Source organism: Lygodium microphyllum, chromosome 1, assembly GCF_053477565.2.
Source record: "Lygodium microphyllum isolate KBCC chromosome 1, Lygodium_microphyllum_v1.1.10, whole genome shotgun sequence".
NCBI lineage: Eukaryota > Viridiplantae > Streptophyta > Polypodiopsida > Schizaeales > Lygodiaceae > Lygodium > Lygodium microphyllum.
Genome location: NC_141135.1, coordinates 123,374,864 through 123,446,952, shown reverse-complemented (window position 1 = coordinate 123,446,952; position 72,089 = coordinate 123,374,864).

The window sequence follows — 72,089 nt, the reverse complement described above, 5'->3', positions numbered from 1 at the left end:
TCTCATTGTTTGCACATTTGTTTGGTTCATGTGATGTTTTGAGGAAAACAAAGATTACTTATCAATGCAAGTGTCCATCCGAGGAATGGATGAGTCAGCTATTGGGTGAGTCTTGGCAAGTAAAAATAACACATTTTGATGAGACGATTGAGTGCAGGGTCAACCAATCTGATATTACATTCAGGTAAAACTTTTTTACTACTTTGCATACCTTGATTTAATTGACATAGGTCTCGCTTAGATGAATTGTTATGTTAGTCGCATTCACTTACCATTATTTTTGTTTTTATTATAGGTATTTCATTGCTAGACAAACTCTGTGCGTTCGCTTTCGATATAGAAGATGGCGAATTTTGCGAGGGGAGTGGATCAGCTTGGATCAAGATATCCGAGATGACACACATACAGCGCTCGTAGATGTGGTAATCTTGTGGAGTGGTCATAATCCTTTCATAGTCAGTGTAGAGAGTCATTGGCCCATTTATTTTCTGAGACAAGAAATCCAATTAATGTCCAGTGAGCCCCTCTACAACTTCTATTTCAAGTTAGATAATAGAAAAGTCAGGACTCATAGTGAGCAATCCATGACATGTAAACAATGTGCTTCTCCACATATCCTTGAGATAGTGGAATCCTTGCAAAAAAACTTTATAAAGAGCGAATACATACCTTATTTGAACTTCTGAGTACTTTAAATTTTAGTTTACTATGATCCAAGCGTGTGATAATACATACTGTAATTACTCAATTGTGCAGTTAAAAATCATAATTAAATTGCAGGTTAGAGGTCTATAATCTATAGAATATTGTCTTTGCACAATGATATATTGTAGCACATCTCTACTGCTCGTTTCTTAAATTTTAATATTAAATTGGATCCAAAGGGAATTTCAAGGATTTTTAGATTTATTTTCTTTAAAAAATTATATATTTTCTCTCGTTAGACTTGAATATACTCATCGACCCAAACATATTCGAGGATATAATAATGTAGAACGAAGTGTTTGTCTGCATGAGTAATTTTAACAATGACTTTAAAGTAGTGAAATAAAGAAACTAAGGTAAGAGTTTTAATTTGAAACTTTAGAGTTAATAACTTTATAAAGAACCTTTATTTAAAACCCTAGACACATAAAAGCTATAACTCCAAAATAATTTTCACTTTCATTCTCCACTTCCCTACACGTGCTCTCCTTTCTTCTCTCTTTGTGTGCCATGGCTACCACTCCCGCCTTCGCCGCATGGATCAGCTCCACATGCTACGCGCACATAGGGGACTAGATATACCCTAGGTTTTGCATGACCTTGAGTCTAGAGAGCTCACTTTCCACTGCAGACCTTGACTCTAGTATACTAGCATCGTTTTGTGATGCAATGAACCCTCTCACTTGCTCTATTCCCGACTTCACTCTCATGTGGGTTCCCATGGATTTTTTTGTATAGTTTGCGTGCCGGATCCAGCCATGCAAAGGTGATAACTCGAGCCCTGGTGCATGTGGGGCAACATCTCTATGCTAGAGCAGTGCCCACCTCGTCACAGGACCACATGACGATGGATCTCATTGAGAGGGATGCCGCCTTTTCCATATATGTTATGTGCACTCAGGTGCAAGAGGACAGTGACGAGGACATTGACGCACCCTCTCGGCCACTACTAGAGTACTTTGAGGGGGAGCCTGAGGAGATCACTCTCGATCTGAGTGTTGAGGCGGCACAGAGCTTGGCCATTGTGCACCCACCTCCATGCCCTGATGAGATGCCCAGGAGCAAAGAGCCACCCCTCTCTTCTCTCCATGCTATCACCATTGAGGGGGTGGAATATCTACTCATGCAGGATGTGCTAGAGTTGTTGGAGCTTAGGGAAGAAGAACTATACTGTATCATGGTGTGTCATGCACCTAGTGATTTCATAGATTGCGATTTACAGGATGCCCCACCACATGTTGATGAGGTGGCTCGTTATGATGGCACAAGCATCGATGACATCTCTACCATTGTGAGCATCCAGGAGCAGATTGAGGATGCGGCACCACAGTATCAGATCTCTGATGAGGAGTTCAAGCGGTTGTAGGAAAGCCTTTTTGGTCCTCGACCCGACTATGCAGTGCCTACCCAGGAGAGAGACGAGGGCGGCCCAGTGGCAGGAGCAGACTTGGATACTCCATCACAGCGGCAGATAGATGATGCAGAGAAGGTAATGTTCTCGATTTTCTATGAAACTTAACCAGTAGGGCCTCTAGGGCATCGGGAGCGCACACATGTGTTTTTATCGGGATCCGGGCCCCAGATGTGCCCTAGCCGGAGGCTCGCATCTAGGGGCCGGAATCTGCACCTGGCCGGAGGCTCGGGTCTGCGGGCTTGAATCTGCAGATTCAAGCCCCCAGACGCGAGCCTCCGTTAGGGGTCCCCGGCCAGGGCACATCTGGGGGCCTGATCCGGACAAAAACACATGTGTGCGCTCCTGATGCCGTAGAGGCCCTACTGGTTAAGTTTTATATAAATATGATTTATATATCTTCAGCACACTCCATGTATAGTGAGTCTGATACTGAACTTGTGTGTTGCAGGAGATTGTCTATATAGATGAGTTTTCATCTAGGCAGGGTGGCCGATCTGGTAGCCAAGGAAGGGTGCAAGACTCAGCATTGAAGGAGTACGTTGGGCATGTTGTCAACAACATTATTGTATTTCATAAGACATTCTCCCCTACTTTTGCCGAGAACTTCTTGAAGTTGAGGGCATTAACAAAGGCTGGGCCCTTCAAGACCATCCCGACCAACTCTAGCCTAGAGAAAGTAGTGTTGCTTCGACGTTCGAAGCTACTCTAGTTATTCACGAGTACTAGGTCTGGCCCACTTTTCTCCATGGTGGCCCGTGGCATGGTTGCCGGTGTTGAAGACCCCACTGTCATTAGACAGGAACTATTGGGGCAAAATGTATTGTTGCCTATGATCAAGAATAGCTCTGACCATGGGGAGCCTAGCTTGAAGAAGCCTAGGAGAGAATAGATGTACTTATTGCCTACTGATATCGCATCACTGATGTACTGCACTTTGTAATCTTCTCTTCAAGTAATGAAAACCGATGTTTGTTGGATTTGCGTGCAATGTAGTTTGTGATACATATCATTTACTGTTGTTTTTTACTTGAATGTTACGTTTATTTGTCGAATTTATACGTAACACGATTCGTACCCTAAATTTAATACGCAGTGCTTTATCGAATTCATGCGCAACATGTATTTGTTGGAACGCATGTAACCATAACTCAACGGCGTAAATAAAATAAATATCAAGTGACTAAACAAAAATAAGACGCACCAAAAACTTTGTATTTGTATTAATAACAATTTTACATGGGGTCCATTACAACCAAGGCTTTACAAAATGTCCTCAGAAGCTACATTCCATGTGCTTTTGAGTTCTACACCTCTATCCTTGCTGACCTCCGCGAGGACTATCTTTCCATTGCCGAAAGAACCTGACTATCCGCAGATCCTTGTCGGTGACAGTGACCCTCCTTGGATGCACCACTACATAGACTGAGTCTCCAAATAAGTCGATGAGGTAGGCTTCAGCATCTTCTTGTAGTGCAAGGAGGGATTGGGCAGTCCAGTGATCCGGTTGTTTCACACGTGATGTATCTGGAAACTGGGTCCTGTTGTTCCTGATCAGTATGCCCTCCATGATCTCCCGCACCAACTTCTGGAATGGAGCCTTTGGTATGAGGAGGTGAGTGGTCTTCTGGTAGTGGCGGATCTCGCAAAGAGCCATTGTGCTTGGCTTCCATCGACGCTTGCAATGCTGGCATCGTGGTGGTGATGGTGGAGCTGGAGGATGTGGCTGCTGTATGGAATATGCAAGGGGGTTATCTCCGGGCTGCTTGCTTGGTGCGTACCATGCCTTCTAGGAGAGAGAACTGAGAACTCAAAAGTGAAATGTGTAAAATGAGGTGAAACTTTAAACTTATAGCCAAACTTTTCAAAAACCCTAAAATTTTAATTAATGAATCCACGCTTTGGAAAAATATCACCAGTTCTTCGATTCACATGAAATTTTACCTGTAGACTCCTCAAGGACACATCAACAAGCCAAAAAAAATTTGGCCCCAATAGAAGCCTCTGGATCACCTGTCCGGAGGCTCACGTCTGGGGCCCTGAATCTTCTGATGGGGCCAAATTTTTAATATAAATGAGTTTTTCTAATGCCTAGCATGAGAGTGAAGTTTCACCGGATTCCGATTTATAAATTTGACGGTTCAATCTTTTTTTGAAAATGCGTAACTGCATTATACTGCACTGATAATGTATTGTCAACCTCGCAACTATAGATTAAATGTACTGATAATGAGTGTGCGTAACTGCAGATTAAATGTATTGTCAACCTCGCAACGCGAAACATTGGAAACTTAAAAATTGACAAAAACTAAATCATGGGTAAAATGGAATATTGCATATCGGATATACTATTGCCAAACCACTAAATTTGCTAAGATTTTTGGCCATGTGGTCAAATCCTATTTAATCAAAGAATGAGATTTAGTCCAATATGAGATCCACCTATATATCAATGTGGTTATGTAGTAATCTCACAATTCCATTTGGCCCAAAGTTAACATTTTAATTACTGCACATGTAAGTTTCCCTTGAAATGAGCTATATTGTAGAAACATTGTCATTGGTTTTAGCCATGTGGTCAAATCCTATTTAGTCATAAGACTTATCTATCAAATTAGAAACTTTGCCATGGTTTTTTACCATAGGGTTCTTAAAGGCTAGTTAAGGGGAGGATGTAGTTTATTGTGATATGAGATTCACATATAAACAAATATAGCTATGTAGAAAATCCCATAGATATCAATATAAGATAAAGCGAAAAACACTTGAAAGGTGGAGATTTGACCTCATGGCAAAACCTACAAGACAAGACGATTTCTATAAACTAGTTTTAACCATATGGCCAAATCTTGTTTCATAACCATATGAAGAAAGTGATTCATTTGTTGTAACATGCTGTGAAATTGGATTTGACTATATAGCCAAATATTGTTTTATAATGGAATGAAAAAGTAGTCTCATGGTTTGTAAGATTTATGAGATTAGATTTGATCATATGGCTGAACAAAACAAGAATGGGGGATTCTTGGATGCTAGCATTGATAACAAAATGAAAGATTTGACCATATGGGCAATTTTTATTTTGTAGTGGAATGGAAAAAGTGGCTAATTTGTGGAAAAATGATATGATATTTATAGGAAGTAATGAAAAATTGAAATGAAAGAAATGGTTAATAGAAACAAAGTGGTTTTTTTGTTGCATAACAAGTTTTGACCACATGACGAGACTTCCTATAAATATAGTAGGTAATCAAGGAGTTCCAAGTAGAACATGGTCTTCCTTTTTTGGAGATAATATAGAAGATGTTTTTCTTAGAACATTTTTCCATACAACCAAATCTAGCATACCCAAAATTTGTGTGATTGAACCCACCATAGATTTAGTCTTAATTTTTTAGGATCAAATTCCAAAAAAGTGGTTCGTTTGTTGCAAGACAAGATTTTACCACATGGCCAAATTATAGAAAGTAAGAAATTCTAAGTAGAAACTAGCCTTTCCCTTTGGAAGTAAGCAAGGGTTGATAATATAAGAAAGCATTTGACCAAATGGCAAAATGTCATTCTTGTAGTAAAATGAACAAAGTGCTTGATTGGTTGCAAGATATTGTGATACTACAGCAGTCCTTATTTTGGCCAAGAGATAGCTTAAGGAGAAGATTTGGCCACATGGCAAAATCTCATACTATATTGGAAAAAATAACATAGATTACTTATTATATTATAAGAAAATATTTGACCTCATGGCCAAATCTCAGATTGTATTGAATAAAATAACAAAAAGTACTTCTTATATTGCAAGAAAAATTTTGACCATATGGTCTAATCTATAAATTGATGAAAGATCATGATATGTGTTGTTAGAAAATCAAATTACATCCTATGGAAAAATCATATTGAGTATTTGTAAGTATTGTATAGCCATATTCTTATTGCAAAATTATAAATAGTGTAACAATAAAATTTGATGGTAATGCTTTTACTATGAAAATACAGTATAATGGAAAGTTCTATATAGTAAAGTATAATACAATGTATAAGAACTTGATAAAATGCTCTAATATTACAGAATGATACAATAAATATAAGGCTAGGTTTAGCCTTGAGGCAAAATCTTGAGGTATATAGCATCACAGAATAGAAAGAAATGCTAGTATTTTGAAAGCACTCATCATTGATAAAAGCATTGCACAAACCATTTATTCCATATTCACATCTAAGAGACTTTTTTCAACATTACACAAATCATATACTTCATATTCACCACAAAAAGAGTATTTTCAACAGTGCAAGAAGTCATGTTTTCAATATTGACATATAGTGAAGCTATCACTTGCAAGGTAGTGGTTGGACAACAAAAAACACAAGCACTCCAGGAGATCAATCAAGCAATCGAGAAGAAGAAGAAGACATATTATTCTCAAGAGTGAGTGCCTAATCTCATTGCTACAGAAATACATATACAAAAATACATATTGCATTTAGTTTTCATACATGATTCTTATTTAGAAAATGATTTTGGTGTTTGATCTTAATATTATTCAATACTAATCATACAAAAGAGTAGTAGTGTGATCTGTAGTAATTGTATGGATTGAAATGGTCATAATAAATGTAGTTTAACTCAAAATCAGAAATGAAGTAGGGAAAATTTGAAAAACTGTTGTAATTAGTAGGTCAGTAATGTGTGCCAACATAACAGAAATCACCCGTGAAGTAGGAGCAGGCACGATGTGGACTAGTGATCATTCACTAGCTTGTTGAATTGCTGAAGCCTTGGAGCAAGATTTTTGATTTGAAGATGCATGTACTTTTGGTCATAGTACCTGATTCAAACCAGAAATTGCATTCCACAATCTATTTCAGTTTGAGAAAATGAAACAGTGAAGAGTAGTCAAAGAAATATCTTGATTCAAACAAGAAATTGAACTCCACAATCTGTTTCAGTTTGAGAAAATAAAACAGTGGAGAGTAGTCAAAGAAATACCCTAATTCAAACCAGAAATCGCACCGCACAATCTGTTTCAGTTTGAGAAAATGAAACAGTGGAGAGTAGTCCAAGAAGAGGAGGGGGATAGAACCGCCAAAGATTAGGGCTGCAACACCTGTAGTAAGAGAGGGGCGACAGGAGCAAAGATAAAAACGCAGAGGATCAGAGATGCCAAACCTACAACTGTAAAAATGCAAGAGAGAAAACGCCCAGGTTAGAGAGTTACGTGCAAGAGAGAGGGAGGGGAAGAGAAACTCATTTTGAAAAACGTCATGATTAGTTGTAAATATTGACTCATGAAATGAATCATTTAATGTATCACGCTATTCGAATAACCATAACTTGTTACGGAATACGAGTAGATTTAGATCTTGTTTTTGTGTTTATTTTTTAAATTTATTAAAGATTTCAAGTCGCAATTTTTTCAAAAATCACGTAATGGCTATACCGTAGGCCGCCGGGGTATACCGTAATGACTATACCGGACCTCGCCGTTGGGGGCGTTGCCCCCAAACCCCCACCGGGGGCGCTGCCCCCAAACCCCCGCTGGGGGCGTTGCCCCCAGACCCCCACAGGGGGGCGTTGCCCCCCAAACCCCCCATTGGGGGCATTGCCCCCAAACCCCCACCAGGGGCGCTGCCCCCAAACCCCCGCTGGGGGCGTTGCCCCCAGACCCCCACAGGGGGGCGCTGCCCCTCGGACCCCCTGTTGGGGGCGTTGCCCCCAAACCCCCACGGCGGGTGCTACCCCCGAACCCCCGCTGGGGGCGTTGCCCCCAAACCCCCACAAGGGGGCTCCTCGACCCTTGTTGGGGACATTGCCCCCAAACCCCCACACCACGAGCACTACCCTCGGACCCCTGCTAGGGGCGTTTCCCCCAAACCCCCATCAGGGACATTGCCCCCACACCAAGGGCACTACCCTCGGACCCCTGCTAAACACAATATTAGTAAGTTTGGGAATCTCCCAATTTCCATTTTTTGAATACTAAAAAGGTGGCACCTAGATAACATGCCCATAAGTTTCACAAAACCATATGATGTGACCTATCATTGGAAAGTGCTTGAAAAAAGAAATATTTGTTCAAAAGAGATCATATTGTATGGTCAATAGAAAGCCTCGAATTATTGCCCCTAAAGGTGCAAACTTGAGGACTTCTATGGACTCCATTTCACAGGTTTCCATGATTGATTGTTGCCAAGAAAAGTGTTGTCAGTTTGCTGATAGAGAAGCAATGCAACAATTACGTAAATACTTTTGGGGATTGCAATTTGAAGACCGCACAAACTATGTTTATGACAAGTTTGAATCATCATGCAGGATTGATTACTTGGGAACAAGGAAGTACAACTTTATCTTCAATGGACAAGTGGTATGTGGAAGGGCATGGTATGAGATTCATGGAATCCCAAAGACATATTTTTACAGGTACAAAACACAATTTGAGCATGGCGTGAGGAGGACAATGCATGGAAACAAGGGGGTAATAAGAGCAGTTTGGGATCACACAGAGATGGGAAGAGCCATCCTTAGAGACTTTGTTAAGAAGAATGCAGAGCAAATGCCACACAAGAGCAGAACAATGCAAGATGGATCAAGGGAGACACAATTGGTCATCCAAGATGTTTATAAGCAGGTAGATATATGGGCAGAAGTAAATACAACATTGAGTGGTATTGGATGTAAGCAAATGTCCTTGTCCACCTTCAATCGTATTTGAAACACAGAGTTCAAGCATGTAACCTTAGCAAAGAGAAGTGAGTTCTCCAAATGTAGTATTTGCTCAGAGATCAAAGAGCAACTTGCAGCAACAAAGTGTCTACAAGAGCGAAATGTGCTTCTAAAGAAGCGTCAATGTCACATGCTACAACAACAAAGTTTTCGGAACATATACTACAGTTGGCGCTTGGCCTCAGCATTAGATCCAGATAAAAACTTGTGCATCATACATGATAAAATGGACCAGCAAAAGACAGTTATCCCTAGGTTAAGGCTTCGATCAAAAGAGACTGAAAGATCTACTTAACTACCCGTTTCTTTAACATGCATGATTACACATGGACATGGAGAAGGTAGATATGGACCTTTCTCACTTGATCTATGGCCTCATGATCCTAACTTCACGATTTCCTCATTGTCATTGTGCTTTAGGAACTTAGAGCGACTACATAGGCATGGAAATGGTGATCTACAAGTAGATGGAATACCAAGATCAACCTCTGTGCTACTAAATGCCCTCAACTCGAAAAAAGCACTAGATCACCATCAAGGTGTTGCACAAAATAAATCATGCATGGAAGATAATACACCAGAGGATGACCATCATCATTTCAAACGATTGCCAGAGAACTTACTTCTACAACTTGATAATTGTGGGTCAAAAAACAAAAATCGCTATCTCTTTGCATATCTATCATTGCTTGTTGCACGAGGAACATTCAAGATGATCCAGCTTGGGTTTCTCATGGTGGGTCATACACATGAAGACATCGATGCAATGTTCAGCAAATTTTCAGAGAAGCTAAGGATGAGCATGACCTTCACTTTTCCTCATCTTATGCAACATTTTCAATCATGCCAGATGACTAGTCCTACACCTTTCTTATTGACACATGTGCCTGAATTTAAGAGATACATTGAGGGATACTTGTGTGATTCGAAAGATACACTTCTTGGTCACTCAAAACCTCTTCAATTTTGGTTTTATATGCAAGGAGATACACCTGTCATGCAATACAAGATGCATCCAAAGTCCCCAGACTGGTTACCAAGAGAAGGTGGTATTGAATTATGGAAGAGAGACCTTGCAGGAAAGCCTACTCTTCCAAAGGGTGTTCCAATGTTGCTACCCATGTTTGAGTACGTTAAGGATCATCAAGAAGTAGTAAGTGGAGTTAAAGATTATCTGAAGTATTGGGAAAGATGGTCAAATGTACAAGGACCTGAAGCAGAGTTCACAAAGTTTATAACACCAGTGATTGAGTATTGGAAACATATGATCTACGCTCTTCAAACTCCAAATGTCCAAGAAGATTTATTTTTCATAGATTTTTGGCCAAGAACACAAAGTGATGTAACCAATATAGATGTAGATAATGCAGATGACTTCATTGGATTGGAAGAGTTGAATGATCACTATTGTGGTCCTTTGAGCAAACGACCCAAACATGCATTTGAACCAATGCTTGATGTTAAGAAAGATGACTTTGTGCTTGTTAGACCTTTTGATCCAATATATCCAATATGTCTTGGTGTTGCACAAACTGAGGTCGATACAAATAGACATTCCAAAAACTTCAACAAGGTACATATACAATATTGGGCACCAGTTTGTAGTCGTCAAAATGCTACAGATGCAGAGGTGTATTTTAATTGTTGGGATAAATATTGGATGTGCAACAAAAAAGATCCTAAACGATGGGAAACAATAGATAGCATTGTCTTCTCTTAGATGAAGAAAGGTACAAAATCTCCCAAAAAAATCAAAATTCCCCCAAAGGTTGTATTGAAGGCTAAAGAAAGTCTACATGAATCCATTGACTGAAGATTTTCCTTGAATATTTCAAGAAGATTAAAACTAAGGTGTTTATTAACACCACCTTTTTGAGTTTTTTTCAATCTCTTGGAAACAACCATAAGCACTAATATATTTAAGTGCACCAACTTCCAAATTAATGAAATTCCCAAAATTCATAAAATCCATTTTGATTTGGTTTTCCCATATTGATGGGAAATTCCCAAAATCCCGAATATGGAGTATCTCTTTCTCTTGGTACATCCTGCACCTGCATTCTACAAAAAAGAAAGTATGCAAATGTTAACTTGGATTAACATTCAAATCCTAGAACTACACCCCTTTGATTTACTATATCTGTGTTTTTTTTAAAACCCAGTTGGTTCTTGTCTCTTTCTCTTGCTTTCAGTCTTGATAGACCCTAATCAACCCCTAATCAGCCTGTAATCTTGGCTTTTAATCTATCTCTAATTAGCATCAAATCTTATCTTCTGTTCTATCCAAAATATTATCTCTCTATCTCTCTCTCTCTCTCTCCAAAAATTCATCAAGGAAACCCTAAACACATTCATACTGAAGCTTGGCTAGTGGAAAACAATAACATCATCTTATCTTCTGCCCTAATTTACTATCTGTCACTCTATCACTTATTTTCTTTGTTCATCTCACATAGTCCTCTCTGTCCCCCCTTTCTCCCCTCCTCTCTCTCTCTCTCTCCCCCCTCTCTCTCTCTCTATGAATTGATGCTTAAGGACTGAACAACAACTGTGAAGAATAATAACATCACAAAGATTAAAAAAATAAAGATACCTCCATTATCACTAGATTGCTTGTAGTATAGAGTGTTGAAGACAGAGATTTCTTATTGCATATTTCTGAAGAGGAAGATGGCTTGTAGTAGGGTAGAGTGTGTTGTAGATAGAGATTATTTGATTTCAACAAATGGTATCAAAACTACTCCTCAATGCTGCTTCAGAAGAACTGTATGCAAGAAACCATATTCTGGAGGGAAAGAGAAGAATGCACAAAATTTGGGACAAAACTAGAGCTTTCTGAGGGAATGAAAAAATGCCCAGAAATAGGTATATACTTGTCCAAAAAAGATGAAAATTTACAAGCAAACTCTCAAGTCAAAAAGGTGTCTCTGGGTAAAACATAATCTTAAAATATGATGTGTATGTCATTTTATATTGTTTTTTAACTTCCGCCCTTGTAAGAAGCAAGAATGAGAATGATTCTAATATATTTTAATGTTGAAAAGTCATGAGGGCATTAAAGAGTCATGTATCAATGATTGGCTGCGTTTTTAGAAAAAATATAATTGTATTTTTTTAGTTATGAGGATTTTGAGAAAAAGTAACCTTATCCTACAGTTTGGGAATAAAATAATAGGTGAAATCTATTGAAAACACAAAAATGAGATTTGCTTGATTGTAGAAGATCTCTTTTTATAATATTATTTTGGAATCTCTTTTTAGAGAGAGAGAGGTGAGAGAAACCCCTTAAGGGGCAAAAAAGAGAGTCCATATTTCTTCTAATGACTATTTTTTCATCATTCTTTGACAACATCCAAGGTGCATGGGGTAGCTCAATCTTTCCTCTCGGTCCAATGCATGGCCAGGCTCGTCTCATGCGACCAATGTTACGTAAATCCTCCCTTACATTAACTCAATCACGAGCGCCTATCAAGTGATCATACAACAGAGTACGTACAACCTTCATACAACGGAGTAGATGATGTTACATATAGTAGATCATCTGGTTTCGTAGAGTGACCTTCTCCCTGAATCGGTTGCAAACAAAGATGGTGTACCATATTGTCCAAAATCTCATCCTCTACGACTTGATGGGGAATTTCATGAGGGCTACTATCATGATCGTTAGTCTCTACTCTTCTTGAAGACTCTGCCTCCTCACGTCAACGTTTTGCAGCCTCTCCATGCCCGAGAGGGAGAATCTGAGGATGTGGCACCGCATCCTACTCAACCACAAAAGGGAGTTTCATGTACGTTGATATATAATTCCCATAACATAGACATGTAATCTTAGTGGTAAAAAAAAACAATGAATACCGGTGATTTTTCTCGGTCCCATTCTCCATACAAGCTGAGGTGAGACATTGCTAAGTTTAAGAAATGCTCTGCAGTGTACACATGATGATACATGTGCTGCACAGAAGGATGACCTGCAGTCTACACGCGATTATACAAGTGCATTGACCTGGAATGCACGTCTGACAGCGCGTCTGTGCTGCATCTTAGATGCGCAGATAGACGCGCTGGACAGAAGGTTCACTCTGGATCGCGTCTCAGGGCGCGTCTAACCTGCAATTTAGACGCGGGGATACACACGCCAGGTATCCCAGTTCTGATAGTAAACAATATATTTTTGCAATGATGAATGTGACCAATCCCATGTTTGCGTTTATCGGTTTTCTTGTTTAAGAGAAGCATTAGCACTTAAGTGTTATGCTGAATGTCTAAAGAAAGCTCTTTAAAAATGTAGATAATATATAATTTTTTGTATGCAAATAAATTTATCTTTTTCCTATGTTTTTTTTGCAGATGTCATATCTTGGTTCATCTAGCAATGACCCGGATGTGGATCGCATGAATGATACATTAGCCTCCTTTAGCAGGGGGTCAATGCATTTTTTGGAGGCTTTCCTAGTAGGGAAGACTTCATGGGAGAGATGACCAGACACCTTGGCCGCTCTCCCACAGCGGACGAGGTGTTAAGTGTCATGTCTGGGACGCCTCTGACATCTTTGCCTGGCACTACTTCCCAGACTCCACATACATGTACTCCATATGCAGGTACTCCACGTGCTCCACGTGCATCGGCTAAAGCACAAACATCTGCAGAAGCTAGTGCATCTAGTGAGGCAGAGGGTAGTCGACAGAGAGGGAGGAGGGAGAGTCGAGGGGGAGGACGAGGCTTGTGTGGGGGTTGCCTAGGAGGTGGCGAGCGATCACCCTCACCAGTAGATCACGTAGAGGAGGTTGTACACCAGTACTATAGAGTTACAGATGCTAGTGGCATCTTTCATGATGATGAGGGAAGGGATGTAATGGCATACATGAGGAGTATCGTGCATGTGACGTAGAAAGATTGTTTCATTGCCTTCAAAAATCAGAAAAGCGGCTTGTGGCAGGAGGTGTTGAGGGCAATCCATAGGAGGTATCCAAATCCTGAGGGTCAACAATTATCAGATGATTGGGGACGTACAAAAGTGAGGGATATACTTCACAACAAAAGATCCCACCTCATGACACGAGCCAAGGACTCACTACGGAGGCTCGAGGAGGGGCGTGGAGCCTATAGCCAACCACCTATGTGCCACCGCATAGAGTGGAAGAAAGCCAAGAAGAAAGAAGATGAGAAAGTGAAGAGTCGCCAACACGCAAAGGTGCGACGGATCCAAATGGAAACCATGGGATCGTCGCATTACAAATCGAGTGGCAGAGAGTCGTGGGAGGCAGAGTTTGTAAGTATATTTTGATTTCTAGTTTTTTTAAATGTATATTTCTTTCAATTCTTTATATATTTTAGTTTAATATATTGTGACTCATAATTGTTTATATATCTCTAAATGTTTTCCAGACTACCATCATTGGTAGGACACCTACTCCTAGAGAGGTAGGTTACCATTGAGGCCATAACCGCACAGTGACATGGCTTCACTTTTATGAGGAGGGTCTCATCACTGAGGACCAATACAACCGGGCCATGAGGATTCGACAGCTAGAGGAGGTATGTTTTTCTTACTTTCCTATTAAAAGTATAGCTAATTATAACTTTTTCACCACCTTGTCTATGTTAGCAACCCTGATCTTTTGTGTGTGTAGGCAAACCTGGATGTGGAGTATAGTGAGGAGAGGGATAGCAACACTAGTAGCCATGGTGGTACTAGCGAAGATGTTTCCTCTTCCGATTCATAGAGGAGCATCATACCTCCTCATGAGGCCTTCTTTTCTTGTATATGTATGATATCTCTTTGAGCCTACTGCTTGCGGCCATGCTTTAGGTCGCAAGTACTTAAACTTCCATTGTAAATGCTTTTGATATATAATGAATACATGGACTTTTATTTTCAATTCTCGTGCCCGTAAGATACATTGTCTTTTTCCCAAATACACAATCTGATGTATGGAAGGGGGAAAAAAAAAACCAAAGAGCATGTGGTTTCTTTGCAACCATATGCTCTCTGGTTTTTTTTCCAGTTCTGTCTTGCGCGTCTATCCGCACGTCTGAATTGCAGAAAAATCGCGTTTATACGCGTGTCTATAATGCAGACTACACGCGCTTATACACTCACTTCATAATTCAAATTTTAAAAAGAAATTAAATATCTTTTTTTTAAATGATATTTTTTGTTTTCCGTTCGCATCTACCAGTGCTATTTAAAAGCGCGTCTACCAGCGTGTCTATATGCGCGTGTATATGTGCGTCTATTGCGCGTCTATTTGTGCGTGTAAATTTGTTGATACATGCGATTATAGACGTGAAATGGTAGACGCACAAATAGACGGGCGGATAGATGCGGCCATAAGAATTTCTCTATATTCAAAAATCGCGTCTAAATGTATGTCTATGAGGCCTTTTTGTTGTAGTGATCCCTTATTTGGAGCACCCATATCTAGAGCAAAGATATCACCAGGGGAGGCTTATCTAGTGGAGCAAGGGATACAAAGTGGTTGAGCAAGAAGACGGTACCTTTATGTGGGAGATTAAAGTTTACTGCCATCATTGTTTACAAATCTTGACGAGCATCCCTATTGAGTTTAATGAAGAAGGTGGGATGGAGCTGTCAGTTCATCCTCTAAATATGTTGAGTTTTGATTATCATACTTATGAATAGAGGAGTTCTTGATGGCTGGCTATGTAAATCCCTTGTGGATGTACATGTTATACTTTGATGGAGCGTCCAAGGGGCCTAATAGAAAAGGGAGTGTTGGAGTAGTTATTCAAGATCCCCGACGTAGAGTTACAATGAAATTAGCTGCTTATCTCGGGGTGGGATTCATTAACAACATGGCCAAGTATAAAGCCCTCATTATGGGATTGAATATTGCCAAGAAAGGTGGCATTAGGCGGTTGTTAGTAAAAGGGAATTCCCACCTGATCTTAAATCAACTTAATGGGACATATACATTTCGGAAACCTCTCCTTCGTATGTATCATCAAGCTGCTATAACCCTACTTGATGAATTTGAGAGCATATCTCTTCACCTCATTCCACGTTTTTGGAATCAGTTTGTGGATTCATTAGCCAATTTTTACTATGAGGAGGACCTCTTTTTCAATTGTGATCCTAGTCTAGATGTTGTTATTGATGATGAGATGGGACATGGTCACTTGTGGGAAATGCTACTAGACCATGCGTTATATGGCAGGCGATGGTTGATATGGATAATGAGAAGAGTAGCCGAGATCCATCTACCATTATTATCTTGGACCCATAGGTTGATTCAACAACATGTTATGCATACGCCTATTGCAATATATATAGGAGGTATGGGTCATAACTTGATACATTTAGTTTAGGGTTGACCACCCTATCTTTTTCCTTGGAGTGGAGCATGTGCTTGTATATCTGCCTTCTTCCAAGGAGGGATCTATATGAGCAAGTTTGCTTGATTTCTTTAGGCCAAGAGGGCCAGCTAGTTTGTAGTGCAATGTGCTATTTCTTTAGGTCAAGAGGGCCATTTGTCTATTTGGTGCACTGTCATGATGTTATGAGGACACAGTGTGAAAAGTATGGAATGCATCATCATCCGACTTCTTATTAATCAAGAGAATCAATGTGATTTGAGTCATTCGTATTAGTGTGAGTTACATGGATTATCCAAAAATACTAGATTTTTTTATAATTTTAGCATATATTTGATATTATGTATTGTGAAAATCCAAAGAAGTTAAAAAAGCTTCTAGATTAGGATGGCATGCGAAAAGAAAGTGACTTATTCAGTCAGTTAGGAGATTTTTCATGTGAAAAAGACAGATTGACAAAATCACACGCGTCGGAGTCGCTATAAACAAGCTGAAAACTACAAATTGAACAGAAAGAAGAAGAAGGAGTGATCTGGAAGATCCATGATCAGGTGTCCTGTGGTTTTGCCCCCCTTTCGGAGGCAATGGAGCCATCAGATTTGGGTTCCGAACAACAGAGAAGAAGTTGTAATTTTGATACACGTTTTGTCCTACGAAGGAGCTCCAGGAGAACTAAGGCCTAGAGATTGCTTTTGAGTAGTGCAAAGATTCCAGGTGCTTTCAATACATATTGATTCAATTCATTGTGCTTTGTCTTTGTCGTGTTTACCACTTGGTTATTCTCTATCTTCTCTTCCATCTCCTATCTCTACATCCTTCTACTTCTGATCCGTGGTGGACTTGACCTTTCGACCAAAACCCCTCCAACATTGGTGAACCCGACATGAAAGGTCGTCAGACGAAGGAAAGACAAGATGGGAGAATCTTTGAATACATTCTCTAGTGATGTTTTGCAACAGTTGGTGCAAAATATGAATATGCTTATACATGTACAACAACACCAACATGTGATGCAAGCTTCAGCTCAAACAGAAAGTGTTATGATGAATGCTTTGCAAGTAGTTGAGCATGAGGTGATGTTATTCAATGGTAGGAATGTATCTGCTTATGCACATACCTATGCTCAGAAGATGGAATTGTTTGGAGTGGCTCAATCTACATGGATCCGTTATTTTGTATGTGTTACTGTTCATAAACTGAAAGCAGAGATTATTGAATTATACTTGCAGGATGCAGACTTGGTAGCCTTCAAGAAGACACTCAGGGAAGATTTTTACATAGATACCAGTTTTATTACACACAAGAACATTTCAAGAGTGGGTTTTACAACCCAATAAGGGTCTTATGGCTATAGAACTGTTAAGAGAATTTGAAAGTTGATTTGAGCAGTTGGATCTTGCAGAACAACAAGCTCTTGCAAGCCAAAAAGTTGAATTATTTCTACAGGCAGCTCATTTTGAGCTTCAAGAGAAACTTGATGATTTGTTGGAGGATCAAAGTGTAGAGACAGGTTTGAAAACAAAGTGGAGACATGCCAAGGAAGTTGTTACTACACTTGTGAAGAAGCATAGAAGAAGAGATAGATTGCATGTCTCTAGCTTGCCCACTATTACGAGCAAAATAGTTGAAGTATCCAGTAAGCCACCCACTTCTGTGGCTAACCCTATGGCTATATACCTACTATTGTTCCCTCTGTTAGGGAAGATGTCTTGGATGAATTGGTCAAAGGGATGCGGGATCTTCAATTGAAGGTTGCAAAATTGGACGAAAAAGGACAAGAGGAAAGGGGACGGGCAGCAGCAGCCCCTAAGCCTGGAAAAAGATGTATGTGGTGTGACAATTTGCAGCACGAGAGAAAGGATTGTGCTACCTATTAGGAGGCCTTGGCACAACAACTTATCTTTTGGAAAGATGGCAATATCCATGCACAAGAAACGGGATTGCCTCTTACTTTGAATTTTGGAAAGGGAGGTATGCAGAAGTTGTTGCAAGACTTGGCTGTCTAAAATGCTTATGCAGGGGTACATGCTTCCTGCTTTTGGTCTACAGTTGGATAGAATGCATGGCCAAGTGATGGTTGGTCCAAAGGAGGCTGAAATATGGACACATGCTTTACATGTAGCCGAAAAGAGAAAGGTCACTAATAGTGAAATGTCTCATGCAGGGCAAGACATTCATTGCATAACTAGTTGGGAATCACCAGTAGATGCATATTCAGTGTATGCATATTTAGCAAAGGTACAAAACACAGATGTACTTGTGGAAGAAAAACAAAAAAGAGATGAAGATATTGTAGGGACATCTAAAAGAATGACAAGAAGAAGTATGGATCAACCTAAAGCTGGAAATCAGTCACCTCCCGACCATGTTATGGAAGAGGTTAGTCAAGAGAAAAGACAGGATAACAAACAAGAGGGCAAAAAGAAGGGCAAGATATAAGTTGCAATCTGACATTGAGACAACTACAGATCGTAAGAAGGTTCTTGAAGAACGGATCTTAAACAGTCGGGTGGAATTTACCTTGGGAGAGGTGCTTGACATTGCCAAGCAAGAAATTGATGATGAGATAATTGACATAATTAAAAGGAAGCATCAGTTTCTTCGTGATACCACTAGTGCATTGCTGCAATTTGAAGAGGAAACTAGTTTGCTGGGTATTCGGGCTGAGTATGAGCATGAAGTAAGTACAGGATTGTCTATGCAGGATGCTACTAATCAATCTTGGGGGGTTCACTATATATATATTCTCTATATAACATGCGTTCATGGTCTATTTATAAATATCCTAATCTCTGAATTTTTCTTGAATCAAACACAACCCTTTTCTATTCAATCTGTAAGTAACCCCTTTATATGACACCCTTTTGTATGTAAAAATGTATAAAAGGGGTGTTTTAAAAACCCCTTATTTTGAACTTAGGTTATATATACATATATTCATGAGTGACCCCCCGACGAGTAATCAATGGACAACATGTGGAAAAGAGAAGAAAGTGGCTGAAAATGCATTGTCTTGTAGCAATATGCATGGTGGAGTAAGGCAAATGCAATAATATGGAGAAGAGACTCTAGGATTTATTCCTCAAAGTCACTACACAAGAAATCATTGTGCTAGAGCTACCACTGAAACGGTAGTGAAAATAGGGGAGCGTGAATTTCCTTGTGTTGCTTTACTTGACCATGGGTTTGAGATAAATGTCATTGAGCGGGGATTGTATGAAAATGGTGCATGGCTTGTGGACATTGATCATGGTTGGCGTATGAGGGCTAAAAATAATTCTTCAGGGGAGCTCTATGCTGCATGTCCTAATGTAAAAGTGACAATTGGTGATGTATAGAAGAGCAACACTTCTTTGTGCAAGATAATTCCTCATATGCAGTGATTTTGGGACAGCCCTATATTACAGGTATGCATATGGAAACAAAGGTGCTTGATGATGGTTCTACTTATGCAAGAGTCAGAAGCAAGCATGGGAGAAAAGCAGTCCAATTTCTTATTTTTTGTGTTAATCATCCTCGAAATTGTGATACGCTTCGAGAGTCTTCTTTGGTTCCAAATGCAAGGGAGTTCAAAGACTAGATTTTCATTAAGCACTGTTGTAATGCCAGGCTACAATAGTGCTGTTTAGAGGGTGTACTCACCTCTTGATGAAATGAAGAATATATTTGCTATTGGTAATTCTTAGTTTACAGCAAATAATTCATGTTGGTTAGCCTATAAAAGCTATGTGTAGTGTAGGGCTGAATGCATATCTATGAAACAGGCTACCAAGAAAGTGAGAGCATTGGGATTGTTAGCTAAAAATGATGGCATTTCAAGGATCTTTTCTAGGTTAAATATTACTGACACTATGACTGAAATTTCAGCAACTATACATGTAGAAAATGAGGTTGAAAATAGAGTGTTGTCCGTATGTTCTTTGGATATGTATGATGTTATAGCATTGTTTGCTCAGTAGGGAGGATTACAATGGGCTGAAGCACTTGTAGAGACAAAGTATAAGACAATTGACAAAAAGGTGAAACCAATTGCTTTGCCACTTCCGCCAAAGAGTAAGGGTGTGTATGAAAAAGTGTCAAGGTAGCCAAGCTTACGAGATCCTAAAGATATAGGTCATCAATTTACATCGGAAACATTATAGGAATTGAATGTTGGAGTAGAAGGGTTTCTTTTGCCTGCTGAGAGAGACTATTTTATATGGATGTTGGCTAGACATGGGAAGGCATTTGCATTTCAGCCAAGTGAAATAGGTTGTGTGGATCCAAATGTTGTCTCTCCTATGGTCATATTTATTGTGCCACATGTACCATGGAACTTGAGGCCTATTCCAGTGCCTAAAGCTTACTTGCCAAAGCTGATGAATTTGCTAAATGAAAAGATTCACATGAAGATCTTGGAGCCTTCTTCAGCCCCATACTCAAATCGTTGGTTTACTATGCCCAAAAAGAATGGGGCTTTGAGATTTATTCAAACCATACAACTGTTCAATAAAGTGACCATAATAAATGTGGGTGCAAGTCCTGTGGTTGATGAATTTGCAGAGGCTTTTGCAGGCAGAGAGATCTATTCTTTGGGTGATCTTTACTCGGGTTATGATCAGTTTCAACTTGCAATTGAAAGCAGGGATATCAAAACCACGAAGACTCCTTTGGGGTTAGTATGGATGTGTACTCTCCCACAAGGTGCAACAAACTCAGTGGCACACATGACAAATGCTATGAATAGGGTACTCAGGGATTTTATGCCACAACTAACTATGCCCTTCTTGGATGATGTTCCAATCAAAGGGTGTATAGTGGATGAAAAGAATAAAGAGATGGATGCTCATGGATGCAGACAGTTTGTTGCAGATCATATTGTGAATTGTGAGAGGATTTTGACACGTCTAGAAGATGTGCATTTAACTCTTTCTGGACAAGAGTCTGTCTTTGGAGTTGAAGAGGTTTTGATTGTTGGGCATATGTGTGGGCCTTATGGGCGAAGGCCATTACTAGAAAAAATAGATGGGATTGATAGAATGCAAGATGTATGCAAAAATGTATTAGAGGTGCGTAGATTCATGGGTGCATGTGTGTTCTATTTGATATGGACTCCTCACTTTGCACATGTAGCCGATGCTCTTTATCAGCTTCTAAGGAAAGGTCAAAAATTTTATGAGGAAAGGAAGCATCAGAAAGTAATGAAAATTGAGGCAACTCTTAAAATCATCTCCTACATTGAGAAAGGTTGATTATTCACATGGAAAGCCTATCATTATTACTGTTGATACAAGCCCAATGGGAATTAGATGGGCAATTGGGAAAGATGATGAGGAAGGGCAAAGATATGTAATACACTTTGGTGCAAATGTATTGATTGAACAACATAGAAGATATCCATAGGTAAAAAGAGAATTATGGGGAATTGTGACAGCCCTTAAATGTGATAAGGAGTATTTTATGGGTGCTCATGTAGTCATTGAGACTGATTGTTTGTCGGTATTGGGTATGATTACTTGTTGTGCTACCCTGGACATTGCTGTGCTCCGATGGATTGCATACATCAAATCTTTGGACCCTGAATTTCAGCATATTGCAGGAAGAGATAGCCCAGTGGCAGATATGTTATCTTGAGCACGTTATGAGAATGAATATGAGATGATGGATGTGCGAGAAGAAGATGACTTTCTTATGACTGAAAATGATGTTGCAAGAGTGAATTTAGCAATGCAAAGTGTTGCTACAACATTAACAGAAGCTTGGACAACAAAGAGAAGACAATTTAGATGTTTTGCATCTTGTGTAGAAGTGTTTCTAGAAGACAAATATGCAGGAGAGTGGCTGAGAAATGGTCAATATCTCAATACATTAACAAAGAGAGATAAATGGTCAGAACATCAAGAGGAAAGCCTATGGATTTTTCTTAAAAGATGGATACTTATGAAAACATGCTAAAAAGAAATAGGGTATGCCATTGCGAGTTTTGGGTGATAGAGCTTCACAAGTAACTGTTATGCAGGAATTTCATGAATGCTTATGGGCTGGTCATCGAGGTGTTTGGGATACTTTTACAAAGATCAAAGAAAGATATTGGTGGTAGGGTATGTATAAGGATGTTGCTCACTTTGTGGAAACATGTATGACATGTCAAATGTATTCAATTGTGAGACATTGGGATGGATTGCAAGCAACATATCCATTGTCTCTTCATTTTAAGTGGGTGGTGGATTTGGTTACAGTGCCTACAAGTCTTTGGCAAATGAGGTATCTTGTGCTTGCTCATGAAGACCTAACTAATCAAGTGGAAGGGAGAGCTCTACGTTCTAAGACGACAAATGCCATATGTACTTTTCTCTAAGAAGAGATCTTTTGTCAATATGGCCGTGTGGCAAAAATTATAGCAGATAGGGGTGAGCTAGATGCAGATGAGGCTCATGATTTCTTTACATGGTTGGGGATAAAGCTTGCTTTAACATCAGCCTATAACCCTGAAGGAAATGGCAAAAGTGAAAGAGGTCATCCACCTATTGTGAAGGCATTGGCAAAAGCATGTGGAGAGAAGGTAAAAGAGTGGCCACGATTGCTCCCTTATGCTTTGTGGGCTGACATAACAATTCATAGTGTTGTTTTAGGATATATGCCTACAGAATTGATGTATGGTCAAAAACCTATCATGCCGATAGAAGAGATGACAGTCACATGGAGTGTGTTACCTTGGGAGGAGGAGTTGAATCGAGAGGAATTGTTGGCCTTACGCATTAGACAGTTGGAAAGAAAGTCAGAAGACATAAAGGTAGCAACTGCAAAGTTAAGGGCAGCAAGGATACAGAACAAGAAACGGTTTGACAAAAGACATAGACTGAGACAAAGAACCATACAAGATGAAGATTGGGTATTGGTTTATGATAGCACTTTAGATAATCAGCATAGTGCCATGCGTAAAGTTCCCAAAGGATATTTTGGACCCTATGTGGTAAGATGGTTGTTTGATAATGCTACTTATGCATTAAATGAGCTAGATGGGACAGCCATCAAACTTTCAGAAAATTCGGAAATCTACTACGTATGAGTTGCCAGGATTGGAAGAAAATAGTGGTCCTCATACAGGGGCTAGCCAGGAAGATATGGAAGATGAAGAAGTAGAGAATATGGTTGCAGAGGATGAGGAGGACTCAAAATCTGGTGACAACTAGGATTTTCGCACATACCGAAAGATGTGCAGGTTTAGAGGGGATGGATGTCGTGATGTTATGAGGACACAGTGTGAAAAAGTATGGAATGCATCATCATCCGACTTCTTATTAATCAACAGAGTCAATGTGATATGAGTCATTAGTATTAGTGTGAGTTGCATGGATTATCCAAAAATACTAGATTTTTGGATAATTTTAGCATATATTTGATATTATTTATTGTAAAATTTTAAAAAAGTTAGAAAAGCTTCTAGATTAGGATGGCATGCAAAAAGCAAGTGGCTTTTTCGGCCAGTTAGGAGATTTTTCATGAAAAGGAGAGATTGACGAAATCGTGCACGTCACGATCATTGTAAACAGGCTAAAAATTACAGATTAAACTGAAAGAAGGAGGAGTGATTTGGAAGATTCGTGACCAGGTGTCCTAATGTTTTACCCCCCTTTTGGAGCCAACAGAGGCATCAGATTTGGATTCCAAGCAGCAAAGAAAAAGCCATAATTTTGATGCACGTTTTGTCCTACAAAGGAGCTCTAGGAGAACTAATGCTTGGAGATTGCTTCTGAGTAGTGCAAAGATTCTAGGTTCTTTCAATACATTTTGATTCAATTCATTGTGCTTTGTCTTTGTCATGTTTACCACTTGGGTATTCTCTATCTTCTCTTCCATCTCCCATCTCTACATCCTTCTACTTTTGATCCCCAGTGGATTCGACCTTTTGAAAAAAACCCCTCCAACAATGGGTACAGTTAATGGTTTTATGTTGTAGTGATTGCATCATACAGGTTAATGAAGTCGCTGGAGGGAGCCTTTGCTGCGAAGGAACTTCTTGTGGCCATTCTAGGCGGTTTCATCCCTTTTTTGAGTCATTTTCCTTAAGCAATTAATTATATATGTATGTGTAAGGGTTACTTTCTTTTGTTTGTTGGGGATGGGCACTTTAGGCATGAAGTCCTAGGTTTAGGCTCTATATGTCTGGGGGAGGTCTGAGTGGTCATTGCCTCTTACAAGGCATTGTCAAGCATTGTAAGACGTGTTTTAAATGGGAGTTCTAGTGACCCTATTTTGCTAAAGTGCTAGGTGACCGTTCTAGGAGTTCTTGCTAGTTGTGCAGAAATTAGAGAAGCCTACTAAAATAATGATGGAAATAGACAAAACCCTAAATATTTGAAAGTCAATAAATGAATATATGGAGGTGTGTAAAAAGGGGTTCTAATCCCTATAAAAATAGAAATTGAAACAAAGAAAAATCCTTGAGCTATTATTTATTGCCTTGCGAAGGCCTCGTAGATTCCTGGGGACGAGTCAGACCCAAGGCCAATGCCTTGTCTTCCTAGGGGTGGCTTCTAGCTGAAAAAATAAGAATATAAGAAGGTTGGAGCGAAAATAAAAGTGAGCATTAGAAAAGGATTAAGTGTCACCTTGCGCGGGCTTGGTAGGTTATTGGGTACCGAGACAACCCTAAGGCCAATGCCTTGCTCTCCTTGGGTCACTACGCTCAATTCCCTCCTTTTTACATGCGCGAGTATGGAAAATAAGAGGCTAAATACCCAATGTGCTGAAATATAATATTTGTTGATCAGTCTATAGGAGTCCTCACCTAGTAGGTGGTGCGCAGATCGGTCGCAGTATGCTCATGTAGTGAATCCCGGAAGGTCCCCAAGAACAATGAACTCTACCTTTTTGCACAAAAAACAATGTAAAAGCATGAACGACAAGAAGCAAGAGACTAATTGGGTTCAATCTCCCCCCATGCCTTGTGTGAGCGCTTCACAAAGCATGTATTTTATGTATATTTCCATCTTCATGCTCAATAATAGCCCAATTTACAAAAATATGACAAGCTTTTAGCTTTTGAGTTTGCTTTCTACAAAAATAGGAAATAAATCTAATGGACAGTGCCCATAGAGTCTGGCACGCCCAACACAATGTCCAAATAGAAATAACATATCCGTGCACATAGGCGCATAAAAAATAATAATCAATAATCAATGCCTCAATAGACATAACAAAATATAGGCGTGGCGCCTATCAAAATATAATCCAAAGGTCGAATACTCGCTAGACTCCAATGCTTTCCTCCGCCACTACTGCTATCTCTACACATCAACTGAAGCATTCACAATCGTTAGTAAAATAATACAATTAAACCGACAAAAGTGAATACCTAGCAGTCTTCAGCTACATAAATAAATCAACTGGTTAGAAATAAATCCTAACCTTAATTTATTATGAGTGCGCACTCTAAACTCATAAACGTTTATTAATTTAATATGCATTTTGCGGAATCACCCGCTATGGAATCACCCATGTACACACTAAATTAATGAAACGCCCGAAAAGGATAAGCATCCCCATCAACTTCTCGCACAAAGAATCCACTTTGTGTATGAGGCCCGATCATCTAAGTTTACGGAATCCACCGTAAAACCTCACGGAATCCACTGTGGCACGGAATCCACCGTGGAATATGCCTCCTGGCATCATACCCCCGAGGTGGGATAGCAATTGACCTCAATTGCTATTAGCTCAATGTGGAGCTAACAGAGTGGGAAAAGCATTTAAGTCTCTAGCATGCATCCATTGTGCTTCCTCTACAGGATGGTTCTTAAATTTAACTAGATATCTAGAATACCTTCGGCCAGTTCTAGTGGTCATGTAGTCAGTGTCTATGATGGCTTCTGGTTCAAGTATTTCAGTCTCTTCCTCTAATAAAGGTGGGTTTTCATAAACAGGGTGGATAGGTAATTGGCCTCTAAATGGTCTCAATAAACTAATATGAAATGTATTGTGAATTTTCCAATGAGATGGTAATTCTAATTTGAATGCATTGTCATTAATCTTATGAATGATTCTAAATGGTCCATAGAATCTAGGAGCTAATTTGACAACTGGATGTCTATCTACACTTTGCAGTCTACGTTTTTCTATTCTTAGCCAAACATAATCATCAACTTTGAAATTCATGGCTTGTCTTTTCTTGTTGGCTTGTTTGGTATATGATTGCTAGGCTTTAGCAATCATATCCTTAACCTCATCAAAAAGACTGTTATGCATACTAGCAATATCATCAGCACTCTGAATTTTATTAGACAAAGATGCAACAGTTGTAGACAATCTATATCCATAAATGACTTCAAAAGGTACTTTCTTTGTAGATGTGTGCGGTGTATTGTTATATGCAAATTGTAATAAATGCAAATGAGTATCCCATGTCTGAGGTTTAGAGATAGTATATGCACGTAAAAGATCTAGAATGGTGCTGTTTGTGGCTTCTGTTTGTCCATTTGTTTCTGGATGAAATGCAGATGAGAAATCAATCTTTGTGCCTAGATTAGCAAACTATGTAATCCAAAAATTGTTACAAAATCTAGAATCACGATCTGAAATGATAACTTTTGGCAATCCATGGTTAGTAAAAACAGTTTTCAAAAATAATTGTGCTACTTGTGATGCTGTTAAAGTTTTCTTACATGGAATGAAATATGCTTGCTTACTAAATCTATCTACAACTGTCCAAATCATATCATGGTTAGATTTAGTATTTGGTAAACCAGTAATGAAATCCATAGAAATATGTTCCCAAGGTTTAGATGGAATAGACAAAGGCATTAGTAATCCATACTGTTTACCATGATGTCTCTTTATTCTTTGACAAATCAAACATTCAAAAACGAAATTAGATACATCTGCATCCATATGCAGCTAATAAAAATCTTCAGTTAACATGCGTAATGTAGATATGATACCTATATGACCTTGATATGGGGGACAATGAATTTCATTCAAAACAAAAGATCGGAATGGAATAGTAACACACAGTCTCTTTTCATAAAACATAAATCCATCATTATATGACAATGAATCAACAGGAATGTAATTATTTTGAACTAGTTTTTGCCAATCAGAATGAAAAGTAATATCCTAGTGATATGTATCTTTCATAGCAATTAAAGAATCAAAAGATATGACAGAAATATTATGAATTGCAGGTCTTCTACTCAATGCATCAGCAACTACATTTTCTTTTCCAGGTTGGTATTGAATGATAGGATGAAAACTTTGAATGAAGAAAACCCATTTGATATGACGGTCAGAAATTTGGGATTGGCTAAGTAAATGTCTAATGCTTTGCTGGTCGGTCTTTATCATGAATTCTGAACCCATTAAGTAGTGTTTCCACTGTTTTAATGCTTGTACAACTGCTAATAGTTCTTTGTCATATGTTGAATATTTCAGCTCAGAGGGTTTCAGCTTAGAACTAGAATATGCTATTGGATGATTGTCTTGCATTAGTACGGCTCCTATTCCTGATCCGCTAGCATCGGTCACAGTTAGAAAGAATGGTTTATTAAAGTCAGGCAACTGTAGAACAGGGGCATTGGTTAATGCACGTTTCAGTAAGTCAAAGGATTTCTGCTGAGTTTCAGTCCATTGATAAACAATTCCTTTCTTGAGAAGTTTTGTTAATGGTAAAGCAATTAATGAAAAATTACGTACAAACTTCCTATAGAAACTAGCAAGACCAAGGAATGAGCGTAACTCATGCACGTTTTTAGGAACATGCCAATGCAATATTGCATCAATTTTCTTAGGATCAACTTTAATTCCTTCTTTTGATACAATATGACCTAAATATTCTATTTCTGTCTTAAAGAATTCACTCTTTTCAGGATTTGCAAACAATTGATTTTCTTTTAGTAATTGAAAAACTAATGAAAAATGCTCATAATGCTCTTTTTCACTTTGACTAAACACTAGAATATCATCAAAGAAAACAATCACACAATTCTGATATTTCAAAAAGATACGGTTCATCATTCTATTGAAAGTGGCAGGTGCATTAGTCAATCCGAATGGCATGACTAAGAATTCGTAATGGCCAAACTGTGTTCTGAATGCAGTCTTAAATATGTCAGATTTATCTAGCCTCACCTGATGATATCTAGACTGAAGGTCAATTTTACTAAATATAGAAGATCCTTGCAGTTTTTCCATAAGGTCATCAACTCTAGGTATAGGATACCTATTCTTTACAGTGATCTTATTTAAAGCTCGGTAGTCAATACACATACGATATGTATTATTCTTTTTCTTGACTAAGAGTACAGGTGCACCGAATGGAGAACTACTAGGTCGAATTAAACCTCTATTTAGTAATTCTTCAACTTGACTCTGGATTTCTTTTTGCTCTATTTGATTGTGCCTATATGGTGCTTTGCAAGGTGGTTGTGTGCCAGGGATCAAATCAATCTTATGGTCTTCTAGTCATGAAGGAGGTAAACCTGGTGGTAGGTCTTCTGCAAAACAGTCCTTAAAATATGCAAGAAATTCCTTATGCCTAGGGTACATATGATTTTTCTTTGCGTGCAATTCATTCACCCAAATGAGATATGATTTAGTACTCTTGCGTAATGCACGTTTTGCTTGAGTATGCGAAAGCAGTGGAAAAATATTAGATGCATGCATACCATATAATGTAATAGATTTTCCTTGAAAATTAATATTCATTGTGTGTGTGGAATAATCTATATTTGGATTATGCTGATGTCGCCAAGGCATTCCTAGAATAATGTCGCTTGACTGTAATGGAACAACTAAGAAATTTCTTCTTTCAGTGTATGAATCAATTTCAATCTCTAAATCTTGAACTTCTTGTGTGCCATTATACCTAGTGCCTAAAAATGTAGCTTTTATGCGATAATGCGTAGGTAGAGTCTGTAATGTCAATCCCTTTACCAATTTTGCTGAAATAAAGTCATGAGTACTACCGTCATTATGCAAGATAGTTCTTTCCTTTCTATGCACCAAACATTTCATAGTCAATAATGAATGTGGAGTAGGCATACCTGGTAAAGTGTCAGAAGTAGTAGTAGGATCATCCTCATCTTCAGTGAAATCAGGCATATCCTCATCCTCGTGTTCGTCCATGGCTCCAAGATAGTTGATATGTGCTGGTGGCTTCTTTGAATGACAATTTGCTGCGAGATGCCCAGGCTGCTGACACTTATAGCATACTATTGGCTTGGCTTTGGTTACATTATTTGCAATGGCTGGAAGTCTGGGTACATTTGGATTTGCTTGTGGAATAGGCTTAGGATTTGGATTATCATTGGATGGTAATGCATGTGGTTTAGCCCAATTCTTGCGGAAAGATGGTGATGAGAAACGACCTGGATTAAACCTTCTAAAATTGGAATTGAATTGTTTAGATCCATAATTACCATTGGCTTGGAATTGTTGTGGTCGTCTGTCTCTACCGCGTAACTTATCTTCAGTGTCGTGAGCTAGTGAGATGGCGTCTTCAAGGGTAGCAGGCTTGAACATGTTCACTTTAGCGTAGTAATGTCCAAGGAGTCCAGACATATACTTCCGCTTATGTGTTGTCTCTGGTACGTCTTCAAGCATGCGTAGCTTGTAGGAGTGCATTCCAAAAACGCTCTCTATACTGTGGAATAGGCTTACGATCCCGTTGTTAAAGTAAATCCCATTGCTTGATAGCCTTCTCATGAAATTGCGGTGGAAGAAAATTCTACATGAACTTCTTCTTGAAATCTTCCCAAGTAGCAGGACGTTCTATGCTCTTGCGTACTACAATCCACCAAAGTGATGCTCTATCTACCAAATGATTAGTAACACACTTGATTTTATCTTTTTCTGGATAAGTTTCCTCATGGAAATAGTCATCAAACTGGCTAATGAATGATAAAACAGTCTTTCCTTCTCGTATGCCATTGAAAGTGTGAAATTTGAAACTTCATTTACTTATCTTTGATTCCTTGCGAATGGTTTGTGCTTCAAGAGTGGCGTCGATGGTACGTCGAATCAAATCTTTAGCTTGAGGTTCTTCTTTGTCGGTGGACGCTCTTTGTAATTTTGTCAATTGCACTTGCAATGATGGCCTAGCCCTTCGTTCTTCTTCCAATTGTAGCATAATTAGATCCAGCTTTTGTTCCATGGTAGGCTCAGGGAGGTCGTCTTCAGCCATAGGATCATCCATATGTGGGGTCGTCATCCTGTAAAACTCAATAAACCTTTCTCACTCAAAATCAGGTTAGCGGGATGAGCGTAGCTCAAATTCCAAAAAAGTGGTTCGTTTGTTGCAAGACAAGATTTTACCAGATGGCCAAATTATAGAAAGTAAGAAATTCTAAGTAGAAACTAGCCTTTCCCTTTGGAAGTAAGCAAGGGTTGATAATATAAGAAAGCATTTGACCAAATGGCAAAATGTCATTCTTGTAGTAAAATGAACAAAGTCCTTGATTGGTTGCAAGATATTGTGATACTACAGCAGTCCTTATTTTGGCCAAGAGATAGCTTAAGGAGAAGATTTGGCCACATGGCAAAATCTCATAGTATATTGGAAAAAAGAACATAGATTACTTCTTATATTATAAGAAAAGATTTGACCTCATGGCCAAATCTCAGGTTGTATTGAATAAAATAACAAAAAGTACTTCTTATTTTGCAAGAAAATTTTTGACCATATGGTCTAATCTATAAATTGATGAAAGATCATGATATGTGTTGTTAGAAAATAAAATTACATCCTATGGCAAAATCATATTGAGTATTTGTAAGTATTGTATAGCCATATTCTTATTGCAAAATTATAAACAGTGTAACCATAAAATTTGATGGTAATGCTTTTACTATGAAAATACAGTATAATGGAAAGTTCTATATAGTAAAGTATAATACAATGTATAAGAACTTGATAAAATGCTCTAATATTACAGAATGATACAATAAATATAAGGCTAGGTTTAGCCTTGAGGCAAAATCTTGAGGTATATAGCATCACAGAATAGAAAGAAATGCTAGTATTTTGAAAGCACCCATCATTGATAAAAGCATTGCACAAACCATTTATTCCATATTCACATCTAAGAGACTTTTTTCAACATTACACAAATCATATACTTCATATTCACAACAAAAAGAGTATTTTCAACAGTGCAAGAAGTCATGTTTTCAATATTGACATATAGTGAAGCTATCACTTGCAAGGTAGTGGTTGGACAACAAAAAACACAAGCACTCTAGGAGATCAATCAAGCAATCGAGAAGAAGAAAAAGACATATTATTCTCAAGAGTGAGTGCCTAATCTCATTGCTACAGAAATACATATATAAAAATACATATTGCATTTAGTTTTCATACATGATTCTTATTTAGAAAATGATTTTGGTGTTTGATCTTAATATTATTCAATACTAATTATACAAAAGAGTAGTAGTGTGATCTGTAGTAATTGTATGGATTGAAATGGTCATAATAAATGTAGTTTAACTCAAAATCAGAAATGAAGTAGGGAAAAGTTGAAAACCTGTTGTAATTAGTAGGTCAGTAATGTGTACCAACATAACAGAAATCACCCGTGAAGTAGGAGCAGGCACGGTGTGGACTAGTGATCATTCACTAGCTTGTTGAATTGCTGAAGCCTTGGAGCAAGATTTTTGATTTGAAGATGCACGTACTTTTGGTCATAGTACCCTGATTCAAACCAGAAATTGCATTCCACAATCTGTTTCAGTTTGAGAAAATGAAACAGTGAAGAGTAGTCAAAGAAATATCCTGATTCAAACCAGAAATTGAACTCCACAATCTGTTTCAGTTTGAGAAAATAAAACAGTGGAGAGTAGTCAAAGAAATACCCTGATTCAAACCAGAAATTGCACCGCACAATCTGTTTCAGTTTGAGAAAATGAAACAGTGGAGAGTAGTCCAAGAAGAGGAGGGGGATAGAACCGCCAAAGATTAGGGCTGCAACACCTGTAGTAAGAGAGGGGCGACAGGAGCAGAGATAAAAACGCAGAGGATCAGAGATGCCAAACCTGCAACTGTAAAAATGCAAGAGAGAAAACGCCCAGGTTAGAGAGTTACGTGCAAGAGAGAGGGAGGGGAAGAGAAACTCATTTTGAAAAACGTCATGATTAGTTGTAAAGACTGACTCATTTAATGTATCACGCTATTCGAATAACCATAACTTGTTACGGAATACGAGTAGATTTAGATCTTGTTTTTGTGTTTATTTTTTAAATTTATTAAAGATTTCAAGTCGCGATTTTTTCAAAAATTACGTAATGGCTATACCGTAAGCGGCCGGGGTATACCGTAATGGCTATACCGGACCCCGCCGTTGGGGGCGTTGCCCCCAAACCCCCACCGGGGGCGCTGCCCCTGAACCCCCGCTGGGGGCGTTGCCCCCAGACCCCCACAGGGGGGCGCTGCCCCCCAAACCCCCACCAGGGGCGCTGCCCCCAAACCCCCACTGGGGGCATTGCCCCCAGACCCCCATAGGGGGGCACTGCCCCTCGGACCCCCTGTTGGGGGCGTTGCCCCGAAACCCCCACCGCGGGTGCTGCCCCCGAACCCCCGCTGGGGGCGTTGCCCCCAAACCCCCACAAGGGGGCTCCTGGACCCCTTGTTGGGGACATTGCCCCCAAACCCCCACACCACGGGCACTACCCTCGGACCCCTGCTAGGGGCGTTTCCCCCAAACCCCCATCAAGGACATTGCCCCCACACCAAGGGCACTACCCTCGGACCCCTGCTAAACACAATATTAGTAAGTTTGGGAATCTCCCAATTTCCATTTTTTGAATACTAAAAAGGTGGCACCTAGATAACATGCCCATAAGTTTCACAAAACCATATGATGTGACCTATCATTGGAAAGTGCTTGAAAAAAGTAATATTTGTTCAGAAGAGATCATATTGTACGCTCAATAGAAAGCCTTGAATTATTGCCCCTAAAGGTGCAAACTTGAGGACTTCTATGGACTCCATTTCACAGGTTTCCATGATTGATTGTTGCCAAGAAAAGTGTTGTCAGTTTGCTGATAGAGAAGCAATGCAACAATTACGTAAATACTTTTGGGGATTGCAATTTGAAGACCACACAAACTATGTTTATGACAAGTTTGAATCATCATGCAGGATTGATTACTTGGGAACAAGGAAGTACAGCTTTATCTTCAATGGACAAGTGGTATGTGGAAGGGCATGGTATGAGATTCATGGAATCCCAAAGACATATTTTTACAGGTACAAGACACAATTTGAGCATGGCGTGAGGAGGACAATGCATGGAAACAAGGGGGTAATAAGAGAAGCTTGGGATCACACAGAGATGGGAAGAGCCATCCTTAGAGACTTTGTTAAGAAGAATGCAGAGCAAATGCCACACAAGAGCAGAACAATGCAAGATGGATCAAGGGAGACACAATTGGTCATCCCAGATGTTTATAAGCAGGTAGATATATGGGCAGAAGTAAATACAACATTGAGTGGTATTGGAAGTAAGCAAATGTCCTTGTCCACCTTCAATCGTATTTGGAACACAGAGTTCAAGCATGTAACCTTAGCAAAGAGAAGTCAGTTCTCCAAATGTAGTATTTGCTCAGAGATCAAAGAGCAACTTGCAGCAACAAAGTGTCTTCAAGAGCGAAATGTGCTTCTAAAGAAGCGTCAATGTCACATGCTACAACAACAAAGTTGTCGGAACATATACTACAGTTGGCGCTTGGCCTTAGCATTAGATCCAGATAAAAACTTGTGCATCATACATGATAAAATGGACCAGTAAAAGACAGCTATCCCTAGGTTAAGGCTTCGATCAAAAGAGACTGAAAGATCTACTCAACTACCAGTTTCTTTAACATGCATGATTACACATGGACATGGAGAAGGTAGATATGGACATTTCTCACTTGATCTATGGCCTCATGATCCTAACTTCACAATTGCCTCATTGTCATTGTGCTTTAGGAACTTAGAGCGACTACATAGGCATGCAAATGGTGATCTACAAGTAGATGGAATACCAAGATCAACCTCTGTGCTACTAAATGCCCTCAACTCGAAAAAAGCACTAGATCACCATCAAGGTGTTGCACAAAATAAATCATGCATGGAAGATAATAAACCAGAGGATGACCATCATCATTTCAAACGATTGCCAGAGAACTTACTTCTACAACTTGATAATTGTGGGTCAGAAAACGAAAATCGCTATCTGTTTGCATATCTATCATTGCTTGTTGCACGAGGAACAGTCAAGATGATCCAGCTTGGGTTTCTCATGGTGGGTCATACACATGAAGACATCGATGCAATGTTCAGCAAATTTTCAGAGAAGCTAAGGACGAGCATGACCTTCACTTTTCCTCATCTTATGCAACATTTTCAATCATACCAGATGACTAGTCCTACACCTTTCTTATTGACACATGTGCCTGAATTTAAGAGATACATTGAGGGATACTTGTGTGATTCGAAAGATACACTTCTTGGTCACTCAAAACCTCTTCAATTTCGGTTTTATATGCAAGGAGATACACCTGTCATGCAATACAAGATGCATCCAAAGTCCCCAGACTGGTTACCAAGAGAAGGTGGCATTGAATTATGGAAGAGAGACCTTGCAGGAAAGCCTACTCTTCCAAAGGGTGTTCCAATGTTGCTACCCATGTTTGAGTACGTTAAGGATCATCAAGAAATAGTAAGTGGAGTTAAAGATTATCTGAAGTATTGGGAAAGATGGTCAAATGTACAAGGACCTGAAGCAGAGTTCACAAAGTTTATAACACTAGTGATTGAGTATTGGAAACATATGATCTACGCTCTTCAAACTCCAAATGTCCAAGAAGATTTATTTTTCATAGATTTTTGGCCAAGAACACAAAGTGATGTAACCAATATAGATTTAGATAATGCAGATGACTTCATTGGATTGGAAGAGTTGAATGATCACTATTGTGGTCCTTTGAGCAAACGACCCAAACATGCATTTGAACCAATGCTTGATGTTAAGAAAGATGACTTTGTGCTTGTTAGACCTTCAGATCCAATATATCCAATATGGCTTGGTGTTGCACAAACTGAGGTCGATACAAATAGACATTCCAAAAACTTCAACAAGGTACATATACAATATTGGGCATCAGTTTGTAGTCGTCAAAATGCTACAGATGCAGAGGTGTATTTTAATTGTTGGGATAAATATTGGATGTGCAACAAAAAAGTTCCTGAACGATGGGAAACAATAGATAGCATTGTCTTCTCTTAGATGAAGAAAGGTACAAAATCTCCCAAAAAAATCAAAATTCCCCCAAAGGTTGTATTGAAGGCTAAAGAAAGTCTACATGAATCCATCGACTGAAGATTTTCCTTGAATATTTCAAGGAGATTAAAACTAAGGTGTTTATTAACACCACCTTTTTGAGTTTTTTTCAATCTCTTGGAAACAACCATAAGCACTAATATATTTAAGTGCACCAACTTCCAAATTAATGAAATTCCCAAAATTCATGAAATCCATTTTGATTTGGTTTTCCCATATTGATGGGAAATTCCCAAAATCCCGAATATGGAGTATCTCTTTCTCTTGGTACATCCTGCACCTGCATTCTACAAAAAAAAAAGTATGCAAATGTTAACTTGGATTAACATTCAAATCATAGAACTACACCCCTTTGATTCACTATATCTGTGTTTTTTTTAAAACCCAGTTGGTTCTTGTCTCTTTCTCTTGCTTTCAGTCTTGATAGACCCTAATCAACCCCTAATCAGCCTATAATCTTGGCTTTTAATCTACCTCTAATTAGCATCAAATCTTATCTTCTGTTCTATCCAAAATATTCTCTATCTCTCTCTCTCTCTCTCTCTCTCTCTCTCCAAAAATTCATCAAGGAAACCCTAAACACATTCATACTGAAGCTTGGCTAGTAGAAAACAATAACATCATCTTATCTTCTGCCCTAATTTACTATCTGTCACTCTATCACTTATTTTCTTTGTTCATCTCACATAGTCCTCTTTGTCCCCCCTTTCTCCCCTCCTCTCTCTCTCTCTCTCTCCCCCCTCTCTCTCTCTCTATGAATTGATGCTTAAGGATTGAACAACAACTATGAAGAATAATAACATCACAAAGATTAAAAAAATAAAGATACCTCCATTATCACTAGATTGCTTGTAGTATAGACTGTTGAAGACAGAGATTTCTTATTGCATATTTCTGAAGAGGAAGATGGCTTGTAGTAGGGTAGAGTGTGTTGTAGATAGAGATTATTTGATTTCAACAAATGGTATCAAAACTACTCCTCAATGCTGCTTCAGAAGAACTCGTATGCAAGAAACCATATTCTGGAGGGAAAGAGAAGAATGCACAAAATTTGGGACAAAACTAGAGCTTTCTAAGGCAATGAAAAAATGCCCAAAAATAGGTATATACTTGTCCAAAAAAGATGAAAATTTACAAGGAAACTCTAGAGTCAAAAAGGTGTCTCTAGGTAAAAAATAATCTTAAAATATGATGTGTATGTCATTTTATATCATTTTTTAACTTCCGCCCTTGTAGGAAGCGAGAATGAGAATGATTCTAATATATTTTAATGTTGAAAAGTCATGACGGCATTAAAGAGTCATGTATCAATGATTGGCTGCGTTTTTAGAAAAAATAGAATTGTATTTTTTTAGTTATGAGGATTTTGAGAAAAAGTGACCTTATCCTGCAGTTTGGGAATAAAATAATAGGTGAAATCTATTGAAAACACAAAAATGAGATTCGCTTGATTGTAGAAGATCTCTTTTTATAATATTATTTTGGAATCTCTTTTTAGAGAGAGAGAGGTGAGAGAAACCCCTTAAGGGGCAAAAAAGAGAGTCCATATTTCTTCTAATGACTATTTTTTCATCATTCTTTGACAACATTCAAGGTGCATGGGGTAGCTCAATCTTTCCTCTGGGTCCAATGCGTGGCCAGGCTCGTCTCATGCGACCAATGTTACGTAAATCCTCCCTTACATTAACTCAATCACGAGCGCCTATCAAGTGATCATACAACGGAGTACGTACAACCTTCATACAACGGAGTAGATGATGTTACATATAGTAGATCATCTGGTTTCGTAGAGTGACCTTCTCCCTGAACCGGTTGCAAACAGAGATGGTGTACCATGTTGTCCAAAATCTCATCCTCTATGACTTGATGGGGAATTTCATGAGGGCTACTATCATGATCGTTAGTCTCTACTCTTCTTGAAGACTCTGCCTCCTCACGTCGATGTTTTGCAGCCTCTCCATTCCCGAGAGGGAAAATCTGAGGATGTGGCACCGCATCCTACTCAACCACAAAAGGGAGTTTCATGTACGTTGATATATAATTCCCATAACATAGACATGTAATCTTAGTGGTAAAAAAAAACAATGAATAACGGTGATTTTTCTCGGTCCCATTCTCCATACAAGCTGAGGTGTGACATTGCAATTTGACGTGCTCGAAAAATACACCCTCGACAACGATCACACATGCATTTAATTTTTCGTCGTAGCCATGCATCTTGATTATGAAGACGCAATCTTTCATCCTCACTTGAGGATGTACTCATTGACTCATCAGCTTGCACCGCACTAGGTGATGATGACGTCAACATGATTAAACCTAATTCATGACAACATCAAAATATTTGTCATTCATATGTTTACATAAGATCTCAATTTTAAATACACAAAAATCATCATAAATACATTAAAACTTATGATAAGAATTCACTATCAAAACTTATCTTAAAAACCAAAAATTATGATAAAGCCCAAATGCGCGTCTATATCCACGTTTAACTACACGTCTATATTGGCGTCTATTTTCGCGTCTATATTAGCATCTATACTCACGTCTATCTGAACAATAGACGCACATATACACGCAAAAATAGATGCACACGTCAAAATTCAAACCATACTTAAATCATTTCCTTTCAAATTGTGCCTTTCCTTTCCTGTATTTTTTGCGGTTCTGAAGCTTGAGTCTAGCCGACATGCAGTCTCTTCATTCCTCACCTAGTCTCTTCATGCCTCACCTCCTCATGACTCACCTCTTCTTTCATTTCAAACACAAAAGAAGGAAAAAAGGAAAGCCAAGGAGAGGAATAAAGAGAGAACAAGAAAGAGAAGAACAAGAAGAAGCAGTAAGCAAGCAAGCAAGCATCAAGGGAGGGTAACTTACCAAGGAGAGGAAGAAGGAGAAGGAAGAAGCACCACCACCGCCACACCAAACACCCAAGGTGAGTCTCTCTCTCTCTCTCTCTCTCTCTCTCTCTCTCTCTCTCTCTCTCTCTCTCTCTCTCTTTGTTTCTCTCTTCCTCTCTCTGCTCTGTTTGTGTATTTAGGATTTGTGATTTCATTATGTATTGCATTTTGTAAATCATCAATGGCGGTCGTCGGCCTAAAATCAACCGAGCGAGCGCGTCTGATAGCGCGTCTACATCTCAGTGTAGACCCAGATATAGATGCAAATAATGTTTCCTCTCATAGCGTCTGAGAGTGCGTCTTCATACGCGTGTGCTGGCGCGTATGCTCTGCAGTGTACACATGATGATACATGCGCTGCACAGAAGGATGACCTGCAGTCTACACGTGATTATACAAGTGCATTGACCTGGAATGCACGTCTAACAGCGCGTCTGTGCTGCATCTTAGATGCGCAGATAGACGCGCTGGACAGAAGACTCACTCTGGATCGCGTCTCAGGGCGCGTCTAACCTGCAATTTAGACGCGGGGATACACACGCCAGGTCTCCCAGTTCTGATAGTAAACAATATATTTTTGCAATGATGAATGTGACCAATCCCATGTTTGCGTTTATCAGTTTTCTTGTTTAAGAGAAGCATTAGCACTTAAGTGTTATGCTGAATGTCTAAAGAAAGCTCTTTAAAAATGTAGGTAATATATACTTTTTTGTATGCAAATAAATTTATCTTTTTCCTGTGTTTTTTTTGCAGATGTCATATCCTGGTTCATCTAGCAATGACCCGGATGTGGATCGCATGAATGATACATTAGCCTCCTTTAGCAGGGGGTCAATGCATTTTTTGGAGGCTTTCCTAGTAGGGAAGACTTCATGGGAGAGATGACCAGACACCTTGGCCGCTCTCCCACAACGGACGAGGTGTTAAGTGTCATGTCTGGGACGCCTCTGACATCTTTGCCTGGCACTACTTCCCAGACTCCACATACATGTACTCCATATGCAGGTACTCCACGTGCTCCACGTGCATCGGCTGAAGCACAAACATCTGCCGAAGCTCGTGCATCCAGTGAGGCAGAGGGTAGTCGACAGAGAGGGAGGAGGGAGAGTCGAGGGGGAGGACGAGGCTTGTGTGGGGGTTGCCTAGGAGGTGGCAAGCGATCACCCTCACTAGTAGATCACGTAGAGGAGGTTGTACACTAGTACTATAGAGTTACAGATGCTAGTGGCATCTTTCATGATGATGAGGGAAGGGATGTAATGGCATACATGAGGAGCATCGTGCATGGGACGTAGAAAGATTGTTTCATTGCCTTCAAAAATCAGAAAAGCGGCTTGTGGCAAGAGGTGTTGAGGGCAATCCATAGGAGGTATCCAAATCCTGAGGGTCAACAATTATCGGATGATTGGGGACGTACAAAAGTAAGGGATATACTTCAAAACAAAAGATCCCACCTCATGACACGAGCCAAGGACTCACTACGAAGGCTCGAGGAGGGGCGTGGAGCCTATAGCCAACCACCTATGTGCCACCGCATAGAGTGGAAGAAAGCCAAGAAGAAAGTAGATGAGAAAGTGAAGAGTCGCCAACACGCAAAGGTGCAATGGATCCAAATGGAAACCATGGGATCGTCGCATTACGGATCGAGTGTCAGAGAGTCGTGGGAGGCAGAGTTTGTAAGTATATTTTGATTTCTAGTTTTTTAAAATTTATATTTCTTTCAATTCTTTATATATTTTAGTTTAATATATTGTGACTCATAATTGTTTATATATCTCTAAATCTTTTCCAGACTACCATCATTGGTAGGACACCTACTCCTAGAGAGGTAGGTTACCATCGAGGCCATAACCGCACAGTGACATGGCTTCACTTTTATGAGGAGGGTCTCATCACTGAGGACCAATACAACCGGGCCATGAGGATTCGACAGCTAGAGAAGGTATGTTTTTCTTACTTTCCTATTAAAAGTATAGCTAATTATAACTTTTTCTCCACCTTGTCTATGTTAGCAACCCTGATCTTTTGTGTGTGTAGGCAAACCTGGATGTGGGGCATAGCGAGGAGAGGGATAGCAACACTAGTAGCCATGGTGGTACTAGCGAAGATGTTTCCTCTTCCGATTCATAGAGGAGCACCATACCTCCTCATGAGGCCTTCTTTTCTTGTATATGTATGATATCTCTTTGAGCCTACTGCTTGCGGCCATGCTTTAGGTCGCAAGTACTTAAACTTCCATTGTAAATGCTTTTGATATATAATGAATACATGGACTTTTATTTTCAATTCTCTTGCCCGTAAGATACATTGTCTTTTTCCCAAATACACAATCTGATATATACAGGAGGTATGGATCATAACTTGATACATTTAGTTTAGGGTTGACCACCCTATCTTTTTCCTTGGAGTGGAGCATGTGCTTGTATATCTGCCTTCTTCCAAGGAGGAATCTATATGAGCAAGTTTTCTTGATTTCTTTAGGCCAAGAGGGCCAGCTAGTTTGTAGTGCAATGTGCTATTTCTTTAGGTCAAGAGGGCCATTTGTCTATTTGGTGCACTGTCATGATATTATGAGGACACAGTGTGAAAAGTATGGAATGCATCATCATCCGACTTCTTATTAATCAAAAGAATCAATGTGATTTGAGTCATTCGTATTAGTGTGAGTTACATGGATTATCCAAAAATACTAGATTTTTTGATAATTTTAGCATATATTTGATATTATGTATTGTGAAAATCCAAAGAAGTTAAAAAAGATTCTAGATTAGGATGGCATGCGAAAAGAAAGTGACTTATTTAGTCAGTTAGGAGATTTCTCATGTGAAAAAGACAGATTGACAAAATCACACTAGTCGAAGTCGCTATAAACAAGCTGAAAACTACAAATTGAACAGAAAGAAGAAGAAGGAGTGATCTGGAAGATCCATGATCAGGTGTCCTGCGGTTTTTCCCCCCTTTCGGAGGCAATGGAGCCATCAGATTTGGGTTTCGAACAGTAGAGAAGAAGTTGTAATTTTGATACACGTTTTGTCCTGCGAAGGAGCTCCAGGAGAACTAAGGCCTAGAGATTGCTTTTGAGTAGTGCAAAGATTCCAGGTGCTTTCAATACATATTGATTCAATTCATTGTGCTTTGTCTTTGTTGTGTTTACCACTTGGTTATTCTCTATCTTCTTTTCCATCTCCTATCTCTACATCCTTCTACTTCTGATCCGTGGTGGACTTGACCTTTCGACAAAAACCCCTCCAACATTGGTGAACCCGACATGAAAGGTCATCAGAAGAAGGAAAGACAAGATGGGAGAATCTTTGAATACATTCTCTAGTGATGTTTTGCAACATTTGGTGCAAAATATGAATATGCTTATACATGTACACCAACAACAACATGTGATGCAAGCTTCAGCTCAAACAGAAAGTGTTGTGATGAATGCTTTGCAAGTAGTTGAGCGTGAGGTGATGTTATTCAATGGTAGGAATGTATCTCCTTATGCACATACCTATGCTCAGAAGATGGAATTGTTTGGAGTGGCTCAATATACATGGAGTCCTTATTTTGTATGTGTTACTGTTCATAAACTGAAAGCAGAGATTATTGAATTATACTTGCAGGATGCAGACTTGGTAGCCTTCAAGAAGACACTCAGGGAAGAATTTTACATAGATACCAGTTTCATTACATACAAGAACATTTCAAGAGTGGGTTTTACAACCCAATAAGGGTCTTGTGGCTATAGAACTGTTAAGAGAATTTGAAAGTTGATTTGAGCAGTTGGATCTTGCAGGACAACAAGCTCTTGCAAGCCAAAAAGTTGAATTATTTCTACATGCAGCTGATTTTGAGCTTCAAGAGAAACTTGATGATTTGTTGGAGGACCAAAGTGTAGAGACAGGTTTGAAAACAAAGTGGAGACATGCCAAGGAAGTTGTTACTACACTTGTGAAGAAGCATAGAAGAAGAGATAGATTGCATGTCTCTAGCTTGCCCACTATTACGAGCAAAATAGTTGAAGTATCCAGTAAGCCACCCACTTCTGTGGCTAACCCTATGGCTATATACCTGCTATTGTTCCCTCTATTAGGGAATATGTCTTGGATGAATTGGTCAAAGGGATGCAGGATCTTCAATTGAAGGTTGCAAAATTGGATGAAAAAGGACAAGAGGAAAGGGGACGGGCAGCAGTAGCCCCTAAGCCTGGAAAAAGATGTATGTGGTCTGACAATTTGCAGCATGAGAGAAAGGATTGTGCTGCCTATTAGGAGGCCTTGGCACAACAACTTATCTTTTGGAAAGATGGCAATATCCATGCACAAGAAACGGGATTGCCTCTTACTTTGAATTTTGGAGAGGGAGGTATGCACAAGTTGTTGCAAGACTTGGCTGTCTAAAATGCTTATGCGGGGGTACATGCTTCTGCTTTTGGTCTACAGTTGGATAGAATGCATGGCCAAGTGATGGTTGGTCCAAAGGAGGCTGAAATATGGACACATGCTTTACATGTAGCCGAAAAGAGAAAGGTCACTAATAGTGAAATGTCTCATGCAGGGCAAGACATTCATTGCATAGCTAGTTGGGAATCACCGGTAGATGCATATTCAGTGTATACATATTTAGCAAAGGTACAAAACACAGATGTACTTGTGGAAGAAAAACAAAAAGAGATGAAGATATTGTAGGGACATCTAAAAGAATGACAAGAAGAAGTATGGATCAACCTAAAGCTGGAAATCAGTCACCTCCCGACCATGTTATGGAAGAGGTTAGTCAAGAGAAAAGACAGGATAACAAACAAGAGGGCAAAAAGAAGGGCAAGATATAAGTTGCAATCTGACATTGAGACAACTACAGATCGTAAGAAGGTTCTTGAAGAACAGATCTTAAACAGTCGGGTGGAATTTACCTTGGGAGAGGTGCTTGACATTGCCAAGCAAGAAATTGATGATGAGATAATTGACATAATTAAAAGGAAGCGTCAGTTTCTTCGTGATACCACTAGTGCATTGCTGCAATTTGAAGAGGAAACTAGTTTGTTGGGTATTCGGGCTGAGTATGAGCATGAAGTAAGTACAGGATTGTCTATGCAGGATGCTACTAATCAATCTTGGGGGGTTCACTATATATATATCCTCTATATAACATGCATTCATGGTCTATTTATAAATATCCTAATCTCTGAATTTTTCTTGAATCAAACACAACCCTTTTTTATTCAATCTGTAAGTAACCCCTTTACATGACACCCTTTTGTATGTAAAAATGTATAAAAAGGGTGTTTTAAAAACCCCTTATTTTGAACTTAGGTTATATATACATATATTCATGAGTGACCCCCCGACGAGTAATCAATGGACAACATGTGGAAAAGAGAAGAAAGTGGCTGAAAATGCATTGTCTTGTAGCAATATGCATGGTGGAGTAAGGCAAATGCAACAATATGGAGAAGAGACTCTAGGATTTATTCCTCAAAGTCACTACACAAGAAATCATTGTGCTAGAGCTACCACTGAAACGGTAGTGAAAATAGGGGAGCGTGAATTTCCTTGTGTTGCTTTACTTGACCATGGGTTTGAGATAAATGTCATTGAGCGGGGATTGTATGAAAATGGTGCATGGCTTGTGGACATTGATCATGGTTGGCGTATGAGGGCTAAAAATAATTCTTCAGGGGAGCTCTATGCTGTATGTCCTAATGTAAAAGTGACAATTGGTGATGTATAGAAGAGCAACACTTCTTTGTGCAAGATAATTCCTCATATGCAGTGATTTTGGGACAGCCCTATATTACAGGTATGCATATGGAAACAAAGGTGCTTGATGATGGTTCTACTTATGCAAGAGTCAGAAGCAAGCATGGGAGAAAAGCAGTCCAATTTCTTATTTTTTGTGTTAATCATCCTTGAAATTGTGATATGCTTCGAGAGTCTTCTTTGGTTCCAAATGCAAGGGAATTCAAAGACCTAGATTTTCATTAAGCACTGTTGTAATGCCAGGCTACAATAGTGCTGTTTAGAGGGTGTACTCACCTCTTGATGAAATGAAGAATATATTTGCTATTGGTAATTCTCACTTTACAGCAAATAATTCATGTTGGTTAGCCTATAAAAGCTATGTGTAGGGCTGAATGCATATCTATGAAACAGGCTACCAATAAAGTGAGAGCATTGGGATTGTTAGCTAAAAATGATGGCATTTCAAGGATCTTTTCTAGGCTAAATATTACTGACACTATGACTGAAATTTCAGCAACTATACATGTAGAAAATGAGGTTGAAAATAGAGTGTTGTCCGTATGTTCTTTGGATATGTATGATGTTATAGCATTGTTTGCTCAGTAGGAAGGATTACAATGGGTTGAAGCACTTGTAGAGACAAAGTATAAGACAATTGACAAAAAGGTGAAACCAATTGCTTTGCCACTTCCGCCAAAGAGTAAGGGTGTGTATGAAAAAGTGTCAAGGTAGCCAAGCTTACGAGATCCTAAAGATATAGGTCATCAATTTACATCGGAAACATTATAGGAATTGAATGTTGGAGTAGAAGGGTTTCTTTTGCCTGCTGAGAGAGACTATTTTATACGGATGTTGGCTAGACATAGGAAGGCATTTGCATTTCAGCCAAGTGAAATAGGTTGTGTGGATCCAAATGTTGTCTCTCCTATGGTCATATTTATTGTGCCACATGTACCATGGAACTTGAGGCCTATTCCAGTGCCTAAAGCTTACTTGCCAAAGCTGATGAATTTGCTAAATGAAAAGATTCACATGAAGATCTTGGAGCCTTCTTCAGCCCCATACTCAAATCGTTGGTTTACTATGCCCAAAAAGAATGGGGCTTTGAGATTTATTCAAACCATACAACTGTTCAATAAAGTGACCATAATAAATGTGGGTGCAAGTCCTGTGGTTGATGAATTTGCAGAGGCTTTTGCAGGCAGAGAGATCTATTCTTTGGGTGATCTTTACTGGGGTTATGATCAGTTTCAACTTGCAATTGAAAGCAGGGATATCAAAACTACGAAGACTCCTTTGGGGTTAGTATGGATGTGTACTCTCCCACAAGGTGCAACAAACTCAGTGGCACACATGACAAATGCTATGAATAGGGTACTCAGGGATTTTATGCCACAACTAACTATGCCCTTCTTGGATGATGTTCCAATCAAAGGGTGTATAGTGGATGAAAAGAATAAAGAGATGGATGCTCATGGATGCAGACAGTTTTTTGCAGATCATATTGTGAATTGTGAGAGGATTTTGACACGTCTAGAAGAGGTGCATTTAACTCTTTCTGGACAAGAGTCTGTCTTTGGAGTTGAAGAGGTTTTGATTGTTGGGCATATGTGTGGGCCTTATGGGCGAAGGCCATTACTAGCAAAAATAGATGGGATTGATAGAAGGCAAGATGTATGCAAAAATGTATTAGAGGTGCGTAGATTCATGGGTGCATGTGTGTTCTATTTGATATGGCCTCCTCACTTTGCACATGTAGCCGATGCTCTTTATCAGCTTCTAAGGAAAGGTAAAAAATTTTATGAGGAAAGGAAGCATCAGAAAGTAATGAAAATTGAGGCAACTCTTAAAATCATCTCCTACATTGAGAAAGGTTGATTATTCACATGGAAAGCCCATCATTATTACTGTTGATACAAGCCCAATGGGGATTGGATGGGCAATTGGGAAAGATGATGAGGAAGGGCAAAGATATGTAATACACTTTGGTGCAAATGTATTGATTGAACAACATAGAAGATATCCACAGGTAAAAAGAGAATTATGGGGAATTGTGACAGCCCTTAAATGTGATAAGGAGTATTTTATGGGTGCTCATGTAGTCATTGAGACTGATTGTTTGTCGGTATTGGGTATGATTACTTGTTGTGCTACCCTGGACATTGCTGTGCTCCGATGGATTGCATACATCAAATCTTTGGACCCTGAATTTCAGCATATTGCAGGAAGAGATAACCCAGTGGCAGATATGTTATCTTGAGCACGTTATGAGAATGAATATGAGATGATGGATGTGCGAGAAGAAGATGACTTTCTTATGACTGAAAATGATGTTGCAAGAGTGAATTTAGCAATGCAAAGTGTTGCTACAACATTAACAGAAGCTTGGACAACAAAGAGAAGACAATTTAGATGTTTTGCATCTTGTGTAGAAGTGTTTCTAGAAGACAAATATGCAGGAGAGTGGCTGAGAAATGGTCAATATCTCAGTACATTAACAAAGAGAGATAAATGGTCAGATGAGGAGTTTAAGAACATCAAGAGGAAAGCCTATGGATTTTTCTTAAAAGATGGATATTTATGAAAACATGCTAAAAAGAAATAGGGTATGCCATTGCGAGTTTTGGGTGATAGAGCTTCACAAGTAACTGTTATGCAGGAATTTCATGAATGCTTATGGGCTGGTCATCGAGGTGTTTGGGATACTTTTACAAAGATCAAAGAAAGATATTGGTGGTAGGGTATGTATAAGGATGTTGCTCACTTTGTGGAAACATGTATGACATGTCAAATGTATTCAATTGTGAGACATTGGGATGGATTGCAAGCAACATATCCATTGTCTCTTCATTTTAAGTGGGTGGTGGATTTGGTCACAGTGCCTACAGGTCTTTGGCAAATGAGGTATCTTGTGCTTGCTCATGAAGACTTAACTAATCAAGTGGAAGGGAGAGCTCTACGTTCTAAGATGACAAATGCCATATGTACTTTTCTCTAAGAAGAGATCTTTTGTCGATATGGCCGTGTGGCAAAAATTATAGCAGATAGGGGTGAGCTAGATGCAGATGAGGCTCATGATTTCTTTACATGGTTGGGGATAAAGCTTGCTTTAACATCAGCCTATAACCCTGAAGGAAATGGCAAAAGTGAAAGAGGTCATCCACCTATTGTGAAGGCATTGGCAAAAGCATGTGGAGAGAAGGTAAAAGAGTGGCCACGATTGCTCCCTTATGCTTTGTGGGCTGACATAACAATTCATAGTGTTGTTTTAGGATATATGCCTGCAGAATTGATGTATGGTCAAAAACCTATCATGCCGATAGAAGAGATGACAGTCACATGGAGTGTGTTACCTTGGGAGGAGGAGTTGAATCGAGAGGAATTGTTGGCCTTACGCATTAGACAATTGGAAAGAAAGTCAGAAGACATAAAGGTAGCAACTGCAAAGTTAAGGGCAGCAAGGATACAGAACAAGAAACGGTTTGACAAAAGACATAGACTGAGACAAAGAACCATACAAGATGAAGATTGGGTATTGGTTTATGATAGCACTTTAGATAATCAGCATAGTGCCATGCGCAAAGTTCCCAAAGGATATTTTGGACCCTATGTGGTAAGATGGGTGTTTGATAATGCTACTTATGCATTAAATGAGCTGGATGGGACAGCCATCAAACTTTCAGAAAATTCGGAAATCTACTACGTATGAGTTGCCAGGATTGGAAGAAAATAGTGGTCCTCATACAGGGGCTAGCCAGGAAGATATGGAAGATGAAGAAGTAGAGAATATGGTTGCAGAGGATGAGGAGGACTCAAAATCTGGTGACAACTAGGATTTTCGCACATACCGAAAGATGTGCAGGTTTAGAGGGGGTGGATGTCGTGATGTTATGAGGACACAGTGTGAAAAAGTATGGAATGCATCATCATCCGACTTCTTATTAATCAACAGAGTCAATGTGATATGAGTCATTAGTATTAGTGTGAGTTGCATGGATTATCCAAAAATACTAGATTTTTGGATAATTTTAGCATATATTTGATATTATTTATTGTAAAATTTTAAAAAAGTTAGAAAAGCTTCTAGATTAGGATGGCATGCAAAAAGCAAGTGGCTTTTTCGGCCAGTTAGGAGATTTTTCATGAAAAGGAGAGATTGACGAAATCGTGCACGTCACGATCATTGTAAACAGGCTAAAAATTGCAGATTAAACTGAAAGAAGGAGGAGTGATTTGGAAGATTCGTGACCAGGTGTCCTAATGTTTTACCTCCCTTTTGGATCCAACAGAGGCATCAGATTTGGATTCCGAGCAGCAAAGAAAAAGCCATAATTTTGATGCACGTTTTGTCCTACAAAGGAGCTCTAGGAGAACTAATGCCTGGAGATTGCTTCTGAGTAGTGCAAAGATTCTAGGTTCTTTCAATACATTTTGATTCAATTCATTGTGCTTTGTCTTTGTCATGTTTACCACTTGGGTATTCTCTATCTTCTCTTCCATCTCCCATCTCTACATCCTTCTACTTTTGATCCCCAGTGGATTCGACCTTTTGAAAAAAACCCCTCCAACAGTGGGTACAGTTAATGGTTTTATGTTGTAGTGATTGCATCATACAGGTTAATGAAGTCGTTGGAGGGAGCCTTTGCTACGAAGGAACTTCTTGTGGCCATTCTAGGCGGTTTCATCCCTTTTTCGAGTCATTTTCCTTAAGCAATTAATTATATGTGTACGTGTAAGGGTTACTTTCTTTTGTTTGTTGGGGATCGGCACTTTACGCATGAAGTCCCATGTTTAGGCTCTATATGTCTGGGGGAGGTTTGAGTGGTCATTGCCTCTTACAAGGCATTGTCAAGCATTGTAAGAGGTGTTTTAAATGGGAGTTCTAGTGACCCTGTTTTGCTAACCTGCTAGGCGACCGTTCTAGGAGTTCTTGCTAGTTGTGCGGAAATTAGAGAAGCCTACTAAAATAATGATGGAAATAGACAAAACCCTAAATATTTGAAAGTCAATAAATGAATATACGGAGGTGTGTAAAAAGGGGTTCTAATCCCTATAAAAATAGAAATTGAAACAAAGAAAAATCCTTGAGCTATTATTTATTGCTTTGCGAAGGCCTCGTAGATTCCTGGGGACGAGTCAGACCCAAGGCCAATGCCTTGTCTTCCTAGGGGTGGCTTCTAGCTGAAAAAATAAGAATACAAGAAGGTTGGAGCGAAAATAAAAGTGAGCATTAGAAAAGGATTAAGTGTCACCTTGCGCGGGCTTGATAGGTTATTGGGTACCGAGACAGGACCTAAGGCCAATGCCTTGCTCTCCTTGGGTCACTACGCTCAATTCCCTCCTTTTCACATGCCCGAGTATGGAAAATAAGAGGCTAAATACCCAATGTGCTGAAAGATAATATTTGTTGATCAGTCTATAGGAGTCCTCACCTAGTAGGTGGTGCGCAGATCGGTCGCAGTATGCTCACGTAGTGAATCCCGGAAGATCCCAAGACCAATGAACTCTACCTTTTTGCACAAAAAACAATGTAAAAGCATGAACGACAAGAAGCAAGAGACTAATTGGGTTCAATCTCCCCCCATGCCTTGTGTGAGCGCTTCACAAAGCATGTATTTTATGTATATTTCCATCTTCATGCTCAATAATAGCCCAATTTACAAAAATATGACAAGCTTTTAGCTTTTGAGTTTGCTTTCTACAAAAATAGGAAGTAAAGCTAATGGACGGTGCCCATAGAGTCTGGCACGCCCAACACAATGTCCAAATAGAAATAACATATCCGTGCACATAGGCGCATAAAAAATAATAATCAATAATCAATGCCTCAATAGACATAACAAAATATAGGCGTGGCGCCTATCAAAATATAATCCAAAGGTTGAATACTCGCTAGACTCCAATACTTTCCTCCGCCACTACTGCTATCTCTACACATCAACTGAAGCATTCACAATCGTTAGTAAAATAATACAATTAAACCGACAAAAGTGAATACCTAGCAGTCTTCAGCTACATAAATAAATCAACTGGTTAGAAATAAATCCTAACCTTAATTTATTACGAGTGCGCACTCTAAACTCATAAACGTTTATTAATTTAATATGCATTTTGCGGAATCACCCGCTATGGAATCACCCATGTACACACTAAATTAATGAAACGCCCGAAAAGGACAGGCGTCCCCATCAACTTCTCGCACAAAGAATCCACTTTGTGTATGAGCCCCGGTAATCTAAGTTTATGGAATCCACCGTAAAAGCTCACGGAATCCACCGCGGCACGGAATCCACCGTCGAATATGCCTCCTGGCATCATACCCCCGGGGTGGGATAGCAATTGACCTCAATTGCTATTAGCTCAATGTGGAGCTAACAGAGTGGGGAAAGCATTTAAGTCTCTAGCATGCATCCATTGTGCTTCCTCTACAGGATGGTTCTTAAATTTAACTAGATATCTAGAATACCTTTCGCCAGTTCTAGTGGTCATGTAGTCAGTGTCTATGATGGCTTCTGGTTCAAGTATTTCAGTCTCTTCCTCTAATAAAGGTGGGTTTTCATAAACAGGGTGGATAGGTAATTGGCCTCTAAATGGTCTCAATAAACTAATATGAAATGTATTGTGAATTTTCCAATGAGATGGTAATTCTAATTTGAATGCATTGTCATTAATCTTATGAATGATTCTAAATGGTCCATAGAATCTAGGAGCTAATTTGACAACTGGATGTCTATCTACACTTTGCAGTCTACGTTTTTCTATTCTTAGCCAAACATAATCATCAACTTTGAAATTCATGGCTTGTCTTTTCTTGTTGGCTTGTTTGGTATATGATTGCTGGGCTTTAGCAATCATATCCTTAACCTCATCAAAAAGACTGTTATGCATACTAGCAATATCATCTGCACTCTGAATTTTATTAGACAAAGATGCAATAGGTGTAGACAATCTATATCCATAAATGACTTCAAAAGGTACTTTCTTTGTAGATGTGTGCGGTGTATTGTTATATGCAAATTGTAATAAATGCAAATGAGTATCCCATGTCTGAGGTTTAGAGATAGTATATGCACGTAAAAGATCTAGAATGGTGCTGTTTGTGGCTTCTGTTTGTCTATTTGTTTCTGGATGAAATGCAGATGAGAAATCAATCTTTGTGCCTAGATTAGCAAACAGTGTAATCCAAAAATTGTTACAAAATCTAGAATCACGATCTGAAATGATAACTTTTGGCAATCCATGGTTAGTAAAAACAGTTTTCAAAAATAATTGTGCTGCTTGTGATGCTGTTAAAGTTTTCTTACATGGAATGAAATATGCTTGCTTACTAAATCTATCTACAACTGTCCAAATCATATCATGGTTAGATTTAGTATTTGGTAAACCAGTAATGAAATCCATAGAAATATGTTCCCAAGGTTTAGATGAAATAGACAAAGGCATTAGTAATCCATACTGTTTACCATGATGTCTCTTTATTCTTTGACAAATCAAACATTCAAAAACGAAATTAGATACATCTGCATCCATATGCGGCTAATAAAAATCTTCAATTAACATGCGTAATGTAGATATGATACCTATATGACCTTGATATGGGGGACAATGAATATCATTCAAAACAAAAGATCAGAATGGAATAGTAACACACAGTCTCTTTTCATAAAACATAAATCCATCATTATATGACAATGAATCAACATGAATGAAATTATTTTGAGCTAATTTTTGCCAATCAGAATGAAAAGTAATATCCTGCTGATATGTATCTTTCATAGCAATTAAAGAATCAAAAGATATGACAGAAATATTATGAATTGCAGGTCTTCTACTCAATGCATCAGCAACTACATTTTCTTTTCCAGGTTGGTATTGAATGATAGGATGAAAACTTTGAATGAAGGAAACCCATTTGATATGACGGTCAGAAATTTGGGATTGGCTAAGTAAATGTCTAATGCTTTGCTGGTCGGTCTTTATCATGAATTCTGAACCCATTAAGTAGTGTTTCCATTGTTTTAATGCTTGTACAACTGCTAATAGTTCTTTGTCATATGTTGAATATTTCAGCTCAGAGGGTTTCAGCTTAGAACTAGAATATGCTATTGAATGATTGTCTTGCATTAGTACGGCTCCTATTCCTGATCCGCTAGCATCGGTCATAGTTAGAAAGAATGGTCTATTAAAGTCAGGCAACTGTAGAACAGGGGCATTGGTTAATGCACGTTTCAGTAAGTCAAAGGATTTCTACTAAGTTTCAGTCCATTGATAAACAATTCCTTTCTTGAGAAGTTTTGTTAATGGTAAAGCAATTAATGAAAAATTACGTACAAACTTCCTATAGAAACTAGCAAGACCAAGGAATGAGCGTAACTCATGTACGTTTTTAGGAACAAGCCAATGCAATATTGCATCAATTTTCTTAGGATCACCTTTAATTCCTTCTTTTGATACAATATGACCTAAATATTCTATTTCTGTCATAAAGAATTCACTCTTTTCAGGATTTGCAAACAATTGATTTTCTTTCAGTAATTAAAAAACTAATGATAAATGCTCATAATGCTCTTTTTCACTTTGACTAAACACTAGAATATCATCAAAGAAAACAATCACACAGTTCTGATATTTCAAAAAGATACGGTTCATCATTCTACTGGAAGTGGCAGGTGCATTAGTCAATCCGAATGGCATGACTAAGAATTCGTAATGGCCAAACTGTGTTCTAAATGCAGTCTTAAATATGTCAGATTTATCTAGCCTCACTTGATGATATCTAGACTTAAGGTCAATTTTACTAAATATAGAAGATCCTTGCAGTTTGTCCATAAGGTCATCAACTCTAGGTATAGGATACCTATTCTTTACAGTGATCTTATTTAAAGCTCGGTAGTCAATACACATATGATAGGTATTATTCTTTTTCTTGACTAAGAGTACAGGTGCACCGAATGGAGAACTGCTAGGTCGAATTAAACCTCTATTTAGTAATTCTTCAACTTGACTCTGGATTTCTTTTTGCTCTATTTGATTGTGCCTATATGGTGCTTTGCAAGGTGGTTGTGTGCCAGGGATCAAATCAATCTTATGGTCTTCTGGTCGTGAAGGAGGTAAACCTGGTGGTAGGTCTTCTGCAAAACAGTCCTTAAAATATGCAAGAAATTCCTTATGCCTAGGGTGCATATGATTTTCCTTTGCGTGCAATTCATTCACCCAAATGAGATATGATTTAGTACTCTTGCGTAATGCACGTTTTGCTTGAGTATGCAAAAGCAGTGGAAAAATATTAGATGCATGCATACCATATAATGTAATAGATTTTCCTTGAAAATTAATATTCATTGTGTATGTGGAATAATCTATATTTGGATTATGCTGATGTCGCCAAGGCATTCCTAGAATAATGTCGCTTGACTGTAATGGAACAACAAAAAAATTTCTTCTTTCAGTGTATGAACCAATTTGAATCTCTAAATCTTGAACTTCTTGTGTGCCATTATACCTAGTGCCTAAAAATGCAGCTTTTATGCGATAATGCGTAGGTACAGTCTGTAATGTCAATTCCTTTACCAATTTTGCTGAAATAAAGTCATGAGTACTACCGTCATTATGCAAGATAGTTCTTTCCTTTCCATGCACCAAACATTTCATAGTCAATAATGAATGTGGAGTAGGCATACCTGGTAAAGTGTCGGAAGTAGTAGTAGGATCATCCTCATCTTCAGTGAAATCAGGCATATCCTCATGCTCGTCTTCGTCCATGGCTCCAAGATAGTTGATATGTGCTGGTGGCTTCTTTGAATGATAATTTGCTGCGAGATGCCCAGGCTGCTGACACTTATAGCATACTATTGGCTTGGCTTTGGTTACATTATTTGCAATGGCTGGAAGTCTGGGTACATTTGGATTTGCTTGTGGAATAGGCTTAGGATTTGGATTAACATTGGATGGTAATGCAGGTGGTTTAGCCCAATTCTTGCGGAAAGATGGTGATGAGAAACGACCTGGATTAAACCTTCTAAAATTGGAATTGAATTGTTTAGATCCATAATTACCATTGGCTTGGAATTGCTGTGGTCGTCTGTCTCTACCACGTAACTTATCTTCAGTGTCATGAGCTAGTGAGATGGCGTCTTCAAGGGTAGCAGGCTTGAACATGTTCACTTCAGCGTAGTAATGTCCAAGGAGTCCAGACATATACTTCCGCTTATGTGTCGTCTCTGGTACGTCTTCAAGCATGCGTAGCTTGTAGGAGTGCATTCCAAAAACGCTCTGTATACTGTGGAATAGGCTTACGATCCCGTTGTTGAAGTAAATCCCATTGCTTGATAGCCTTCTCATGAAATTGTGGTGGAAGGAAATTCTACATGAACTTCTTCTTGAAATCTTCCCAAGTAGCAGGACGTTCTATGCTCTTGTGTACTACAATCCACCAAAGTGATGCTCTGTCTACCAAATGATTAGTAACACACTTGATTTTATCTTTTTCTGGATAAGTTTCCTTGTGGAAATAGTCATCAAACTGGCTAATGAATGATAAAACAATCTTTCCTTCTCGTATGCCATTGAAAGTGTGAAATTTGAAACTTCATTTACTCATCTTTGATTCCTTGCGAATGGTTTGTGCTTCAAGAGTGGCGTCGATGGTACGTCGAATCAAATCTTTAGCTTGAGGTTCTTCTTTGTCGGTGGACGCTCTTTGTAATTTTGTCAATTGCGCTTGCAATGATTGCCTAGCCCTTCATTCTTCTTCCAATTGTAGCATAATTAGATCCAGCTTTTGTTCCATGGTAGGCTCAGGGAGGTTGTCTTCAGCCATAGGATCATCCATATGTGGGGTCGTCATCCTGTAAAACTCAATAAACCTTTCTCACTCAAAATCAGATTAGCGGGATGAGCGTAGCTCAAAATCGTGGTTACAAGGCTATGTTTTTCTTTTTTTTGTATTTCTTTCTCAATTTTCAGAAAATCTGCAATATTTCCTTCTTCGTTTGCTGAAAATACTTCAGCGGACCTGTGGATGGGTAGAATACTTTGCCACGAACAACTTTCCAGTTCAGAGTTTCTGCGCAGGAACAGCCCTTCTAGGAGTTTTGAGCACTAGTCAGTTCTGACTCCAGTTGACTAGTCTGACTTGCAGAGTTGCAGACTTGTAGAACTTAGGCCGACTTGATAAACTTGCAGGACTTGATTCCGGTCGACTTGCAGAACTTAACTTCAGAAGTGCAGGACCTGGAGTTTATGAACTTGCTTGCTTTGCCCAACTTGATGAAAGCTTAGTGATTTAAGCTTTATAGCTTAAGCTTAGTGGAGAAGATTAATCATGGAAAAAATGGCGCAGATGATGAAGACGTGGGCAGCCGTTTTATGCCGTCGCGAGAATCTCGGGCGTCCTCAAATACCTCAATGTCAAGTTGTGAAGCAATTAAGCTTCTTCTAAGCTTAAGTCAAGCTTAAACTTAAGAGAGATAAGAGATATGAAATTGTTTTTCTCACAGTATGTCCACGACTTGATGAAGGAGATGGATGCGTGGTCCTCCGCCTGCATAGCCTAGTCCTTCGCGATCTGAGAGTAGAAACAAGGGTTCTTGATCGCCAAAAGTCTGCCTGTATCGACGGTTTGCGACGAGATTGACTGTAGAGCCCGATCATTCCTAGAGCTCCGCCTTCGCTCGAGATGGGTAGCGATTGGAAGCTCTTGATCTCAGCTCCGCTCTAATACCACTGATGCACAGATCGGTCGCAGTATGCTCACGTGGTGAATCCCGGAAGGTCCCCAAGAACAATGAACTCTACCTTCTTGCACAAAAACAATGTAAAAGCATGAACGACAAGAAGCAAGAGACTAATTGGGTTCAATCTCCCCCCACGCCTTGTGTGAGCGCTTCACAAAGCATGTATTTTATGTATATTTTCATCTTCATGCTCAATGATAGCCCAATTTACAAAAATATGACAAGCTTTTAGCTTTTGAGTTTGCTTTCTACAAAAATAGGAAATAAAGCTAATGGACGGTGCCCATAGAGTCTGGCACGCCCAACACAATGTCCAAATAGAAATAACATATCCGTGCACATAGGCGCATACAAAATAATAATCAATAATCAATGCCTCAATAGACATAACAAAATATAGGCGTGGCGCCTATCAAAATATAATCCAAAGGTCGAATACTCGCTAGACTCCAATGCTTTCCTCCGCCACTACTGCTATCTCTACACATCAACTGAAGCATTCACAATCGTTAGTAAAATAATACAATTAAACCGACAAAAGTGAATACCTAGCCGTCTTCAGCTACATAAATAAATCAACTGGTTAGAAATAAATCCTAACCTTAATTTATTACGAGTGCGCACTCTAAACTCATAAACGTTTATTAATTTAATATGCATTTTGCGGACTCACCCGCTATGGAATCACCCATGTACACACTAAATTAATGAAATGCCCGAAAAGGACAGGCGTCCCTATCAACTTCTCGCACAAAGAATCCAGTTTGTGTATGAGCCCCGGTCATCTAAGTTTACGGAATCCACCGTAAAACCTCACGGAATCCACCGTGGCACGGAATCCACCGTCGAATATGCCTCGTGGCATCAGTAGGAGCCCCTAGTTAAGTTGTACTTTGTTAGGTAGGTAGTTCAGACCATCGTTGAGGATGACCTCTTTGATGGTTCTTTTTAGCTTGATTATGTTGGAGCAGTTGGTTAGTGACTAGCTTTCGACTTTCTATCAGATTATGCTAGGCCTTCTCCTCATGGATTTCATGCCTTGGTTTTGACAGGGGGTAGGGTGAGAGCTGTGATGTGTTTTGTTGTGTATCTATTTCGTATCAGGTTAATGCTATTTGTGGTTGTGTTTATGTACAGGTTTTCTCATGGGATTCGACGGGCTGAGTTGCCCTAACCCATGGTCATCAATGACATATGATTTTTGATGCCGAGAAGTGCTTAAATATAGCTAAAAATTCAAAAAAATTTAGAAAAAATAGACTTCGTCGAAGGCAGCAGTGGCAATCAGTACGATCTTAAGAGGCAATCCTCGAAAAAGGCTTAAAAGATCCACTTAGTAATAGTTAATGGTAAATTTTGAAAAAAAATTGGCATGTCAGATGAGACCCTAGGAGATGCTCGGCAGCTGAGGACTTCAAGACGAATGCCTAGGATTTTTTAGACTTCCAAACGGACATCGGACGAGGAAATGGGAGCACCTAGGAGGCCAAGTTCAAAGACCAAGTGTGAATGGGACTTGCCAAGAGCCAAAAGGCATGACCTTTGGGGGCCCCCTAAAAAAATTGTAACAACTCCGAAATCTGAAATTCCCATATGAAAGCCCTCATAGGAATAATACTTTTCAAATTAAGCAAAAAAAAATTACATTATTTCCCCTCTCCTCCAACAGCCGACTGTCAAGCTCGAGGAAGAGGGGAATAGCAAGAGAGGCAAGATCCTTGCTGGAGCTTGCCTAGGCAATGGCGCATGCCTGTCGACGCGTGGGGGGAGGGAGGATCCTATCCCCTCCCCCTATTTAAATCACGGCTGCTAGTGGCTATGGTAGCCTTGAAAGAGAAGGAAGTGAGGACCACCTTGAAGTTGTACGCCGCTCTAAATCCATGAGGTAGAGAGAGAAGATTGGATGCGACACTGCATCTGCTAGGTCCCGCTGCCGTGGAGGGGAGAGGTGGAGTGGAGGTGCTGATCACCACCACCTAAAGCCCCGCGCCAGCACCATCCCGATGGCCGACGGACAATTGTTTTCTCCCCCCCCCCCCCACATGAGGAAGCCCACTGAAGCTTCCTTTACCCACCCCCCCCCAAAAGATGTTTGACCCTAAATGTCTTATTCTCCCCCCCCCCCTCCCTCGTGTCTTAAAAACCTCCTTAGGCCCCCTTCCTGTGGCCTCTTGAAACCTCCCCCTTAAAATTCCTCTCTAAGGCTCCCTTAGGGCCTTTTCCCCCCATAAAAGATTACCCCAAAGGGCCTTTTCCTCCCCCATGTTTTAAATCCCCCTTAGGTCCTTTCCTTTAGCCTTCAGACTACCCCCCCTGAATTCCCTCCTAAGACCTCCCTAAGACCTTTTTCTCCCACCCCCTCAAAATCCCTCCCTAAGGGTTCCCTTAGGCCTTTCATGTCCTTTTCTTTTCTTTTCCCTCCTAGCCGTGGTTCGTGAGGGATTGTCAAAACAACCCCTACCCCCCGGGAATTTCAAAGCCTTCATGTGCCCTTGCATATAACACCCCATCCACAAAATTTCTTCCCTAAGGAACCTTATACTCCCTTTTGTTTTACACCTTTTATTCCCCATTCGTGTGAGTCTTTATAAGGCCATTAAGCCTTTCCCATGGCTTTAATGGGCCCTATTCACTAAACAATTTGAAACACACCCTTTTCAAAATCCCTACTTCAAAGAGGAAGCCTTCTAAAACTGCTTTCGATGGACGATGCAAGTTATCACAGAAGGGAGCCACGGTGGAATTTCAAAAAGGAGTTGTAAAGCTGCATCCACAATGGAAAGACTGCATTCGCGATGCCTCCTAAGAAAGCCCAAGGCACAGCCACAGGAGGGTTGTCTCCTAGCATCCACGTGGATATCTCACCCCAAGTCCATGTTTTCCTTCCTCATTTTTATTTGGTATTGTTATAACTCAATCATGCAAAGGATAATTGTTGGAAATAGGATGCATTTTTTGTCTTTAATGCTTTAGAAAAATTAGCTCTCATGACGGAGGAATTTAGTCATTAATATTTTCAATAAAACAAGAAAAATAAAGGAAGCATAAATGCATTTCTAGCAAATAGCTTTATGCATTGCAATGAATTAAAACTAGATTAATGTCCATTGTTATAAAACGGAATTAAGATAGCGTACTTCCTTTAAACATGGAAGTATAAACTGCATATTGCATTAATTAAGCCATATCCTCTTTGCAATGAATCATCAAAGAAAGTGTTAGGAATCCTTAGGAAAGTGCAAGGCATGAAATGATTCTTATGATGCATAACTCTAGGCAATTATCATTTGTCAATTGCATAAATTATCAAGTAAAATATTGCTTGTTTAGCATGAATTTTGTTTGCAAAGTTATAGGAAGATTAGTTGGAATTAACCTAACCTATGCCTGACTTTAAATCGATAAGTTAGGGTTGAAAAATCAATTTACGAGTAGACAACCAGTCATGTGTTTATGAAATGATAACGTAACTATCTTCAAAATTTAAACAAATTGGCATAAACCTAAACACCTCAACCTCGAAGTACTTGTTTAGAATGAGTTAAATTCCAAGAAATTCAGTAGGAAGTAATACGTGACCTAAATCGTACGTATTGCTAAAACTGAAACTCCTATACCCTAAATACTTGCCACATTCACCAAATGTAGGGACAGTGAAACATATTTGGGAAGTGATCTAGGGTTTGTCCCTAAGAATCTTATGACATGGAACTTGGAACCCTAGGACTCACGACGTTAGCCTAATGTAGTCAGGAACAGATTGTTTCGTGACTCCATTTGATGAGTAGAATAGTCTCATAGTCGATGCGACACTTGTGCAACAAGTGCGGAGTCGTATGATCTTGTGTTTGGATCACAAGGGAATGGCCAATTCTCACAATGAGATTGGCAGGTCCTTACGCAAGTTATCTTGCAAGAGGATGAATAATCATCCTAATTTAGTATCTTTCTTGAGTAAAGAAGATTGCTTGGAAGCAAAAGACCAGCTGATAAATTGGAATAATCTATGAAATTAAGGTTTGACCAAGTCGGGTAAATAGGATACGCCATAACCCAGGATATAGGGGATCTTGCCAGGTCGCAAGTCATCTCGGATCGAGTGCTGGACGCATTCGAAAGGAAGGATGCATTCCTTAGTAGTTTGCCAACAAAAATGACCAATGGAAATGTTTGTGCTTGTTACAGATTTAAGAGCACTATTTGGCTTTGTATGATCAATGAATTAAAAGATAAATGGATATCTAATACTTGAGGTTGAAGGCCTGAAGAGAGAGGCCGCTTTAGTTACAAACCTCCCTAAAGCTTAATTCATGCGTTTATAGTTTATAGTCCAACGTTTCCCTTAAACTCCTCAGAGGGAGATCCCAAAGTACTTAGGCATAATGCCTCGTCACACACATATAGGAGGCACTCCACTGACTAATAGTCGGAGCCCCACTGCAGCTCTCCTACATCTCACGGATTGGCCCTTTGATGCGGTGCTAAACATATAATACATATGAGCACAAACTTCTCTCAAGGTACCAATATTTTACGTTCCAAGATGTACCATTTCTCACTACAATTTCCCCTTAGGACCCAACGACTAACCTACAGCTTGGGACGTCCTCTCACGCTCATCGTTGGTCACAACCTAAGGAAGATAGGTACCATGCATCCATGAGGTTTTTTTGATACATTTTAATTATTATGCTTAATGCAAATCGTGTATGGATATGTGCTCAGACAAAAGAAAAATCAGTATCATGCATAGTGCATAAAGCATTCTTTCCATGAATTTCAGTAACCCCTGCTACGTTGAAAGGAGGCACCGAGCCATATGCTCATGCTACCATCCTCTTTATTTAAACCGTTTCCTATTTGCCAAGTGTAATGCATCAATCAAATATTTTCTTATCTTTCAATGTTATAGCCCCTTTTTATCCATTTCTTAGCATTTTGCATCATTGATCGTTAGATAGAGTTTCAATGTATTTTTCCCTTTTAAAAGAACGATAAATACGCACAAAACATAGAAACGGGGACAAACCAAGGCCAACCTCGTGCTTTTCCATCGTTATACATTGCACAAACATATATATAATTTTTTCTAATTTTCCTCATACCATTTTCCATTTTTTTCCGAATTTTGAACCCATTTTTTCCATTTTTAAGGTATTTTTCCTATTTTTCTTCAAAAAGTAATGATTGAAAATAAATGTTGATTGTGGGTTGTGGCCCTTAGGTTCATTGAGCAAAAACTGAGATTTAGTTGGTGTGGCATATCATATTTCTCATTTATATAGCAAAAACCCCAATTTTACCCTTAAAACGCGTATTTTCATGTATTTTAACACTATTTCCGGCCATGTAACCTTATATTTTCTCATTTTGAGAGCATAAACTAATCAAACCCATGGAAAAAAATGTTATAATGAACTTTAATCTCATATGAACAAGATTTCATAAAGCAAATAGCATAAAAAGATCATTTTTCTTCATAAAAATAGCATTACTGCTTATTTTCAGGTCTCGATTTCTTGATCTTGATTACGGGACTGATTTCCAACATGCATTTAATGCTCAGCATCTTCAAGAATAGCACTCTTCATGTCTTTATCCATCCGGAAGCAATCTGGTCTCATCCGGACAAGCTTTCCTCCATCATTCTTCATTGTCTTCTTCCACACAAGAACAGCCCCTTAAGGGAGAGAGAGGGAGGAGAGAGAAAGACTGAAATCAGAGATCTCCATTGAGGCCACCATTTGATGGGCGAAACACGGCGATAGAGTGAGCATCCAGAGGGTAGATCGGGGGTAATGTCGGTTGGGTAGGTTGCTTGTAGGCTGCCATCTCCATCCCCAAGGATGGAGCGCAAAAATCGCTGCCCTGTTCCTCCACGCCTACATCACGATTTCATGCTTCTTTTTTCCCTCCACACTTTCATGTGGCATAAAATGCCCCAACTCCCAAAGGTCATTAGCCACTTGGCCCATATTTTGTCCACCTTTTCGCATCTTGACTGTTTCCTTGGCCATTTGCCCGTCCGGTGTCCAAATCGAGTGCTGTAAATTTTTGTGCGTCTAGCTTGAAATCCCGCATTGGCCGGCAACTCTTGACAACCCGCACCGCAGTCTGAAAAATTATCAAAAATCAACAAGTGTCTCTCGGGCCTCTTTAAAGCACTTGATGCTTAAAATCGTCCTAGCTGGAGCCACCGCCTTCGACGTTGAATATTTTTCCCTTGATATTCATAAGTTCTAGCTATTTTTAAGCACTTCTCGGCATCAAAACTCCACTCTAAGTATGGACCATTTTTAGCTTGTACAAGCTTTGGGCATTCATTCGTGTTGGAGCTCATTCAAGAAAACCTTCCCTCAGTTCATGACCCTCCGGCAAGAAAGTGGCGTGTCCTTGATATACCATCTTATTTATGGTTCATAATCTTCAGGAGTCTAATTGTGGCCCCCACAATGGACATATATGATAACCTAAGGTAACTAGACCTGTCCCAACACCTTTATCTTGTAAATACAAACTTGAATGAGCTATGATAGATATTACCAACGAGAACGGAAGCTTACTTACCTGAGCACTCCTCGAATCCAAGAAAGTTATGCATGGTCCACATGAGAATGGCTTGTATATTGGCAAACCATGGACCATCATGCTTGCTCATATCTTCCACGTCGACCCCCTCCTTCCAAAAATCTTAAGCTCATCTACTAATGGAAAGAGATAGACGTCCATATTCTTGACTTTGTAGCAGCCATGAATGGCGAGCTAAGGATCAAGTGTCCTTTCTTCGTAAAAAGACATGGTGGGATGTTGTAGTTGTAAAGGACTGCAAGCCACACACTATAAGAAGTTGAATGGAGACCAAATGGGTTCATGTCATCCATAGCAAGACCGAGCTGAAGATTCCTTGGCTCTCGTGCAAAGCTTGCAAAGGTAGAGTCAATGTGGCTCCATGCACGTGAATCCACTAATATTTGTTGGACTCCATCTGTGGATCTATTCTACGCATGCCACATTGTCAAGCTTGCCATGTCCGACGTACAAAATATGTGATGTATATGGGAGATAAGCGAAAAGTGTCTAAGAAATTTCTTAGAGATGGTTTGCCCTTGCAAGTCTTGTCCATACCTATGAGCACCACACTTGGTCATGTCTCCATAGTCTCATACTCTCCTTGAAGTAGCACACAATTGTTGACACATGCACGGATGCTCTTGTAGTCCATGCTAAGATTTCGCAAAACAAGTTGCATATCATCACAAGACTCAGGCATGGTATTAGAGAGTGGTAATATATGATACTTTAGCAACATGAAAAAAATCATAAAACACCTTGAAATATCACAAATTTTTTAATAACAATCCCTAAAATAAACCAAGGAAGTGTACGTAGAAGGTACTTGAAGAACTCGATCACACTCTCATCGCTCAGCCCATATTTTGCTTGCACACTTAGGTTTGCAAGCAGTGTCTTTAGGTGAGATACTCAACACCCATCATATAGTGGTATGGATGCTTCCTCTCTAAGGGAATCAGATTTTTCGGCATCCATGGGCATTAATGCTTCGATCATTGCCTCCATCTCAGGCTCCAAGATTGTAGGAAAGTTTAAAAGGCTACATGTTTCATCTGGTATTGATGATATAGACTGGATCGTACCTTCCAAGTGGTGGATTAGCTCAAGCACTCCATTTATTGCATGCCCACAAACTCTTCTAACTGGATGCAATAGGTGTACTCCTCCTTGGGATGAGACATCATCTCCCTGTAATAAATTTTACGGACATATACAATGATTTTGTATATGATATTCAATTAGTTTCTGACTACAATGCATGATTGATATACACTTTTATTACCATTTCCTTAAAATCTGAGATCATCTTATCAATGATCTCCAATTGAAACTCCCCAAATCGTCGTACATGTTCTTTAGACAGTCAACATTTTCATCTAGTTGCTAGTTTGCATTGAGAGCAAGGACACGAGACTAGCTGATTAAGATATGCCTCGTGATCTTGAACATCACAGCCTTCATCGTGTTCCATTTGGTCTATGTTACGACAAACAATTTGTTTTTGTTATCATCTTCTTTTTCTTTCTTAAATTGTTTGAGAAGAGAGTTCTTCTCTTGTTTATGTTCTCTCCCCTTTCGCTTTCATGTTTTCTTTGTCTTTTTCATGTTTATTCTCTCTTTCTCATTCTCTCTTCCTCTTCCTTTCTTCTTCTCCCTCTCTTATTTTCTATCTTTCTTTCTTTCTCTCTCTTTATTTTTTGCCCCTCTCTTTGTTTCTCTCCACCTCCCTACAGGGGTGGGCCTACAGTAGGTAAAGTCTAATACACTATGCATGGGGGTGAGGGACTAGCTACCCTACGTCAGAGTTTTCCCCACCGTCTCGTCGTATTGTATCGGACCTCGCCACATTTTTTCCTGTGTGTAACTTGATATATGCATAGCATAGGAGGAGATAGTGCAAAGCATGTCACGAACACCATCCATTCACCTCCAAGTCCAATCTCTGTTTTGCTTTATCGGGTCTGGAGACACAAGCCTTCTGCGTCTTCTCGAAGCGTCGAGTACACCCAAGGTACACCTCTAATAAAACCTCACTACTACTACTACTGTTGTTGTTGCTGCTGCTGCTACTGCTACTACTACTACTAGTGTACTACTACTACTACAAATAAGAAAAGAAGAAATTTAAGAACAAGAACAAACCCTCTCTTTGTTTTTCTCTAGCCCCTTGTGTTTTCTCATTCATTCTCCTCTCTTTCTCCCTCTCTATTTATCTCTTTCTTTATTATGTTTCATATTTATTTCGTCTTTCTCTCGTGCATTCTTTATTTTTCTTTCTTCTTCTCCATCTCTCATTTCCTCTTTTTCTCCCTCAATGCACCTTATTCTTAACAAAAAAAAAGAAAAGAAAAGGAGAAAGAACAAGAACAAACCAAGAGGGAGCAATGCACTCAGTGCAAAGGCCCGAGGATGGATTCTTCATCTCCTCTTCACAATGGTGGCTCCTTTTCGCCCTTCCTCCTCTTCTTCGCAAACGGCGGCAACAGTGAGAATCTCTCCTCCTCTCTTTTTCTCTCCCTCTTCCTCTCAAACGTAGAATGTAGTTCGCTCTCTCTTTCGCTCAATGCAAAATAATGCCATGCTCTAGTTTCGGTCCTTTTTTTTTCATGTGAGTACCATCGCTATTGGCATTGCTATTTTTGATGCAAATAGCGACGGTAATAATGACTCCGCTAATTTTTGTCGTATCCGCCCATTGCTATTCCCCTTTATCCTTGTAGTGCTGGCCAACTTGCAACTTTTATTTCCTTCATTTGTAGTATCTTACAAGTCGTGGGTTAAATATTTTATTATTTAATTATTACAATACAAGACAAGAACCTTGAGATAAAAGTAAACACTTTGCACAACATCAACAATTTTCTCATGACTTATTCGTAGACTAGGAGTTGGTGTTGTTCATCCACCACCAGTGTCAAATGTCTTTTCAACATTTTAGACTATGCAGTCATGTTTCAAACACAATGGTTTAAAACTAGCAATATTATGAATAAATTAGTGCATGTGTGATGAATGACTAGTCTATCAAGCATGTCAACGCTACAAGTCTTTACATTGAATGTTTCTAATTAAAGTTCTTGCTAAGGTAAGCGGCTTAAGTAGGGATATATTTCCAACCTTGCACACCTAGTAGGCTAATGCACATTTTCAAAATAGTGCTCAAACAAAAGAAGAAGACTAAGCATATGCATAAGAGAGCCATAATCAATAGCCAAAATAATAAAGGTTCTCAAATTAAGAAAGCATATAATAAGAAAGGATATGATACACCACAAAAAATCTGATAGAAGTGAAATTTGATGAGTTTGACATCAATAAAGATTTGTGTCCATGTTTGCTGCAAACACCCAACATTTGGTGTTTTAAGAAGCATGTCTTGCGAAAGTTGGTTGGACTTGCAACACATAGCAATGGAACATCTAACTTGTAACCATATGAAAGACTCCACTTTCACCTGATAAAGTTCCAGGTGAGATACAACATCTAGATCGACAAGCTTGTGCTCAAGTATCTTAATTTGCTTTTGAAAATTTATGTTATTCACCTTAGCTTGTTTGAAGAGGTTATTCTCAGCTTCAAGCCTTGATAAAGTGAATTGCAAGTATCCAACCTTCATCTACAATGCATTGTTTTCCATTTTGTTCAACTTATCATGCCTAGACTTGGTATGTTTGTCTCAAACTTTCTTAGCTTATCACGTACGGTATGTTTATTGTGCCCTCTACTTGATTTGCTAGCTTTAGATCTATAATGCTCACAAATGATCATTTGTTTCGCAACTAGAGGCCAACATTTTTGTGCTCTTCCCAATGATTATCTCATCTTGTCCTAAAGAGAATTTTGTCAAGTCAAACAACATGCCAACTCTTGGAGAAATTGCCACTAGGCATTTACCCTAAGAAATTGCAAAACAATGTGTGTGGGCACCTAGAAGAATGTCCATGCTGCCATAATAGAGGAATATAGTGTTGCATATAGCACACCTAGATGTTCTTGGTTATTGGTAAATTGTTGTTCCCTTCCTTGTACCACCTCTAATAGTACCCTATCTTGAAATTGCTTCCAATAGCAGCACCCTACTACATCCTTGTCCACCTCTTGTCTCTTGGCAACCACATAGAACTTGCCCCTACAACCTTTTTTCCTACATCCCATCACACGGCACAAGTCCTAAGTCTAGGTCCATTGACCTATTGGGCAACATCCTCTTATGCTAGGGTATCCCCTTACCTATGTGTTGCTCCTTGGTGCCACCACCTCCCAATTGCAATGCATGTCTAAAGGTCAGGTTAGCTACTCAAGTCCACTCCTTGCACAACAATAGCACTAGCTTATTCTACTCTAGTTGTTGCCCCTCTAGCATTGAGTGTAGTTATGAAGCTTCTACATGACTAATAGCATTTTAAATATACCATCATGTTTTTTGCATTGGTCTTCAAAATTCATGATGGATGGATCATGCTTAAATACCATGAAAGAAACTCAATATAGAAATACTTGTAAAAAGTAGCTTGTAAGGCCTTCATCCTCCTCATCCCCACAGTCTACTGGGCAAAGGACATTGCACAAATTTGTAAGACCTTCATACCCCTCATCTCCATCATGATCCTCTTTGTCCTTCTCTTCATCGGAGTAATCATCTTCTCCATTATCTTTGTTTGCATCATCGGCATTGTCAAATTGATACTCTGGCATCTTTGAATCACAAATGAAGAGAGATGAAAGTGCATTTGTGATTATGCCAGGAGGCATAGTCATACTAGATTCCGTGAGATTTTACGATGGATTCTGTAAAATTTATTTGTTGAACGAGGCTTATATATAAGGTGGATTCCTTGTGCCAGAAGTTGATAGGGAAGCCTGTTCTTCTCAATCATTTTACTAATTAATGTGCACGTGGGTGATTCCACAACGGGTGATTTCACAAAATTCATATTAATTAATTAAGCTTTTATAAGTTTAGAGTGCACTCTCAAACTAAATTAAGGTTAGAACAATGTTCCAACTTATTTTAATTATTTGTAGCTGAAGACTATTAAGTATTCACTATTGTTTGTTTATTTTATTTATAAATAATTGTGAATGCTTCAGTTGATGTATAGAGTAGGTAACGGTGGTGTTGGGTAGCACTAGGCGTTAGCGTAAGTCTAAGCGTAGATTTCATAATTGTGATTAGTTATCTTAAGTATAATATATAATATTTTATATTTATATGATATTTTATTATTAAAATTATTACTCTATTTGTAAGTTATAAGTTTAAACTTCATTAGTAATAATTAGATTATTATCCTTAGTACTATTAATTAATTTATTTTTAATATAGATTTTTTTAGAATATGATATTTAAGATATGATTTTATTGAAATAAGCTTTCTTTATGGAATACCTTGCTATTTTCTTAATGTGGTTAAGTTTTAGAAGGCTTTTCTAGCTTTCTTTATAAAAGCATTAGGATCGCACACAAAACAAGATAATAGAGTGAAAATTGAGTTTTTTCGTTTGTCCCTCATTCGAAATTGGAATTTAGAGCTTCAAGAGTCATTTTGGGGGTCTTGCCATACTCCGAATGCGATGGTGATGTCAAAATGTCAAGATTCGAAATACAGAATGTTCAGAATACTAAAAATGTGGCTTCTAAATAATATGCCAATAAGTTTCTCAAAACCATATGATGTGACCTATCATTGGAAAGCGCTTGAAAAATGAAATCTATTGAGCTATAGAGCACTGCATTTGGAGTTATAGTGTTCAAGTTATGACGAATCCAAAGATTTCACCACATGTCCCAAACTTATGGAAATTTTTCATATTCCCTAGTAAGGTGTTCTTGACTCTTAAAACTCTTTATTTCAATTGATATTTGTACTTTCTTTGTAATTATATGTAAGATATGAATGTAAATATCCATATAAAACTATAATATATAATTAAGGATGACAAACCATGGCTTTTGACATTGGGGAGGTTGGGCCCAATGGTGCATTTTTCTCTTGTCTTTCTCAATATATTGAGTTATTCAAATCCTCTTATGTATTATAATGTTGTTTGTATTTAATAGTTAAGATGTTTGATTTATTAGATTTTTCCACTAAGTTCTATAATATGTGTCTTAAAATTATTTATGATTGAGATTTGATTTGTTAGATTTACCACGTGTTTCGCTTCATAACATTGATATTAGAGCCCGAGTTTTCAATTCTATGATATAAGTGTATAAAGGCAAACACTATGGAACGATCACAATCTACAAGACAAATCACTACAAATGAATATAACAGCTATATTTCTCGTATTTTCGATAGTCTTATATCCACAATTGATTGACTCGAATTGATCCAATTTGTTCTTCTCTGAATTTGGATTATAGCTTGAACTTGGCTATGCAAACAAGATGTTATAGCCAAAAATATTTTAAAGTTTATTTCATAGTAAATCATAGCTTTGTTTTATTTTATAAAAGTTGTTAAGTTTAAGCATATTAAGTTTTTATTTATGTAACATGCTATACAGAAGAGGTACTTGAAAGTAGTCTAGGTATTGCATTTGCTTCACCATAAAAATCCTCTCGAACAACTATTGTAACTTTTTATTGATTCATATTTTGTGGATGGTACTGTAAAAGCAAAATTTTTAGCCCTTAGAATGATCTACAATTGTTATTAGACACATATTTTACAAATTTTGAATATTTAGCGAGTTATTTGAGCCTTAAAGTGACTCTGAATGCAAATTTTACAGTAGTATGCAGAGAACTATGTAGTAGCCAACTTTGAGCCCTATTTTTTATTACCTTACCTTCATATTTGATAATCCATTATAGGGACATGAATTGTAGACCTTTTTTTTTCTATAACTCTTTGGTTATCATCATGACCTTCTATCTACAAAGAAAGTTATTTATCTTGAAAGTAGGTATCGCAGTTAACCTATACAGACATCTAATTTCCTAATAGGATAGTTTTTAATCCATTTGGAATTTGAGTTTACTCCCAAAAGAAAATTTTTAGCTTGTATAAAGATCTAAAACTTATATTAGACATGGTTTTGTCTAAATATGCATATATTAAAAGATAATCATATCTAAATATGCCATAGAATTTGAATATTACTTTTTTTAAAAACCAAGAGACTAGTATTTTATCCAACTTTAGCCTTATCCTTAATATGTTTCTTTTTAAATTTTAGTCTTAGTCATAAGTAAATGTTTTGTAAAATTCCTTATAGGCTCCAACTCTCTAGTTATAGACTCACTTGATTCATAAGAAGATATAAGCTATTTTTATTCAAAGTAGGCCTTCAATATGATTCTCACTCTAATTTTTAACTATTATAATATGCATTTAATGTTGTTATCTTTTGATTTGATAAACATTAATACTAATATTTTTTTTAAAAGTACTTAAAAAAATTCTTCAACTTTCTAATTTTGTTGCAAATTCACGCTTTCTAGTAAAAATAGAGATCTCCAATCGAGGTAAGACAGGCAAGTCTTCTACTATTTTTTTTTTTCTAGGATTCTTAATTAAATTTTTACTTACTACTAAACTAGAATAACAATTTTATTTTTTATTGTTGATGCTTTGAGTATAAGACCTAGCATTCATAATATTCATGTCTTATCTTGACTCTCTTATTGCTATGAAAGACATCTATGGCACTAACACTAGTTTTTAATCTTATTAGAATAAATTGTTTGCTAATAATTAGACTCGAATTGATTCATTGTCTTATAATAGATACTTGGTAAATTTCAATAAAAACAAAACTCATTCAGTTGAAGACGTGCAACGAATGACTGTCGGTGCTCTTAGTGCTTACCCTAAACTGCTAGCTCCACATTGAGCAGCTAATAGTAATTGTGGACAATTGCTATCCCACCTTGGGGGATTGATGCCAGGAGGCATAGTCACAGTGGATTGCGTGAGATTTTATGGTGGATTCTGTAAAATTTATTTTTTGACCAAGGCTCGTACATAAGGTGGATTCCTTGTGCGAGAAGTTGACGGGGACGCTTACTCTTCTCGAGCACTTTATTAATTAATGTGCACGTGGGTGATTCTACAAAATTCATATTAATTAATTCATCTTCTACGAGTTTAGAGTGCGCTCTCGAATTAAATTAAGGTTAGGACAATGTTTCAACCTATTTTAATTATTTGTAGCTGAAGATTGCTAGGTATATTTGTTTATTTTATTTATAAACAATTGTGAATGATTCAATTGATGTGTAGAGCAAGTAATTGTGGCTTTGGGTAGCACTGGGCGTCAGCATAAGTCCAAGCGTAAATTTCATAATTATGGTTAGTTATCTTAAGTAGAATATATAATATTATATATATTATATGATATTGTATTATTAAAATTATTAATCTATTTGTAAGTTATAAGTTTAAACTTTTTTAGTAATAATTAGATCATTGTCCTTAGTACTATTAATTTATTTTTTAAAAAGATAGATTATTTTAGAATATGATATTTAAGATATGCTTTTATTGAAATTAGCTTTGTTCATGGAATGCCTTGCTATTTTCTTAATGTGGTTAAGTTTTAGAATGCTTTTCTAGCTTTCTTTATAAAAGCAATAGGATCGCATGCAAAACAAGAGAATAGGGTGAAAACTCAGTCTTTTCGTTTGTCCCTTATCTGGAATCGGAATTCAAATATTCAAGAGTCGTTTTGGGGATTTTGGCATGCTTCAGATGCAATGGTGATGTCAAAACATCAAAATTCAAAGTTAGAAAATGTTTTGCAGCAAGTGCAGCATGTTATAGGATACCTCTTGACTCTTAAAACTCTGTATTTCAATTGATATTTGTACTTTCTTTATAATTATATATAAGATATGAATGCAAATATCTATATAAAACTATAATATATAATTTAAAAAATGGCAAACCATTGCTTTTTCCATGGGGGAGGTTGGGCGCAATCGTGCGTTTTTCTCTTATATTTATCAATCTATTCAATTATTCAAATTCTCTTATGTATTATAATGTTATTTGTATTTAATAGTTGAGATGTTTGATTTGTTAGATTTTTTCACTAAGTTCTATTATGTGTGTCATAAAGTTGTTTATGATTGAGATTTGATTTGCTAGATTTGCCACGTGTTCCTCTTCATAACAATTCGGCAAGCAAAGCACTCACTGTTGGTGATGGGTTGGAAGGAAAATAATTGCTTGCCAAGGCTAAGGTTCCCACAATATTAAGGTCCAATAGTGAGATAAAAAAACTAGTCAAACTCAAAATAGAGAGGTCCTACAAATTGGAGGAAAGATTGAATTGGAGAGAAAAGGAGGGATGGAGAAAGCTGGGGTTCTTGACTCATCATTTCACACTTGTGCAATTGGCCTTACAAATCAATTTCCTCTATTGCTTAAAAAACCCATCATTTCATGCTTGCTCAATTCATCCATTGCATGGTTAACTCTCCCAAACTTCTAAAATTTTCAATATAGCTTTTCCATTATTTGTTGATGTCTAGTGTGCATCTATATCATATGTCATTCCACTTTATCCTCTTGGAAAAAAAAAGCTTTTGATTACATCCTACTCGCCACAATGTAACATCCTTAAGTTGGAGTGATCCTCTGTTTAATCAAATCTCAAACTTGAAGTCAACAGAATTAAGATTTACTAAACATTAGCATGTTGAGGCAACCAAAATCTATA